This window comes from Pinus tabuliformis, chromosome 8 (genome assembly GCF_031772625.1).
Source record: "Pinus tabuliformis cultivar Carrire ecotype Pingquan chromosome 8, CPIR1, whole genome shotgun sequence".
Classification (NCBI taxonomy): domain Eukaryota; kingdom Viridiplantae; phylum Streptophyta; class Pinopsida; order Pinales; family Pinaceae; genus Pinus; species Pinus tabuliformis.
In genome coordinates, this window is record NC_142294.1 from 1,867,726,079 (window position 1) to 1,867,798,167 (window position 72,089).

The window sequence follows — 72,089 nt, forward strand, 5'->3', positions numbered from 1 at the left end:
AAGAAATGGCTCACGTTTCTACTTTTGAATTTCCTATCAAAGATCTAGGAGGAGTGACACAAATGCACATAATTCCCCCATATTTACCAAATTTTCATGGCTTGACAAATGAAGATCCAGATACATTCTTATTTGAGTTCGAAATACTTTGTAGAGGATATGATTATTGTACTAATGATCAAAGATTGAAAGTGTTTCCTCTTACTCTAAAAGGAGCAGCTCTCCGATGGTTCATGAGCCTAGGTGGGGATTGCATCCAATCATGGGAGGACATGAAGAACATATTCTTGAAGAAGTACCAAGACTATTGCAAATCCAATGAAGATATTTTCGGTATAATACAAGGGGAAGATGAAAGTTTGGAGGACTATGTAGATCGATTTCAGTACAACCTTAAAAAATCAAAATATAAGCATTTGGAGAAAGAGACCTTAAAAACACTCCTTCTTAAAGGGATCAAAGATGAATTTTTAGAACTCTTAAATCTGATAGGAAAAGGTGATGTTTTTCAGTTATCATATGATGATGTTTGTGAATTGTGCATAAGGTATTCAAGAGGAATCTCCAAGGCTGGTAAGAATTCTAGAGATGTTTTTTCTTTGTTTTCCAAATCTGCTACAAGAATAGGAGACATAAGAGCTGAAATCAATGTTTTATTTGAAAATTTTAAAGTTGATTTTATTAGCTCTCTAAATTAAAAATTGGATGTTTTGCAGGTTCATAAAAATGAAGAATTTGATGAAGTGTTTTGCCCTCATGACCGAAAGGAGCATCCCATAGATACTCACTCTTCCTTATCTACGATGGAAGTAGCATATCAAAGAGGTGAGGAAGCTGCAACAAAGTCAAAACCATGGAAATCATGGCCTACAAGTATGGTTCAAAACACTTCTTCTCCATTCTCTTACTTGCATAATCCATTATGGAATACTAATGTGTTAGGGCAGCCATGTCAATTTCAATATAACCACCAATCTTGTCTACAAGTTGGGCATGGTTCACCTTATGATTGCATGACTACTCTCCCTCATCTTGTAGCACAAGCACATTCTCCATATTCTCCACCGGCTCCTTTGCAACATTCTACTTGCATATCAAATTTATCCACTCAACCCAACCAACCACATCATCACAATGCTCCATTCTTTACACATTTTCCTGCTCAACTAATTCCACATCCTCACCACAATAAACCAGTACAACATGCTTACAGTGTTGAACTGCCAAATTTACCCACCCTTCCCACCCATTCTATCTCACATGTGCCATTAGAGAAAACTTACAATGAGATTCAAAATGTTTCAAATTCAAAAATTGTAGAAGCTATGGAAGAAAATGAGGTTTCTTTTAGTATGCATCAACAGGTCATTTTAAAAGCTCAAGAACTTCATGGTATGATGGCTATGGGAAATCAAGAAACTAAAGAATATATTGAAGATTGGTTTCACTCCATCATTTGTTTGCAACATCACTCCATACTTCAACAATTTTTGAAACCATCTTTTCAAGGGAAGTTGGCTTCTCATACCCTAATTTTCATTAATATGCATTTTTCAAATTTGGGTATGTGCATACATGAAGCCTTATTTCGAAAATGGTTCCATTGGAAGTACTCATATACGTAGTCATATTCATTTTTCAAATCAAAATAAGTTATTGTAGAAAATAAATAAATAAAGAAATAAAACAAACACATTTTTTTATGTTTGTAAAACTAGTTTTTTTTTTGTTGCAACATGTTATGCAAATCAACATCAGTGATAATTTTTTTATAAATCATTTGTGTATGTAGATGAATCATAATGGAAATAATAAGTTCTACAAACACTCATTTTTATTCTTATCACCAATTTGAAAAAATGCTTGAATATCATTTTTTTGGCTTGCGGGCTTGATGAAATTTCTGGAGAAATAGTCGGGACAGTCATGTTTTGAGAGACTAAAAGTGAATATTTTTAAAATCTATTTCTACCCTAGGTGACCCTTGATTTATAATTTCTAACCCAATTTGAATCACTCAATTTGGATTTGAAACGAAAACGTTAGAAACAAAACATTGATAGGTTGTCTAGCGGGCAGCTCAGGAACAGAGTTGGGACAACCCGTTTTTGGAGGCCTAAATGAATGAATTTTTAAAACATATTTCTATGGTAGATTCCCCTGTGAATATAGTTTACAATGCAATTGGAATCACTCATTTTCGATATCGTATGAGGAAGTTATGATCAAAATACTGACTATCTATCGTAAATCAGCACTCTTAAAACTCTGCCTTTCCGGCTGTTCCTTACAGTATTTGACCTATCAATTATTCTTTTCTTCAAAACATGTTTCTATTGGAGATAAATAAATGAATATACTTTCATTTCCAATTTGAATCCGACATCAAACGAAGAATCTATGCTTGAAATATCAATCGTTGGTCTAGATTGGGTAATCGAAAATGACTCTATTATGCAGGTTGTTCTAAACAAATTTGACATATCATATCATTTAATTTTTAAAACCTGTTTCTATTGGAGATACACCTTTGAATTAGCTTTCATCTGGCTTTGGAATCACTCAATTTGGATGAAAAACAAAGAAGTGTGATTAAAACACTGCAAGTTAGCATGATTGGCCAGGGCTCTCCCGCAGGTGACAAATAAATTTTACCTTGTTATTTTCTCCTTGGATTTGTTCTATAGAGTAACTACTTGTTAGTTTTTTTGCATAATTCTTGGATTAGGGGAGCCCGCGCACCTCTCTTTCTCCATGATTTAATGTTTTATTGCAGGTAGACACTCATTTTTTGCAGGTCCTAGGAAAATAAAGAATGTCAATTTATGGACGAGTGATTTTTCAAAGAAATTTTTATAAAACAAAGGAATTTTATCCAACTCATTACCCAACGGATTCATAATAGAACAAATGAAGAATTGATTTCAATTTGAAGATTCATGTCTTATCACTGCTGCCAAAACATTTTTCAAAGAGATCATTTTTTTGACATAACATCATAGCTGTTGTAACTTAATTTAGTTATTTACATATTGTTTTTAAATAAAACGTTGTTTCTTTTCTGATATTTCTTATATTTTGTGTTTCACGTGTTGCTTCATTCAAACTGTGACCCATCCTCAGCATCAATACAGTGAACAACTAATTCATTCTTTGCGTGCTTGCATTTTATGCTTGTGCATTTTGTTGTTCCTTTTCTGAAGGGACAGCGTTTGTGTGCACTTTTGTCGTTTCTGCTGTTCCCTTTTCAAAGGGACATCAGTTTCGTTTTACTGTTCCTTTTCCAAAGGAACAACACCTTTTTGGTTAGCAATTCATTTTGCTGTTCCTTTTTCACGGTCCATTTTGTCATTCCTTTTCCACGACTCATTTTGCTGTTCCTTTTTCACGTTTTGCTGTTCCTTTTCGAAATGGAACAACACTTCTGCACTTTCATGTTTTGCTGTTCCTTTTCGAAATGGAACAACACTTCTGCACTTTCACGTTTTGCTGTTCCTTTTCGAATAGAACAGCACTTCTGCACTTTCACATTTTGCTGTTCCTTTTCGAAATGGAACAGCACTTCTGCAATTTCACATTTTGCTGTTCCTTTTCGAAATGGAACAACACTTCTGCACTTTCACGTTTTCCTGTTCCTTTTCGAATGGAACAACACTTCTGCACTTTCACGTTTTGTTGTTCCTTTTCGAAAGGGACAGCACTTCGACACTTTTCATTTTTGCTGTTCCTTTTCCAAAGGAACGACACTTGTGTTTCTGCTGTTCCTTTTCCAAAGGAACGACACTTTTCATTTTTGCTGTTCCTTTTCCAAAGGAACGGCACTTGCGTTTTTTTGTTGTTCCTTTTCCAAAGGAACGACACTTTTCATTTTTTGCTGTTCCTTTTCCAAAGGAACGATACTTGCGTTTTTTGTTGTTCCTTTTCCAAAGGAACGACACTTGCGTTTCTGCTGTTCCTTTTCCAAAGGAACGACACTTTTCATTTTTGTTGTTCCTTTTCCAAAGGAACGACACTTGCGTTTTTTTTGCTGTTCTTTTTCCAAAGGAACGACACTTTTGATTTTTGTTGTTCCTTTTCCAAAGGAACAACACTTGTGTTGTTGCTATTCCTTTTCCAAAGGAATGACACTTTTTGATTTTTGTTGTTCCTTTTCCAAAGGAACGACACCTGCGTTTTTGCTGTTCCTTTTCTAAAGGAATGACACTTTTAGTTTTTGTTGTTCCTTTTTCCAAAGGAACAACATTTCCATTTTCACGCTTTTTGTGGTATTTTTGTTTTTTTTTTTGTTGTGCATTTTCTTTGTTGTTCCCTACACGGAACACCACTTTTTGAGTGTTTTTGCTATTCATTCAAAAGAGAAACACTTTGGGAATATTTTTGAGAGCAACTCTTTCCTTCCTCTTGTAGGATTACTCTTAGTTCATCTCAACCACATTTTACTGATTCCCTTTTATGGCATGAAGTACACTACTTTTATGAGGACAAGAATTATGGATTCTTTTGAAGCAAAGTTAATATCATTCACGTTATGATCTTTAACATGACAGCTCCTTGATGATAGATTCTTTTTAAAAGGGACACAATTATTTATATATCACTTTACTGCATTGTTTTCTGTTGAACATGATATTGATTGATCATCTTAATACCATGCTGGTTCCACCCTTCCTGGTTATAAGCTTCTCTGTCTGTAATAAATGAGATTATGGGTATATTTTTTTCTATTGACATGTTCAACTTCTTCCACCATCCCTGCTCTTAAGGAGTACTGAGCCTCCCTCTTTTTATCATAAAAATGTGTAATAATAACAAAATTTTGTTCGCAGATGGAGGATAGGGGGTCTCATTACGAGTTAGCCTACCATGTTCATAAGGTTGTAGCAAAGTGACATTCCCATTATGGCCACCCCACCAGGGTTATGATCCATTGGATAGCCAAATTATCCTTGGAACAGGAGGTCTCATCACGAGCCGACCTGATCACTTTTGCTACATCCCAGTGAATGGCAATGTGATTATCTGGTTACCACGCCAGCACACTGATCTCTTCTGTAGAACAGCACTGTAACTCTCCATTTATAAATTGAGGATCCTGGCTCATATGGATTAAAAAGCAACCCTGCCGAGGCTATGGACGCCTGCTGGCAGCAGCGGCTCTGCTTATGGTATTGAAGTTATATCTTATCGTAAATTATTATTATAATACCCTTTTCTTATTTTTTCTTTTTATCAGAGAAGTTATTTCCTTAACTTTTTCCCTGTTTTGAACCTTTATGCATGAGAAATTGTTTTATGATCAATCACATCATTTTCAACTAGAATACCATCAGAAAAGCATCTTTTTAGCATATTGTTGTCCTTTCTCGTTTTGCATAAACTATCATCAATCCAAAGCGTCCTATCTCTTATTCATAACTATCTTTACACACTTTGCTCTCAATATAACCATAACTTTCACCATCCTATCATTGATATGTGTACTCTGTTTCATTTACTGTTGTATTGTTCATTCCCTTGCCTTGTCATCAACACAACACCTTTCATATGCTTTATGGTCATGGGATCCCTTGTCCAATTGGAGGGGGGAATGCATGCATTACGGGATTGCATGCAATATGATTACTGCCCTTTGCCATTACTTCTTGATTTGACAACATCTTAGTTTGCATGTATACATAAGTTTTTCTAATTGAAATTTTGCATGCATCTTATCTGTTGCTATTCAACACTAACACTATGGATTCAAGCACATTGTATGCAAAATAGTGCTTTGTTTACAGGAGAACAACAAGTATGGGCAGAATTCTATTCGTAGCATGACCACACTATTGCACTTCACAGCAGAGGCTCGCGAACGTGAACAATTCTTCAGACATGATGTGCTTACCTGGATTCCACCTTTTGCATCACTTTCAGCACCAACTCTGCCTACATCAGCTTCAACAACTGCCAGTCCATATATGTCATTCCACATTTTTGGAGGTAAAACTTGAGGTAAAATCGCATAGTTTTCTGATTTATTACGAATTTAGGAGAATTTCATGAACATCCATTTTGAGCATTATTTATCATCCTTCATTCCACATCTTTACCACTTCCCCTTTTTCAGCAGCATATCATTTTCGAGTGTGGGGGAGTGTTCCTTTCATTCATTTCTTTCTTATGACCACGTCATTCATATTCTTTATCATCCATTACTATTCTTATTCCTTCTCAACACCTCCCTTCTTTCATGTTCTTTTACACCAAGCATAGAATTCAACAGCTGGTAGCAACAACCTCTATTTGTTTTCTAGCATCGCATGAGGGCATGCTAATTTTTCAAAGAGGGGGAGGAATTGCTACGCATGATGGATATTTTCTATTTTCTTTCTCATTTAAGGCATACGATTTCAGTGTAGAAATTGATTTCCATAATATGAACTCAATTCTTGTGATTTTTGAAAAACATAGACGTATCATTAATACAAACCCAGACAATTTCAAGAAATATTGGTTCATAAAATTTCGGAAATCATGCACTCTCACCTACAGCCATTTTGTTTATATATCATGATCCGGGCATCAAAACAATCTGATTTTTGGATCATAGAGACATTCATATATTGTAAATTTACTTGCAACATTTCAACAAAATCTGGTTTGTAGTTTTGAGAAAATGGTTACTGAAGTTTGTGTTATCTATATCATATTTTGCTACAACTTCATACATATAGTTGAATGTCAATGTAAAAATTGTTATGCCTTCATCAAGATTGCTAAAATTGAATATTCATTAATTAAGAAAGCATTCATTTGTTCTCAAATTTTTATTGCTTTGTTAACACATGGGTTTTGTCTTGGGGTTGCATGAAGACATGCCATATATTCAGGTTTTCGTTGCATGAGGACATGCAACATATTGAGTGTGGAGGTATGATGGGCCGTTAATATGCCATTATTATTATCACTTGTGAATGATTATTCCACCCATTTCTACCATTCTTCATCACGTCATTTATTATAATTTATTATTTAAATCCATGATTTATGCTCTTATGAATGAATATTATTTATTCTCCTTTATTTCTAATAAATTGATGATTATGCATGATTTTATCAATGAAAGTTCAATAAATTGGTTGTAACATTATTCACTATTTTTAGCCTTCAAGATAATTTCCAGATTGAAGACTTGATCATTAAAAGTGCCAACTCAGAAATTCGCTGGAATAAGAAGTGACATTTTTGCGGTTGAGATTCTGAGCAAATGAAGATGAATCTGGAAAATCCGGAAATAGGTTTTGTCCAGAACGAACCCAATTAACTTTAGTGAAGAACGGCTTGCCCAAATTAGGCTTTTACTGAGAGAAACGCAGGGTTCTTTGAGCACGATTTTCTCAGATTTGTTGTTGCAGCCATCCTCCAAATCTCAGCTGCAAAGCCAAATTCGTCTTGTTCTTGTTGAAAGCTGGATGGAAATATATCTTCGTGTTTATCAAGTGGTTAGAAGCAATCCAATTTTGTAATGTAAATCATGTTGTACTTATCTTTATTTGTAACTTCTCTCTGATCTCTCTATTTAAATGAAAACAGAGATGAGAGAGGGGGATAGAAAAAATGATGGATTCGAATGATGGAGAATTAATGATTTGAATTAGAGATTCAGAAGCAAGGATTCATGATAGGATAGGAAGAAGAAGAGATTGTTGCATGTGGTAATCCTCAAGCTTTTGCTATTGTAATGATTTCATAATTTGATGAGTAATACATGATTTGGGAGTTGTTGTTCATTCTGTTCATCTGAAGTAACCCAACAGCATCTGCTAGCGGCTAAGGGCCCAGCCTCTGGTGGAGTACGCTGCTGCTGCTACTGTATGTTATATTCTTTTGTTTTATGCGTGGTTTGCTTAGCAGTTTTATTTGGTAATCTGATATGTTCTGTTATTTTACATCACAGCTCCATTACATTTGATTTACTGAGTAATATCATTTCTGAAGACAAAACCATTATATTAACTTTGCAACGTATTGTTGTTTCTTTAAGTGCTGATATAAATGCTTTTTACAGGATACCATTGCTATTCAATTATGGAATGTCCGTGTTGTAACATTTGATCATTGGTATTATTGAATTCATCTTAGAAATTATATTTCCTTGCGATTGTTGAATCTACGAACGTTGCTGCTCCATTCTAAAAGACAGTCGTATTATTTATAACTAAGATTGACAAGTGGATTACCAAGATCAGATTGCTATTGAGGTGTGTCGTGTGTTAAGTTATTATGCATTTGACTTTCCATCGTTGTTTCATATTCACTATTAGTTAATGGTGTTCTATTTCTGTGTATTGTTTGATTCATTCTTAGAGACAAGGGATTGCCATTTGAATTCCGTAGGATATGATTGACTGCATTTGATTTTTTAGACTAAGGTGTTGTTGCTTATTAAATTCAGCTGCTGTTATAATTTCTTAGTTGTTGTTCCATTTTATTTGCTGGTCTATTTCAAGATTGTTGATTTGTTGTTTCATTTACTTGCCATTTCTTAAGGAGAGACTCAGGCTGTAGTGAGTGTCAGCTTCTGCTATTTGGCTCCCAGACCTCTGATCTGCTCCCATCAGTTATGAAAGGGATAGGTTATTGCCACCAACCCCTTGGCTGATGTGCTGTTCTATTTCATTGTTATTTCCTTTACTTGTCGTTTCATTTATATTCATCAAGGACGATCTCAAGCTGTAGTGAGCCCCAGCATCTGCTACCTAGCTCCCAGACCTCGGATTTTTTCTCATCAGTTATGAAAAGGATGGGTTATTGCTACCGAACCTTCGATTGATGCAATGCTTGGTGTGATTTAGCCCTTTGAAGTAGTTAAGTTGTAGACATGCAACCATTTACTTTTGTAGCTTTTAAGCACTATACTACAAAACATTACTCTGGAGTAAATAGCCACCTCAGACTGAGTACACTCTTGAAATAAAAAGTCATCCCTGGGTTGATAATTAATGTGAAGGTAATTAGAGGTGAAAAAGACCCTTTTTATCGCTCCACACTTTCCAAAGGCCACCAGGAGGTTTAGAAGAACTACTGTGTTTGGTAAAAGGAAAATGATGATCGAAGCGGAAGCGTAAATGATTATGATTAGGAAAAGTGATGTCATAAAAAACATTTAGAAATGGGGAGATACTAGTGGTTTACTGAGCAAGGAGGAACATTTTCATTTTAGCTACAATATGAGAAGGTAATGCATTTGTTTTGGGGTTAGAAGCAATCCCTCTTTCATAATAAAAAGTGGAAGTGTAAAATCATCTATATTAAATCCAAGTCCTTTTTCATGGCACACGTAGAGGACAAGAGTATCAAGGTTCAATCTAGAATTTATGCTCTCAGTTATCCCTGTTTTGATTCAAATTTTTGTATATTGTAATAAATTTTCTATTTTTAGAAACCCAAAAGAAAAGTAACCAAGATTAATCAAGTTCTTTTGAAAAAAATAAACTTCAAAGCATCTTCGTGTCAATAACCAATATTTAATATAATTTTGCAGGAAAGAAAGTAGTGAGCATACTACAAAACAATCAACTTTCGTTTCTTCAGATTAATAATGTCATTTGAATCAACCTCTTGTATCAATCAAATGGTCATGGGCAACTTGGTGACTGCTATTTACAATTTTTAATAAAGCAAGCATGACATAATATCTAGAAACCAACCTCCGTAAGTGAAAACAATGAAATCTAATCATGCAAGAATAAATCAAAATCACATTTTCCAATTTAATAGGAATTAATATTAAATTGTGTCTTCCAAGCTATATAGCTATTGAAATAACTCATGACTAGAACTATCCCCGACCATATACAAAGAAATAATTTTTAAATACCCAAATATTCATCATTCCAAGAATTCATTAAAGTCACTCAGACAACTTTATGACCCCTCAAGAACTAATGAGACCTTCACAAAGGCGTGAGTAGCAAGCCAAATGTGGAGCACAAGCAAATTAATGTTCATTTTTAGCACTCAATTGTATTGCACATGCAACATAAAAAAATTCAACTTCCATGGAATAATGTATACTATTGATTTAAACCATGCAACATGTTATGTTGCAAAAAGGTGATATAACATATTACAATCCTACAATTATGTTAAAATATATGACCTAGTGCTATGTTGAAATGTATGACCTAGTGCTATGCTGAGATGCATTCCCTAGTGCTACATTTCATAAATGATAAAGGTGATGATCTAGTCTTCTTTGGGAGAAATGTGATAGAAATGGAAACGGGGAAAAAATAACATCCCAAACAAATACCATTCCATCTCGAAACAACTCAAAACAGGTGGCTTCTTGTTTTTCTCAAGAAGCCACCATTTCTTGACCTTTTCAAGCCCCCCAAAACAAAAACTTAGTAAAAAAATAGTAAAGCAAAAACACCAAATCATCAATCATTAATCACTAACCCTAAAAGGAAGAATACCAAGCCCGCCAAAATTTAAAACTAGTTCAACCTCATAGTAACTCTTGCAAGTTTTCACTAAACCATAGCTCAATGGACACAAACATACATGGGAGTGGACTTTTATCCTCTAATGTATGCGCAAGGAATGTGACACAATCCTCACACATTCAACCACTACCTCCAGGCATCCACGTGGCACCTTAAGGGACAAATAAATTTTTTAACCATCCTCAAATATTATGGGGGAAAGTAAACCAATATTTATCGTTATTAAGGTTATAAAATAGCCCAATGTACCATCCACCCAAGTCATGTTGCTAACAAGGATGTCATAAGTCACAGGTTCAAATTCGATCAAGTCTCTCGAGGTTACCTACTGTTATTGTGGTTTAAAATTGAGCCACATTCCATCCAAATACTCTAAGAAAGAGGGGGGAACCTGCAATGTATTCCTTTGGAAAAAAAAATAATAATATGTTATTTTAAAGTATTAGGCAATAAGAGGGCTAAATGCATTCAACAAAGCAATCAAGCTCAATTTTTGCCTAATAAGGCAAGGTTATGGATGGAAAGAATGAATTGAGTTCCATGAAGGCTCAAGTAAATGTTAAAGCTCAAAAGGTAATGCATTCAAGTGGTTGATCATGCCAAGAGGGTAATTATCCTTTCAAATGGATCGTGGAAGGTGTTACAAAACTGCATGAAAGGGCCCTCATCGATTATTTCTATAGGAAAATACAAAAATTTTAAGATAAAGTCTCATGGGTAAGAAACCATACTCTCCATCAAATATATAGCCCCAAAAACTTTGATGATGGAAGGGGTACCCTAAATTCTATTGTTGATGAGTACAAATGGCAATCTCCTAGGGAAAATAAATATGGCATTTAAGTATGGGGGTTTTACGCAGTGCATTATATTATCATTTTGGGATTCAACTGCGTTAAGTAAGATCATTCACGTATGACCATTTCCATGAGAGGTAGTCGTAACTGACTAATTTCTCATGATTTTTGAATAGTTCACTTAGCACTCATTGCATCGGGTGATGCTCACAGGGGTGAAGAAGTGGGATTGAAACTAATGAAATGTGGAGAACGAATCACATAGCATCAATCATCACTTCCGGGGCTTGCACCCGGTAACTAGGACTTCCCAGGAGGTCACCCATCCCAGAACTCCTCTAGCTCAAGCGCGCTTAACTGTGGAGTTTTTCCCCACAATCAAGCCCACTTAGCTTGCTACCCCACTAAGTGGGCTTGATTGTGGGGAAAAACTCCACAGTTAAGTGCGCTTGAGCCAGAGGAGTTCTGGGATGGGTGACCTCCTGGGAACTCCTGGTTACCGGGTGCAAGCCCCGAAAGTGATGATTGATGCTATGTGATTCGTTCTCCACATTTCACTAGTTTCAATCCCACTTCTTCACCCCTGTGAGCATCACCCGATGCAATGAGTGCTAAGTGAACTATTCAAAAATCATGAGAAATTAGTCAGTTACGACTACCTCTCATGGAAATGGTCATACGTGAATGATCTTACTTAACGCGGTTGAATCCCAAAATGATAATATAAATATGGCATGTTGAGGAGACGAAGATTTTAAGAGTTGGACTAAGAAGGAGTGTACTTTCATTGCAAACTCTGACACAAGACTCGTTATTTGTTTAGGCACTACACAAAAAAATGATATGCCCTTAGGAGAAATATCAAAAGGAAACTTCATATCCTCCATGGAGGAGAACATAGATCAAAAAGTAATCAGAGATAAGTGTGCTAAATGAACTTGGAAGAGAGGCAATAACCCCTCAAATAATGAATTGGGAATGCTTCAATTCGATGATGACAATACAATGTTCTAGGGAAAGACAATGTTCCAAGAAAGGGTTTTAGAATAGAAAAATCTTATGATAGCCTCTCAAAATGTTTCAAACATCCTTTCCTTCCCACGATGAAAATAACCCGTCAATTAGAGATTAGTTTTTCAATCTCAAGTCATTATTATCCTTTTCTAAGGAAAATCTTGCGAGGAAACCCGAGGGATGCTTTCTTGCATTCATGGATGACATCCTTAGCAAAGTAGTTGGGGTAAATTAGTGTGCCTCGCCTAGAGGGATTCAAACTAGGAATCTATTGGCATGGAACTAGCCAAATTCCCATCAACATTAGCAACAACTAGTGGAACTAACCCCCTAGGTTATTCTCCTTTTCTATCACAAGTAGATCATTCACAATCTCCAAAGGTATGTTGTTCCAAGATGCAAAAAGGTAATAAATCACCAAGTTCTTGTTCAAGGAGTGGAGAGATTATTAAGAAACATATTGTCCATGCAAGAAGGATCACATAGGGCATATTCTATTCCTATTTGAGCTCAAACCTAATTGATGAAGCACTAACATGGGATGGTTATACCATGAATAACACATTTTGGATTTTATATGACAATGTCTAGATATATGTGCCAAACTCTCTTTAGGTTGGATAATGTGTTTTTTTATGTATAACCTTCTCAATGAGGAATTTATCTTGATATTGACAAAAAGAATGAGTCATTTCAATGAGTTTTGCCTTAGCTAGTAAGTGCCATGGGGATAGGATTTATCCATTGGCTATGTTAACCTACACACAAAGATTGTAATCTTTTTGGATTCAAGTTGAGAGCAATCCATTGGTCTATATTTCCAGTGGAATAAAGTTGCTCGTCAAAAAAATATGGTGCGCAATATAAATGCATATATTTATATTTAATATTTCCCTTTAGTGTTCTAAGTTATTCAAACCCTTTCTTTCTTGTTGGCTACTTCTTAATAATATTGTTCTCCTTTTTTTGATTTTGTTTACCTTTATGGATGTGGGGTGAAGTGAAAAAAAAATTGGCAAGCTCTATGGGATGAAACTAATGCAAGTTGGGAGAATTATGTGAGCTAACATGGAAGCTTCAGAGACAAACTTGCATTAGTGCAAGATTCCTTCTTTTGAAAGAGGGAGCATAGAGAAATATAGCTTCAATAAGAGCTTTCATGTTCAATGTGAAAGTATAAGTAGTTCGAGATATTTCAAAGAGTAATTATATTTTCCAAAAGTAATTCTTTTTTCTTAAATCACTTTAGCAAATAGGTGAAAAGTTTTATATCTAATTGTTGTTAAGTATAAAAGGTGTATTCCATGAATGCATAACTTAGATTCAAAATAATATGAAAAATAGATTAGGTTTGTCTCAATTAAAAGTATAAATATGGGTCTAGCTAGAGGGTTTAGATAAAGTTGAACAATCATAGCAACCAAGAGAGAGAGAGAAAGGATTCAAGCAGAGGTTTGTCTTCTCTCTAAATTTTACTCTTTCATATACAAACACATTCTCTATCTTAAAAACAACTAGATCATTCAATATTTCATACAATATTAGACAAATCGGAGATTATCTTGTAATAATCTAGTTGTGTTTCACATTATGTCTGCAATATCTCAAACTATACAAAATTATCATTATGCAGACTGCAAGCTTATTAAAAAGTATTCAGACAAGACAGGATCTTATCCATAGAGAATTCATAGCTAACCGTCCTTTATTTTAATCAACTCCCTGACTTGGTCCTCTACACTTTCAATGTGCAAAACTCAAGACGTACAAAGATTGACTAACACTTAAGAGAAAGTATCATATACTAACAAAAATCATGGAATTAATAAGACCGATATATTTGTCCATACATATTCATATAAAACGATAATAATAATACATGATGGAGTCAATTATAAAAATAATAGAGTGAATTCTAAAAATAATGTTGTGTAATTATTTAAAAAAATAAAATATTCTGACTATGGTTTCAAGAGTATCTTTCATTATCTATGCCACCCTTTTATAGATAGACATTATAAATATAAATAGTAAATCATTGATTTGTGAGGGCACCTCCAAGATTTTTTATTAGCGTATGAATAATAGTAAATTAATATTTTCAACAAATTGATATTTCAGTCATCAAAAGTTTATGACTGGTACCTTACAAAGACGGTATAAAAATGTAGTTTAGAAATAAATTAGAGAATCTAAATATTCCAAAACCTTATGGTATACTGATGCAGGAGCATCCAGCTAGGGCACTATTACCAGGTGTTAGTCTCCACCAAGGTGGAAAGTTGTACTATCAAATTGGTTTCTTTATGTTCAGTTTGTCAAAGTAGGATGTAGGACTTTGTTTTCTTTTTAATCTCAATATTAGTTAAGGACAGTTTGGTCGGTTAGGGTCATTAACTTGTTTGTCTTTAATCAACAGTAGATTAATAACTGCTCTGTCATTTTAAAGGAAAAATAAAAATATGTCTATTGTTAAATCTCGTAGTACAAGCAGAACTGAATACATGCATAGTTATGTAACTAATTAGAATTACAACTGAAAAAAAGTAACTAAACAGTTTAGGTAACTGTGAACTCTTCTGTGTACTCTTTTCCATTATCAGTGCGAATAGACCAAATATGAGATTTTGCATCATTTTCAATCCATTTATGAAAATTCTTGAATTTTTGAAAAGCATCAGATTTGTTCTTCAATAAATAAACCCAACACATTCTGGTGTAGTCATCAATAAATGTCATGATATATTTATTTCCATTTGTAGAAGGAACATGCATTGGACCACATAAATCTAAATGAATTAGTTCAAGCTTCCTATGTGCTCTTGAATGTGAATCATGAAAATACTGTTTGCTATGCTTTCCTAGAATGCAAGCATTACATTGCTTAAGTTTCCTAGGAATTGTAGGCAAACTAGCAACACCATTTTTCTTCAATAAGCATAGACTGTCATAGTTTAAATGTCCAAATCTAGCATGCCATAATAAACTTGATGGAAGTGTACCTTCTTCATGATGAGAAATATATGAGAAATGTTGTGCATGAGCAGAGGTTCCTTGCAGTTTGAGAAGCCTTTCTTCTTCTATTCTCCTCATGACAAGTGAGTGGTCAGATGCTTTTCTTACCTCAAGCTTGCCAACAAACATATGAATGGAGTGCCCTTGCTGGTGGATGTGGACCAAGGAAAACAAGTTTGTCTTGAGCTGTGGGAGATATATAACATTATCCAGAAGAAAGTCTGGAAGACCAGGCAGTTTAAGCCTAATTGTGCCAAGCCTGATCGCTTGATTTTTTATTGATCTACAAAGTATACTGCTCCATCAACATTGTCAGTAAAATCTTCAAAAAAATCTTTTCTATGAGTCATGTGATAGGTTGCTCCTGAATCAAGCAACCAATCATTTTTCCAGGAAGCAAGTGAAGCATTAAACAAATATTCATTTACTCTAATGTTACATTGCGCCTCAACATACTGAGCGGATTCAGGTGCTTTACCTTTGTCTGTATCATCAGTTTTACCTTTCTATTGATTTCTTTTCTCCTCAATTTTGTCCCATGGTAGCTTGCATGTAGAGGCATCATGTGATCCATTTCTTTTGCAGCGAATGCAGTGCAAATCTTCCTATTCTCCTTGAGAATGTCTGCCCCACCTGCCTCTGAAACATCTTCCTCTTGCTCTTTGTCCACCTCTTCCTCTTGTAGAATCTTGAGCAGGGTTCTTTTCTTTATGAGCAAGGCACACAGTCTCTTCAGAAGATTCAGGGGTCGTCTTCTTTCCAAAAGCTTTCTCTCTTTCAGCAAACTTTTTCACAAGAGAGTTAAAGGTTATATCTTTGAGATTTCCATTTGCTTGCAAAGACTCAAGATAATTGGAGTAAGTAGGATAAAGTGCCTTGAGAAAAGCAATAAGAGGGATATCCAGCTCAACCTTAGTGGAATTGATATCATGCATTATAGACTTTACTTCGGATGCAAGAGCAAGAGGATCATTATTTTGTAGTTCAAGAGTGAAGAGTTTAATCGTGAGTTTAACAACTTCAAGTGCACAATGTGAGTCATAGAGTTCTTTCAGCTTTTGTAAGGCTTCAGAGGCAGTTGAATATGACAAAATATGGCGACTCACCTCTTCATTTACAGATGCTGTGATTAATGCATAGGCTTTGCTATTCTTGTTTTCCCAAATGACGAGCTCTTTGCCTAAGGTAGGCTGTACTGGGTCATTGTCTCCTTCTCTGACACACACTCCTTTCCACAACTCATTGAAGATGAGGGTGTGTTTTATCATCCAGGACCATTCAGGATAGTTCTCCTTGCTAGTGAGAACTATTCCTACCATGGATATGATTGAATGCATTCTGTAAAAAACTTTTGCTGATAGGAAAAAATACTTCTGCCAATATACAGTAAAAATGTACTCAAAAGGGCATTCTCAAAGGGTATTATTGTCCACTAAAATTTCTAACATAAGATTTTCATGTACCCATTGAATCATTGTCATCAAAACTTCAATACACAGACATAAAATGACTTTCAAAAATGTACACAGCTACCAATAAAAGCATTCAATGCATGCACAATATACAACCTCTTTTTAGAAAGACTCAACGCATCATGGACGTTCTGCCTTCACCAAATATTCTGCTACAAATGTTGTCACCGTTCAAATGTATGACTAGCGTTCAAATATTAGAATAGTTAGTGTTCAAATATTACAATAGGCAGCAATACAATACCCCAACGCAATAGAAATACGACCCCTTCAACACAAAAAAATAAACGCTCTAGAACTCAACGCTGGCTGTCATAGCATGGAGTTAAATTTTGCAGTGCGCTAGGCCAGCAGCTTGAACTATGAAGCCATCGAATCCAAGGAGAATCCGCTACAAGCACCAAACCCAACGCACACACTAATTACCGAGCGAGCAGCCCATGAGTATATACATAATTAGGGACGATGAGTATATGAAGCCATCGAATTCAAGGAGAATCCGCTACAGTAAAACAACCGAGAATAAGAAGCTGAATCATTTAGTATGAAAAACCTGAGCCGCGATTTAGATAATTTTAATTGAGCAGAACAACATAAACGTATTCAGTGAGTAGCCATTGTGCCATTTGGTTAGTGAGGAAGAAGGGCCGCTGCCAAATTCACAATTAACATTTGTTAATTATCACCATTAATCTCAGGAGCTCATCAACATGAGAACCAGGCATTCGCGTCGAATTCTTCTTGGTATGTGGAGGCTCAATGGGCATGTCGCGTGGAGTTTCAGGTGACAATGGTGTGTTTCGCTGCTCCTTGGGGTATGGAGTGTCGCGTCTCGCGACTACTGGAGTTCGGGCGGAATCCGCACGGGACTCTACCGCCAACCATGTTAGACCACCACGGCAGAGGCAACGCTGGTGCGCCAGAGAGCGTTATGGACAGAGGCAACGCTGGTGCGCTAGAGAACGTTATGGACAGAGGCAGCGCTGGTGTGCCAGAGAGCGTTATGGACAGAGGGGATATGGTAGACAGGGGAGTTACAGGAGCATAAGTGCTAAAACAAGGAGCTGGCTCTGATACCATGTCAGGCCAGGCAGTAACTCCATTAGGCAGAAAAACTAATTCATATTATTCCATTAGTTGGGTCTTTGTTATATATAATAGGGAGTGACTGTTCAGTTCATCTCCCGATGACTGTTCACATTCCTAATTTAATTATCTACATAAATTCACCCAATCATGAAGATTAGGTGTCAACACCATGCATCCTTATAGATGAGTCCCTTTAAGGTATTATACAGGCGCAAGTGCAGGACACCCTTGAGTTGGAGTGTTCCAGAGGATAAGTTGATGTTAGGGCCATAAATGTTAGAAGAAATGGAAGATATGGTGAGAAAGGTTCAAGTCAATTTAAAATCTGCTTAGGACTGGCAAAAAGAACTTTTTTGATCAAAATAGCAGCTTCTGGGAATTCCGAGTAGGAGATCATGTTTACATTAGAGTACGTGATAAGAAAATCACCTTGCAATGGTCTAAATGTGCTAAATTAGAACCCCAATTCTGCGGGCACTACAACAAAACCAGCGATTAGCGTCCCTTTTTACTTCTTTTTTTGCATCTAGAGCCCATTTTTGGTGCTATTTGCATCCATTTATTAAATATGGTGCAAAACTTGACACAAAATTTGCATCAAGTTTTGCACCAAATCTTACACCAAGTTTAGCACCAGGTATTGCAATAGGTTTTGCACCACTTTTTGCACCAAATTTTATGCCAAGTTTTGTGTCATCCTTTACACCAGGTTTTGTTCCAGGTTTCGCATCAAGTTTGGCACCTAATTTTGTTTGACATACTTTTGCATCCACTTTTTGCACCTACACTTGCATCAACTTTTGCATCGACTTTTGCATCATTTTTAAAATCATTTTTTGCATCCATTTTTTCATCCATTTGTGCATCCCTTTTGCGCCAAGTTTTACATCGAGTTTTGTGTCTAGTTTTGCATATAATTTTGCATCTACTTTTGTTGCATCCACTTTTCCATCTTGTTTGGCATCCATATTTACATCCTCTTTTGCATCTATTATTGTACCCACTATTGCATCTAATATTTTTGTGCCACAATTAGCGCCTAGTTTGGCACCTCCTTTTGCACCCACTTTTGATTATAATTTTGCATCCATGTTTGCATCCTCATTTGCGTCTAGGTTTTCATCAACTACTACATCTATTTTTGCATCCCTTTTTGTATCCGATTTTGGACCAGGATTTGCATCGGGTTTTGTGTCTCGTTTTGCATCTACTTTTGCATCGACTTCTATTGCATCCACTTTTGCACACAATTTTGCATCCACTGTTGCACCCATTTTAAATTTCACTTTTTGCATCCCTTTTTACATCTTCATTTGCATCATACTTTGATTCTTTTTTTGCATCTATCATTACATCCACTTTTGTTATGCCACAATTTGCACCATGTTTTGCACTCACTGTTGTATCCACGTTTGCTTCCAATTTTGCATCCATGTTCACATCCTCTTTTGCATCAAATATTGCATCTATTTTTGCATCCACTTTTGTGTCATGTTTATGCATTGGGTTTTGCATCTCGTTTTGCATCTACTTTTGCATCCACTTTTGTGTCATGTTTATGCATTGGGTTTTGCATCTCGTTTTGCATCTACTTTTGCATCTACTTACATTGTATCCATTTTTTGCATCCAATTTTGTTTGGCCTGTTGCATCAATGTTTGCTTCCACTTTTACATCCATTTTTGCATCTTATTTTGCATATTTTTTGTCTATTGTTACATCCACTTTTGTTGCACCATATCTTGCGCCTACCATTGCAACCACATTTGCTTCCACGTTTGCATCCACTTTTGTTTCATCCATTTTTGCATCTGCTTTTGTGTCCGTTGTTGCATCCACATTTGTTTCACCACAATTTGTGCCAAGTTTTACACCTACCATTGGACCCATGTTTGCTTCCACTTTTGCCTTCATGTTTGCATCCAAGTTTGCATTGACAACTGCATCTACTTTTGCATCCACTTTTGTGTCAGGTTTTTCATGTTGTTGTGCATCTACTTATGTTGTATCCACTTTTCATCCAATTTTACTTCTATTGTTGCCCCCATTTCTATGTTCGCTTTTGCATCCCTTTTCCAACACTCATCATATTTTCTGCATTGATGATATTCCTTATGGCATTGACAATTATGAACAATTGATGACAATGTCAATAATATTAACAATGATGAAAATGAAGATGATGACGATGACATGAATTGTGATTATGATGATAAAGACGATAGTGGTTACAATGACAATGATGATGATGGAAATGATTATGATGATGACGATGCTAATGACGTTGGCGAATCTTCCCAATTTTAGATGTTGTCATTGCCATAATCATAAGCATTATCTTTGGTTTCATCATCATCATTTTCATCTAGGTCATCATCAAAAACTATAATGGCATGAATGATGATGATGATTACAACAATGTCGATAGAAATTACATTAATGATGATGATGGGGATGATAAAAATGACAATGATGATGATAATGGTGGTGATGATGATCATCATCGATCATCTCTCAAAAATAGAGTTGTTATTTCTCTTACGTATATCAATGTGTCCTAAACAACCCTTTTCTAGCACTGATCACATTTTTTGGGTTGATGATATTTCTTACAACATCTACAATTATGAACAATTGCAAACAATGTCCATAATGATGATGATGATGGCATGAATGGTGATTATGATGATAATGTAATGATGGCAATAACAATGACAAGGATGTGATGATGATGACAATGATTATGATAATGAGAATGACCTTACAATCTTATGGATTCGTGAACAATTACTAGTTTCAATACCATCTTCTGGATACGTATTACTATCATACTTTTTATATTTTCTGTCTCTCTTGAGGTATCTTACTATAATGGTGTTGTCAACACTAGAAAGATATCGTGTTGTAATGGTGGTTCTAATGTTAGAACTAGAAAATTTTTTGTTAAATTTTGGTTAAAAAAAACCGATTTATGCAATTATTTTGACAATCTATGCAAAAAAGTAAATAACATCCAATTATTTTGACTGTAGTCCCATTGATTATCATGAATTTTACGAGTCTTGTTGTAATGGCAGTATTAGCACTATAAAAATATCTTGTTGTAATGGTGATGTTAGTATTAGCACCAAAAAAATCACTAAATTTTGGTAAAAAAAAGTTTATCATTTATTTATTTTTAATTTGGGAAATTTTTGTTTTTATATTTTTTGTTTTTAATTCTATTTTTATGCAGTTTTTTTTGGTTGAATTTTGGTAATAACTAGTTTTTGGTCTAATCATATGTATTAACCATGTTCTTTATGCTACAAGTCTAATTGTTGGGACAAAATTTCTCTTTCAAATAAGTTGCAAAAAGCATATAAATGGAAGAATAGCGATGACAACTATTTTCATTGTCCAACTATTCAGTATATCATGTATGAAAATATTCAACATTTTTATAAACAATGGATTAGAGGTGAGTCTGTAATTGTACATAATGTTCGGATGATACATAAAAACAAAGTTTGTTTCATTGATGTGGTTAGGATCTACTTTGGATACGAAACCCTAGGTTTGGAAGTATGCAAATAATGAATTTGGTTTAACTTTGATAACAAATGAAATTTTATTTATTTTTCCTCGTAAAACCAAGGAAGATATGGCAATAATTCTCGTTAGAAAACTACTTCTTGTTGAAGGTTTATAATTGGTTGCAAAAGTTCAACAACTGGGTATAGAAGTTTTTAGTTGCTATTAGGGAAACAATGTGATTATAGGTTTTAGCAGACATAGATCATTCTTGGTATTTGATTCACTTTGAGAATATAAGTACACCAAAGTGGATTAGGTTATGAGTGGATTGGCAAAGCAACCCTTATTTGTTCCTTTTAGTTTTTGAGATATCTCAAGTTCAACTAGTGCTAGTAAATGGTTTCAAAGATGTTTGCTAGGGTTTTTCAACAAGGTCACTAGGTCCCAATGTAACATAGATACTTCATATTTGTTGAAAAGTAAAACCCCACATAGCACTGAATAGATCATTAATGACTACCTAGAGAACTTAGACTAAATTAATCGTGGAAGTAAAAATTACAACCAAATTAATCATGAAAGTAAGAACTACAATTGAAAAAAACACACTTGGTAATATACTAGAATTCATCCTCGCCAAATCCAAAGTTGATGAATAATATGTTAAATCTTTAATGAAACTCATGAAAAATAATAAGCATGTTATCAATATAAGAGTGCATGAACTTGCTTAATGTATATTTGTTAATTGGAGATGATGAATATCTAAATAAAGTTGATGAATAATATGTTAAATATTTGATGAAACGCATGAAAGATAATAAGCATGTTTATCCATATAGGAGTGCACAAACTTTCTTAATGTGTAGTTTACGAGAAATTTTTCCAGCGTAAATCACAAGATATATCATTTGTATAGGCGTTTCGAACCAACCAGTGTGGTTCATCGTCAGGACAAGTTGAAGAATAAGATCCAACTTTGCATGTTAAATAGTTTTAGGAGAGGGGATATTTGCACCTTAGCCTTAACAACCCTTGCCCAAGATGAATCTATTTAATGGACTAGCTTGGATATGTTAGGTCTTGGATTTCCAGAGTACCCAATCAATGCTTAACTCCCTAGTCCTAGCCAAAATTCACTCCTATTGAAGAGACAACTTGAACAATCTTGCTAATAAGATTAACAAGTTCGTTCCTTTTGATTGATTTACAACAAACCTTAATGCCTCTCTTTTCTTATCCTCCTCTTCCATTCTCCAACAAAAACTTATTAATCTTATATCATAAACACTTTATATAGGTAAGCATTGTAATCATTTTCCTCAACTCACACGGTACCTTTACACCTCAACCCATATAAGTGGACCTAAGTCCATGGCACAACCCATCACACTCTAAGATGGTTCTAATTGTCTCCTCAAAACTAGGACATAACACACCTTAAATGCCAAATGGTTAAGTCATCCCAAATTTGTGGGATTTTTTCCTTCATGGAACACATTATAGCTAGTGTTGATCAAACACAATGCACTAACACCACTAACACACACTAAAAGTCCTAGATACCCTTACGCTGTGGCACACACCCAAGCACTTCGACTGCACCTCCATAAAATGAACCTTCAACTTTGGATGTCCCAAAATAGTAATATCCTAACCCAATATGGCCTACTTGTTAGATTTGTGTAGTTCCCTCCTTATCAGATCCTTGCACCTCCTTGCACTCCATGGTAAATCTACTCTAATGGTCACCTTCCAAGTTCCAACACTTCCTTTCACATCATGACATAACCACCGATATACATTACAACAACCTTCAACTTCTTTAGTGGGTTTCACATCTATTTCACATTTCTTCTCCATCTTACAAAGTGGTAGTGCCAAGGAGAGAGTATCAAGTTGAATCAAGGATTTCTCACTTAGTACCACTACTAAGTTGCCTTCGTGCAACTTGTCAAATCCCTTAATTTTGTTTCACAACTTCTCATAGGGCTTAACTTGCTTGTGTACACTTCTAAGTGAGACTACAATCCCCCAACCTCTCCTCTGCAACCCTTGTTAGAGTCTTCTTAGACGTGCAATCATGCCTCACGCTGAATATAACACTAGCATCTCAAATGTGCATGCTCATTCCATCTTTTAATGCTTCGCTGAAACCACATTATGACACTGCTTAAAATGAAATGTTTACATCTTAAGACAATGTACCTACTTTGCTTATGACAATCTAAACTATGCAAGTGGCTAAGAGAGGACTATATTTTCCCAGGATGAAAATATAGGGTCTTACAACCCCATTCACACAATAATTTTAATATATTTCACCCGAAAAAAGATACATACCCTACTCCTTTCAAATTTATCATATAATTTTAAGAAATTAACACTTGCTATTAACTATTAAATAGACTTACTATATATTCTCCTTTGTTTGCACCCACCTTATATGTAAAAACATATAAATATTTTCAATACAACCAAATTAAAATCATATTTTTCCATTTAAAAATTATTAAATTGAAATTAAAAAAAATTACACCTAATAAACTTAAACAACAACCATAAAATTATATTATTATTATTATAAATATTTATAACCTAACCAATAACCAAAAACATTATATAGTTACTTCTTTAGTGATGTGAAAATAAAAAAAATGTATTTATTGTTTTAATAACACCTAATAAACTTAAACAACAACCATAAAATTATATTATTATAAATATTTTCCAACCTAACCAAGAACCAAAAACATTATATAGCTACTTAACTAGTGATGTGAAAATAAAAAAATGTATTTACTGTTTTTCACTATGAAATTAGCATTTTTGAAAAAGGTGAAGCTTTACATTTCTTTACAAAACCCCTCCCAACCCAAACTTCGTTTACGTTCTAGAACAAGAAGGAGGATCTATTCGCTTTTCGCAGGGCGGGAGCGAAAAGGAGATTGCAGAGATTTGCGAATTAGGGTTCACCAGTAGCAGACACTCGAACCCCACGATCGGTTCTTCAGTCCATTGACGGCGCCAAGGTATGTTCCATTTTTAACTTCAATGGATTTCCACCCGCACATTCAGTCTTCCACACAAAGAGGAGTACACGCATTTCAGGTTTCTGGTTCAAAATCCAGTGTGTTTTTAGCAGCCACTCTTGTATGTTTAGGTTTTAATCTCTATGCTGCAATCTGTTACTGTTTGCAGGGATGGCGCTGGCATTTGATGAGTACGGGAGGCCATTTATCATAATAAAGGAGCAGGAACAGAAGACCCGAATCAGAGGCTTAGATGCTCAGAAGGCCAACATTGCGGCCGCGAGGTCCGTTGCGAGAATCCTCCGCACCTCACTCGGCCCCAAGGGAATGGACAAGATGCTCCAGAGCCCCGAGGCGATGTCACCATTAGTAAGCTTCTCTTCCATTTATTGAATCTCTATTTCTGGGTCGGTAAAACCCCTTAAAAATCTAAAAATCTGAAACTAAGTAGAATTTATTTTAAAAAACTTATGATTCGTAAGTAGCAGTTACTTTAAAAAATTTATAGGTTTTCCGAAAGGAGTGAAATAAGCAAATACTCTGTGATCTGCTTACTCTTCCTCACAAACTGTGAGGCCCGCAGAGCTAGATGCTCTATATACGACGCTAACTGCCTACGAAAGCTCCCGAATGGGTGAATGCGTTGAGATGTCACTAACATTGAGAGATAGACACTTTCCAGGGATCTACTTGGCGTAGAGGTACTTTTGGCGGGCTTTTCACTAACCAAGAAACTTCGTTTACAAATTATTTTGCTCAAAATAACACCAATTGCTCGACAGCAGAAGGTTCATAAAGAAATGGAAATAATAATTTTAAGAAGAATTTCGGAATAAAGAAATAAATTATATAAATGTCCACAAATGATGAAAGGACATTAGGTTAATGGGACTAAAACTATATATTGATGCTGGAGTTCTTAAAGGTATTCGTTGAAAAGGAGAGACTACAAATAAGATTTCAGATTTAACAGAATGACGAATGATAAAATAAAAAAGGGGTGATTATCTCAATTGTTTGTAGCCAATGTTGTTGAGCATCTAGCTGGTTCTGGTTACGTGTTAGTAGGTAACCAGTTTAAATCCCCTAGATTTAGGTGCACTAGTCTATGTCAACAGTTTTACGAAGAATGCCATTCACAAATATGGAGAAGCATCTCTTGGATTTCCTTATAAGATTTTCAAGGGTTATAATAACAGATAAACCTGATACAATGAAGACGAGCATCTGGCTGGTTCTGGTTACGTGTTAGTAGGTAACCAGTTTAAATCCCCTGGATTTAGGTGCACTAGTCTATGTCAACAGTTTTACGAAGAATGTCATTCACAAATATGGAGAAGCATCTCTTGGATTTCCTTATCAGATTTTCAAGGGTTATAATAACAGATAAACCTGATACAATGAAGACGAGACTAATAGCAGAAGCCTAGAAAATAAATAAGTCCTAATTTATCTAAGCGTCAAAGGAGAGGTATGAAGGGCCATAAACTAGGCTGGATTCTATCCTAGCAAACTTTATTGAAGCTCATCAGACTGCAAATTTTGACGGGTTACGTGTGGAAGGGAGAACACTGGTGATGGGTGTCTGTCTAGTGTCTACAAGATATAAGCTGAGAATTATAGCTTTTGTAAGATAGCATACCTAGATGGCCTTGTGGATTATTTGGATGATCTCAACTGTGCTTGGTAAGGGTGCTTCTGAATCACTGATCGTCTGTTATTTTTGCTCATGACTGGTGCATCTACCGGGTCATCAATGCTTCATCCAGCTGAAAAAATGATGCAATCAATCTAGTGGATCTGGGTCTGGAGGACTCATGCATGTCCTGCTCTTAGAGTATTTGGTTCGCTTTACTTTGTTCTTGAATAATGAACTCTGCTTTCACTGTTGTGGGGAGATTCCGGTCTTAATGGATTTTTTGTTGTCATTTGTAGTGGAGATAGTGGATAAAAGCCATGCACTGCAACAATGCTCCCAGCCAGATAATTTCATTAAATTTTGGAATCTAATAAGAAAAATCGAAATCGAGTAATAGTTTGTGTGGGAAGCAAAGAAAGTGAGAAAAAAAATCTCTTAACTTTGAGCTTCATTTGTGTGTACTTTGTATAACAGCTACTTGGTTAACTTAGTAGGTCAGTCTTTATTATCTAAAATATGCATATTGAAGATTGGATATCACGGCAGTTTCTCCCTCTCATCGCCATTGTCAACATGGTCGTCAGTGAGCATCTCTACATGAACAGAGGATCTATTTGTCTTTTTAATGTTAACAAATTTATAGTTAATTATATACTAAATATTTTGATGTACATGTACATGAGGACTGATTGGCGCCGTGAGAAAATCCAGGCAAGGGTAGGGGGTTCAAGAATTTTAAGGAAGGTTGCCTCTTGTTCATAATTGTTGTGACAATTTTTCTGATTACTGGAGGTTCAAGAATTTCAAGGAAGGTTGCCTATTGTTCATAATTGTTGTGACAATTTATCTGATTACCTTGACCTCCCTGATTTCAGCATACGTGTAACTAGGAATGGCTATAAACCATAGTAGCAAAATTTGAATATGAATATGTATTCAAATACAACTCAGTATGGACAATACCTAATAAAGAAATGCAGCATGGTTCCAATATGGAAATCTATATTTCTTAGTATGAAAATAAGCGTTTTGTTCCATATTTTAGAAGAATTTCATCCTCAAAACACACAAAAACCAGAAAAAGCAATTTATTCTTTGAAAATTTTGCAATGTAGTTTATTTTTAAGTGTTTTCTTACTGTTATTTTTATTTTTTTGAGGTTTTTGCTCTGTTTTTTTGGGGCTTATATGTTGATGGGTATCAAAGACATTATAAGGTAAGTGAACTGTTCTGTATCTGCATTGCAGTGAAAACATACTAAATTTTGTATTGTTGCCCTATTTCCATATAATAAAGAGCAATATGACCAAATCTTGCTACTATGCTATAAACTAGATTTCCAGCATTGAAATCCCCTTGTATATTCAGCCATGGGTCCTGTGGGCCATCTCGACTCCCTCCATGATAGTCCTTAGAACATATTCAGGTTTGTATTTGTTCAATAGAAATGTAGGGAAACAAATATTCCTTTCAAAGGTGTAAGACTATGTCACCAAGCAATATCTAATGTGCCTAAACATGGTTCTATCAACCCTATGGTTGTCTTGTGGTATTTTTTCTTGCTTCTCTGTTCTACACTACTTGGACACTCCATAACATTTTTCTACATTTTAATCATGCTAATTATAGAATGATTGTTAATTTTAGATAACAATGGTATGTTCTTATGCTTTAGAGCAATTTACGTCAATTTTCCTTATTAGCCCAATATAAATTTCCAGATTAGCAATCACATAAATATTGAGAGTATTTGCAGATAGAACATAAACAATAAGAATAAGACAAGTCAAGACAAGAGGGCACAATATTTGGCGGATGCTAGAGAAAAACCCCAATGTGGGGAAAACCCTTTGATCAAATCTTCTTATTATTCTTCAAAAGTTCAGCACACAGAGAGAGAGAGAGAGTACATCATACAAAATTACTTGCCCAATCACTGTCAAAACAGTCCAGCCAAACAACAGTTAACAAGATGTTGTAACTAGAAAGTTAATGCTAGTCAAACCAACAAAAATCTCCTCCAAATGAGCTCAGCCAAATCCAGTCAATTCGGCCTCATAATAAGATCTTCATCTTCCAAATTTAGTTGAGATTTAATTTCTACACATCTCAGCTTCGTAGCTTCATTGAACAACAATAGCAAAGCTGCTTGGTATGTTGTTACTGCCAAATCTATTACCGATGGCTCTTGGCTCTACACAGTTCATATGGCTCACGATGTATAAGACTTTGTTCCTCTGCATTATGTATAACATTAACACACAGGTCGACTGACACGTTCCTCTACAAAAAAGTCAGTTTGACTGAATGGCATCAATCTGCATTGCTTCTCTGCGACATATTTTGGCATTGATGCATAGTTAATATGGAATCGATACTCCATATATATGTAATCTAACCAATAGCGTCAAAATGGCATCATCTTATATGACCATGGAAATAACTCCTAATGAAGATTGTAATCTTACAGAGACCAGCATAAATAAACATGTTGAGTTTAAGATACATAAGGCACCGTTGAGTATTTTTTAAGTGACAAGACACCATTGTTGAGAATTCGATGTTTATATGTAATCTAACCAATATCATCAAATGGCATCATCTTATATGACCATGGAAAGAACCCTTAATGAAGACTGTAATCTTACAGAGACCAGCATAAATAAACTTGTTGAATTTAAGATCCACAAGGCACTGTTGAGTTATTTTTTTTAAGTTACAAGACACCATTGTTGACAATTCGTTGTTTAGATTCAAGTCTAGGGCATATAGTTGGCATAGTAAGAAAAGATATGTTGCTCCCTCAGAACTCACTGATACTTCTCACTGGCACTAGCTAGTAAGGTGACTATCAAGAAGTGAAAGGAACAAATCTCTATGATACCAAAGATCATCTGACTTCACTTCTAAGGAATGTCAGACTTTTGTTGTGTCTTCAATCTCCATAATAAGTCCAGGAGTATCCACCAATCTTCATTCTCTGAAGCATTGATCTATCTCATTGGTATAATTTCCTTTGCCTATCTTCAATATCATAATCAAGGAAGAGCATATGCATGGGCAGATTGTTCTGGCAGTCAGTGATATTGTTGACATCCACTGTCAATACTATTAGCATTTCAAAATCAAAACTATCTTCTACACTTGGGGTTTCAGACGAAGCAGGGTTTCAAATCATAACCAGTCTGAAAAACCATTGGAGTTGGGGGCTCTTTGACTAGGTTCTGAAAGTGCATGCTATTTGTAAGATTGGTGTAATGAAAGGAAGGGTAAAGAGGGTATAGCCAAAGTAATTGATAGGTTTCTGGTGGACACCAAAATTAGGCTATACCTACCTTCAGTGACAATGGAATTCACAACCACCAAACCCAAATTTTATATTTTTTAGGCACTAGCTGGAGTAGTGGATAAAACCACCACTCCTTTAGATCCAAATAATTTTAACTTCTATATCGATCCATCGCCACTTTATGTTATTTCCTTGTAGACGAAGGGATGGAACTCCCTGTCTGAAACATAAAACAAAATTTAAGGAACAGTAGCATGAGTCGAGCAATTTTCTCTCCTCTGATGAGTTGTGGCACAAAAACCATGCATTATCTAAGTCCCTCGTCTTTAAGGTAGAATTGGGTGACTGATTAGCTGACCTGGAAAATTCTTCATCCTCTATTGCAAAACAGAGTATTTCTATGTTAGTCAGTCGAACTCACATGGAAAATCCAATCTGTGATATGTTTTATTTCTCTAAAATAAAACAAAATTAACCATATGTTGCATTACAGATTTGTTTTCGACTTGCATCTCAATCAGCGATATTAGGCTATATATCTCAATAAATTACTGTTTTCATTGTCACGTTCCAGGTACTCCTTTGAGATCAAGTCCTGAATTCTGGATTTTATTGCTTTAAGTTCGGGCTTGAATGTGCTTTGGAACTGTTCAACACACTCACTCAATAGTTGTTGTTGAGGTAAGATTTTTCTAGCCTTCATGATGAGAACTATTGTTGAATCTATTCAGAAATGTTTGTCTTCTTTTACATTTTCAATCACTCTATTCCTCTCATTTGCATTCATATCTGTAAGTGGAATCTTAATATTTTTCAACTTGTGCAAAAAGGGAGGATTGAATTCAAAATTATCACTTGTAGATATTGTTGCAGTGCTAGGTTCCTTTAGAAGAATCTCGATCTTGCCACATGAAACTAAATACAGAAGTTGAATAAGATCTTCATCTTCCAAATTTAGTTGAGATTTAATTTCTACACAACTCATCTTCGTAGCTTCATTGAACAGCAGTAGCAGAGCTGCTTGGTATGTTGTTACTGCCAATTCTATTACCGATGGCTCTTGGCTCTACATAGTTCATATGGCTCACGATGTATAAGACTTTGTTCCTCTGCATTATGTATAACATTAACACATAGGTCGACTGGCACATTCTTATACAACAAATTCAGTTTGAATGAATGGCATCAATCTACATTGCTTCTCTGCGACATATTTTGGCACTGATGCATAGTTAATATGGAACCGATACTCCATATATATGTAATCTAACCAATAGCATCAAATGGCGTCATCCTATATGACCATGGAAATAACTCCTAATGAAGACTGTAATCTTACAGAGACTAGCATAAATAAACATGTTGAGTTTAAGATCCATAAGGCACCGTTGAGTATTTTTTAAGTGATAAGACACCATTGTTGAGAATTCGATGTTTATATGTAATCTAACCAATAGCATCAAATGGCATCATCTTATATGACCATGGAAAGAACTCCTAATGAAGACTGTAATCTTACAGAGATCAACATAAATAAACTTATTGAATTTAAGATACACAAGGCACTGTTGAGTTTTTTTTTTAAGTGACAAGACACCATTGTTGACAATTCGTTGTTTAGATTCAAGTCTAGGGCATATAGTTGGAATAGTAAGAAAATATATGTTGCTCCCTTAGAACTCACTGATACTTCTCACTGGCACTAGCTAGTAAGGTGCCTATGAAGAAGTGAAAGGAACAAATATCGATGATACCAAAGATCATCTAACTTCACTTCTAAGGAATGTCAGACTTTTACTGTGTCTTCAATCTCCATAACAAGTCCAGGAGTATCCACCGATCTTCATTCTCTGAAGCATTGATCTATCTCATTGGTATTACCTCCTTTGCCTATCTTCAATATCATAATCAAGGAAGAGTGTATGCATGGGCAGATTGTTCTGGCAGTCAGTGATATTGTTGACATCCACTGTCTGTACTATTAGCATTTCAAAATTAAAACTATCTTCTACAGTTGGGGTTTCAAATCATAACCCTGCAAAAAGTTTTGAATAACAGTAAGAAGATCTTCATCAAGTTTGAGCTTTATCTAGTAACGGGGCTGCTCCATTTCAGTAGTATGAATGACTTGTTTCAAGTATGGTAGTAAGGATGACCAGGAAGAACAATCTGTACAGAATGGAGCTGAAGAGACACAAGAATTCAAAGTTGGAGAAAAGATACAACTTGTGAAAGTAGACACAGTGGCTAGCAACCAGGAACCTTCTAACATGGGTGCTCCATTGAAGATGCCTATGCTTACAGAAGGCCTTGATATGTCTTCTTGCTTGAATTCTTTGTTTGGTACTGGAATTTAGTGATCCATTAGATAAGCCAAATCTTATGGAGAGTAATGATGCATTATTTTGTTCAGGTATTGATGATTCTCTTCCAGAAAATATCTCAGAGATTTAATTTAATTTCTACACAGCTCATCTTCAATCTCCAATTCTATTACCGATGGCTCTTGGCTCTACACAGTTCATATGGCTCACGATGTATAAGACTTTGTTTCTCTGCAATATGTATAACATCAACACACAGGTTGACTGACACGTTCCTCTACAACAAAGTCGGTTTGAATGAATGGCATCAACCTACATTGTTTCTCTGCGACATATTTTGGCACTGATGCGAGGAGAGATACATTATAGAGCTACTTAGAGGGCTAGAGGTGGATTATTGTATAACACATATGCTAGGGAGTCACACCACAATCCAAGCTTTCTCTTTTAGTAGGCTTTAGTGTGTTACTGCTGTGGCATGCATTATGGCGATACCATCCCTACAGGAGCTATGGTCATTATTAGAAAGATTTCTGGTGAGCTTAGTATGCATTGATACAGTGGTTTTAGGAGATGGTTTATAAGGAGTGCAATGCAGATGTTGAGTGTAGAAACATACAGATCACATATGGAAATTTCATTATGGCTTTCTAGTGGGAGTGATTAGCTTGTTGGAGACCAGAACTTCAGATGCTACTGAATACAGAAAACACTCTGATTTTCTTTTTTGCCTGCCTTTCTCGAAACCTCGTTCTGGATAATCCACTCATCGGAGGTATGAAAGTGAAGGACTTGAAATACCAACCTTCATCTCCCAGATGCTGGGAACTTGGGAGAGAATGCTGGATGGTTTCAAGATCTCACTTCTGTGGAATATGGTTTCAATATTTTCATGCTGATCCTGAGACCCCGTGTGAGCAATCTGTCATTAGCAGATCCCAGTCTTTAAGCAGTTAGTCCTGTTTGGACACTAGGAGATCCCTCTTTAGCTCCTTTTACTGCTTTCATGAACCCCACCCATCTTAGTGACTGGTTCCTTAGCTCCTTTCGGTCGCAAGAGAGAGGATACGTTACATAACGAGTCTTTATGTGCAAGATTGGTCAAGCGAGATTCTTATTCCCGGTCAAAAGATCTGAATTCTGGGATGAATGGGGAACCGGTATTAACGTCCTCCTTTTATATCTAATTTGTCCAGTAGGTGGAGCACCGGTGTGCTGGCTGATTGCTCCTGGAGCAGTAGGGCCCCTCACTTTCTTTTATTCGGCTTTCCCAGGTGATTGGAAGATCTGGCCATAGCTATAGGAATAAGATGGGGGCGCTCTTGCTAGCCATTGTGGATTCGGTAATTGCTTGCCATTGTGAAAAGGTTGGAAGAGCTCAAATAAGAATAGGGGTCGCCTAATAATAGTAAGTAGGGTGACGCACTAATCTGAACCTATGGATGGAATTAGCCCAATCTATCTATCCTCTTGGCCCCGATTGGAATCATGTAGGAAAAAACTGGCTTAGTAAATCAATGCTTGAGCAGAAACATCCCTCATCTCGCCACCCATCCGATATAGCTGGGCATCCGATCTAGGTCAGACCTCATCAAGGTGTCGAGCATCCATAAGGTAATCCGATCAATAAGCGAGAACGAGCGCATGAATGAACCCTTTATAAGTCAGGGGCCTGCCTGTCACTTCAAATATAAAATTGAGATTGATGTGCCTGGATGGATGATTTGGACTAGCTAGATGCCGGACCACCTCCCCGTTGGCACTACTCCCTGATATAGGGATTCGATCCAGCCAAAGCAGGTGCAGGGAAGAATCCAACCGGGCGATTAGTCTTTGTGTTATGAGCTTTCTTGGTGGAAACATGTACACTGGTCTATGTGCCTCACTGATTAGTAATGTTATACCATCCTGTAATAAAGAGATTATAGATATGAAACCTACTCACTATCCATGGTACTTGTTGGCTCTCTCCCTCTTTCACACTGATCTAGCCTCTAAGATCTTTATAGAAATTTCTAAGATCTTTATAGATCTTTATATGAAACCAATTCTCAGACAGAGAAGAATGGATATCATGAAGAAAACCTAAATTGTATGGCTATAGAGGATGCAATTCCCAGAGGCCAGGCCAACAAGCCCTTCTGGGCTCATGGGGTTGACTTATTGGGATATTCTTTGGGGTCCAGGAGGCATGCCAATTTTCCATTTGAAGATCCTAATTCTCCTCGCCATTCTCAAATCGTTCGTCTGTGCTTATGCTCAGAGAGGACATCTCAGCTTGAGAATGTAACTTGATAATCTTTACTGATAGATTTATAGATAGTTTTGTAGCATTGCTGCAAGTCAATATCCAATACTGTGTACTGTTTGATTTAGTAGTGTCAGAGAAGTCATATGGGGAGGATAGGAATTATGTTATGCGGATATGAAGTCCATAAGGTTTATTTCCTAGTATCTAGGTCAATGAAGAGGATAGGAATTGTTCTGTAACTGTGGATAGGAAGTCCATAAGGTCTATAGCCTAGTGATAGCTAGGCCATAAAGTCTATTATCTTCCATGTTAATAGAGTTTATTGTCCACAAAGAGTTTATAGTCCATGAGGCCTTACATTTGTGCATTGTTAATGCCAGTAAATGCACACTAGGTTTTGTTCTCTACGTTATATCAGTATAAATTAATGAACTATAAGTTCTATGATTTCATGAGTATCAATTTTGATATTGATGGATTGCCATCACAGGTTTGCAAGACAGAAAGAACAACAATGTGTGGAGCTTTAACAGCAGCTGGGCTTAAAGCCACTTCCGTTCTCAAGGAGCTTGGCAATCGCTGGGAGCATTACTCTGTCATAACTCTGGTTGACTGCAGAAGCCTCGTTAGCAGCAGCCTATCTGATCATAGTGTTGGTAAGGTTTTGCCAATTCCATATTTGCACATTGCTTTATTTTATTTTGAATTACCACTGCTGCTTCAAAGTTTTGTCTAGTTTTCACAGTATGTTTTTGTATTTATTTACAGTTATCGGTTTCTGTAGGTTTAATTTATTTATGGCATGATTTCTTGCACTCTATGAACTGGGTTTTTCTAGTGTGAGCAATCATGTTGTTCATGGTATACATGTTGTACAGATACACTTGTATTCAGTAAGAAAGCAATTGTGTGTGGTTCTATCAGCTACAAACAGTATTAGTATATCTCAATTTGTATACCCTTTATTTTTTTATTAATTTTCTTCTGATCAGTTGTGTGAATATTTGTATTGCTTCCCTTGACCCTTATTTTGGTTTCTTGTGGGCACGAAGGTTTCTACCATTCTGCTATTATGAATACCCATCATATCAATGAAACAGGGGACTTTTGGGAGCTGGCCAGACAATGCTCAAATGCACTTGATACATCTATGAGGAATCGAAAACATTTCACAGACATGAGTGATGTCAACTTCCTTATGTGCCAATCAATTCAACATCCTTATTTAACTCCATCATCTTCATTTCGCACTTCACTTATTGTTGTATTTGAAGGTCCCATGGTGGACGAAATGGATGAATTGAAAAGGGCAATAGGTTTAGAGGATTATATGGGATGCTCTTCTGTTCATGGAGTAGGACCTTCTCTTGCAGTTTTTGATACAGTCAGAAATGGAGCTTTGGATTGTGCATGTGTATATCCCGCATCTTTGCATTCCAGAAAACAAATGCAAACTTTAATTAACTGTATGAAGAGTATCCTCATTGGTGCTGCTAAGCTCTGAGAGAAAGTGTCAGGTGCAAACCTTGACAGAAACCTGACTGTGCAAATGGGATAAGGATATCATCTAGGAAAATCTTATGTAGCCATTGTTTTCGTTCATGCAAAGCAGTGTTTTTTTGTAGCACAGACTTTTATCATTAAATACTACCATATGATAAACAACGATCTTATCTATCAATTTGCAAGTATTGTTTATATTTTTCCCTCATATCTTTTCAGAGTGAGAATCCCAATTTCAATTTATTGAAAATAAAAATACACAAGTGTGGCCAAGCTCGGAATCATATTGAGACAATAAGATGCAAGAGAATACACTGAGTCCTTATGTCCTTGGAGCACCTACTACATGAGAAAATTAAAAAAAAAAATCACCTTTTTAATTCAAGGAAAATGATATAGCCTAAATCCAAAGAAATGCAGAGGTTCCATCTTTCCATAGGCGCATAATAATATTGTATGCATAAGAGATAACATATAGATAACACAAATTTTCTCTGCTTTCTTTTATCTGTTGTCACCCAGATGGCCCTGGTTAGTTTTGTAGTCAAAAGTGGTCAAATCTTGTAGTCAATGGCTACAGAATTATTTGATGTTGTTATCTGACATAAGGTTGTTTGCATGTGCTGTAGTTGATCTATAAACTGAAGTATAACTAGAGGTGTTCTAGTTTTCAGCGGATATTTTATAGTATCTGAGAATTCATATGTATAGCACAAAGAAGTTCAATGCAATTCTTCACTATTAAGAAATATGTTAATAGATAGTAACCTTGTTTTCCTATTAGTGAACAAACATTTACATTCAGTCGGTATACATATTACAGGATTTCAAAACAAAAGGCTCAGAGTCTTTATAGAAATTTCACATATGGAAATTTCATTATGGCTTTCTAGTGGGAGTGATTAGCTTGTTGGAGACCAGAACTTCAGATGCTACCGAATACAAAAAACACTCTGATTTTCTTTTTTGCCTGCCTTTCTCGAAACCTCGTTCTGGATAATCCACTCATCGGAGGTATGAAAATGAAGGACTTGAAATACCAACCTTCATCTCCCAGATGCTGGGAACTTGGGAGAGAATGCTGGATGGTTTCAAGATCTCACTTATGTGGAATATGGTTTCAATATTTTCATGTTGATCCTGAGACCCCGGGTGAGCAATCTGTCATTAGCAGATCCCAGTCTTTAAGCAGTTAGTCCTGTTTGGACACTAGGAGATCCCTCTTTAGCTCCTTTTACTGCTTTCTTGAACCCCACCCATCTACTCCTGAACCTGGACCACCTGTAACTCCTGCTACTGATCTTTAGTCAAATCCATGAAGGGAGCATGCCAGGAAAGCATTTTTATTGTTGATGGCATAACTGCTGCAGGTCCAGTTAGAGAAAAATTGTTTGATATGGACAGCAACAGAAAACATGAGGGATTCATTGACCCTGCCAAAATTGAGGGAAACAATGGCCAGGAAGCTGGAGAGAACCAAAATTTCGAAGTTGGAGAAAATATACAGATTGTGGTGAGCAAGTAGGAACCTTCCCAACTGGATACTCCGTTGAGGATCCATGAGGTTACGCCGGGATATAATATATCAACCTGTTTAAGCACCTTATATGGCCTGGACTCTAGTATTCGATCCAAAAATTCAGAACTTAGAAAAAGTTACAATATATCCCCTTGTTTAAGTATGAATGAATCTCTTCTAGAAGACACAAAGAAAAGTCGGCAATGAGAGCATTCAGGTATTGAATTTTTCATTAAACATTATTTAGAATGTATTAATACTTATAAGTATCTTAAACATGTATTTGTGTGAAAATAAATTGAATTGGTTTATGTTTAAGGACAAGGCATCCAAGGCGAGGTTAACCAAGACAAAAGTCACTCATCGTAGTGGCCAGAAAGGTTTAAAAGCACTGATAACAACCTTTGTAAGTGTATTAAACATGTGATATTTTTTTAACAAATTTTGTACTAGAAGAAAGTCATTGTTATCTAATTTCTCCCTATTTACTGATTGATAGGAACTAAAATATGGAAGACCTCCAAATCATTTGGAAAAGGAGGTGCTGCAGGAAAAGAGATGGGTTGAATTTGTTGTTTGGATGGACTCCATGGTATGTAATCTTAGTTGGATTTCCAATATACTTTTAAACCATATTTTCATTTTATTTTTTAGTACTATTAGATATTATATCTTACTTCATTTTATGGTTAACATTGTATAACAAAAACATGCGTTGTGTTATGTAATTAATACTAACATGTAATATTGATTTTTTTTCTCAGAATGCTATAGGTAATGATTGCCAAGACCATGATCCAAATTATGTTCAACATATATCAGGAGATGATGAGGATGAGGATGATGGTGGTGAAGGAGGAGATGATGATGATAGTTGCGGTGTTGGTGATGATGTGGATCAGAGTAATGAGGATGGTCAAGATGATCATGAGGATGATCTTGGTGGTGGTAGCTGGGCATGCACATGCATTGTTTTTTATGAAGAAATTATTGTGTAGAATGACATTGTTATGTTTAGATGGGTGTTGTGAATTTACCCTATATCAATGAGTCATTTTGATTTTGTAATCATACGATGAGTTTGATTTATGTATGTTGTTAATTTATCGTAGAATAACGATATTCATGAAATATTTTGATTTGTTAATCATATTTGAATTTTACTTGTTTTGATTAAAAATAATACTGATTTTATTAGTATTATGTTGCTATTTTATACATGTTTTGAAATTTGTTAATGACACATTGTAATTTTTTTGGATGGATGTTGTCAATTTCTCTTAAATTTCTTTACAAATGATTTTTAATTGTGATATCTGCTTTAATGATATTTAGAAACTATCATATATTTCACTATGAATCTATAAAGGGGGTCATATATGTAAAGAAAAATATACTCTATATAAGAAGTCAAATGCGGATGTAACCATGGATGCAAAATTGAAAGCAAAATTGGATGTCAAACTAGGAATTAATACAAAATGCAGACAATTGAAATACAAAGTGTTTTAAATTAGAAGTGAAAAATTGTGCAATAGTTGACACAAAGAAGGGAACAAAACATGGCATACAAAAGGATATCAAATTGGGCAAAAACAAGGACACATAAATGGGCACCAAATTAGATGCAAAAAAAGACAACAACTAGATGTAAAATAAGATGCAAAGTTGAGAGTTAAAAAGAAGCAAAAAACGTTACAAATTAATATGCCAAATGATGATGCAAATAATGATGTAAATTTGGGATGCAAACTTGGGTGCAAAAAAGGAAAAAAAAAGGATGTAAGAAAAGACATAAAACAAGATGCAAAATGGGGCTGAAAAAAGGTGAAACCAAGGATGCCATATTGGATGTAAAAAATGATTCCTAATCACATGCAAATTTAGGCTCGAACTCAAACACAAAATTAATGCAAATGTGGACACAAAATGAGGCAAAAAAAGATGCAAATTTGGATGGTGAAAACGATGCAAAACTAGACACCAAAAAAATGCAAAATTGGATGAAAAAGTCGGTGTAAATAATGGTGCAACATTGGACACAAGTAGACACAAAAAAATGGTGCAAAAAGGGGCATAAAATAGCTTAAAATTGGATGCAAAACTTGCTGCAAAAACAAATACAAAAGTAGACGTAAAAAATGGCTCTAAATTGAATGTACCATTAGACACAAAATAAGATGCAAAGGTGGACACAACACATGACTCAACATAAGATGCAAATATAAATGCAAATTTGGATGCTCAAAATGATGTAACATTAGATGCAAGAGATGGTGTTAAAAATGATGCAAAATTGGATGAAACAAATGACGCACAATATGGTGCAAAATGAGATGGGAAAAATGGAGACAAATCAAACATAAATGTGGATGTAAAAAATGGTCCAAAAAAAGATGCAAAAATGGGCACAAAAATGGATGAAAAATTTGGTGCTAAATCAAATTCAACACATGGTGCAAAGATAGGCACCAAAGCTGGTGCAAAAATAGAAGCAAAAACTAGTGTAAGACTAGATACAAAACCTGGCATAAGACTAGATGCAAAAACTGACACAAAATGGAGGCATAAAAAGACGTTAAATTGGATTCAAAATACAGTGTAAACTTGATGCAAATGATGGTGCAAAAATGGAAGCAAAGAATGACACAAAATAGGAAGCAAAAGAGAATGAAAAATAGATGCAAAAAATGACACAAAACTAGAAGCAAAACCTGTCATAAAATAAGATGCAAATCTTGGTTCAAAATTTGACGCAAAAAATGATGCATAGTTTGGTGTAAAAAATGATGCAAAATCTAGCGTGAAAAAGGATGCAAAATCAGGTGCAAAAAAGGACGCTTTAAAAAATGTACAATAGAGCCAGATTTAGCGCCAGGTTGCTCATCACAATTACAAAACAAATGCAATAAAATCTGGCGCTAAATCTGGCGCAAATCGCTGGTTTTGTTGTAGTGGGGTCTTTCCAAATTCTAGCTCGAATCGGACCGGTGGCTTACCAACATTCCCTACCCAGTCACATTCATATACACAATGTCTTTCATGTTTCTCTACTTAAGAAATATGTTTATGATGTTAATCACGTAATAAAATGGTAAGAAATTCAGGTAAAATATATACATATATATAGTTTCTCTTTTACAGATTCATTAAAACAAATTGGTTAATGACTTAACTCATTTTGGTGCTATGTTGAGGTCAAACTGGAAGGCGAGTTCTTGGTCAAACCTTTAGCTATACTATATTGGAGAGAAGTAACATTGCAGAAACGAGTTATCACCCAGGTTAAAGTGCAGTGGCAACACTATGGACCGGAAGAGGCCACCTAGGAAGATGAGCAGGTTATGAAAGAAACCTTTCCGGGTTTTTTTCAGAAGGAGAAAATCAGGACGATGTTCCATTTTAGGGGGGGTGTTTCAGGGAAAACTAGTGTTGATTCGAATTGCTAGTCCCACTAAGATGGGTATCTATCTTAGAAACAAACAATGAAATCTTTTCAAGAGTTCCTTTAAGTGTGATAGATGAGAGGGAAGAAAAAAAAGGACCAACCTGGATCTTCTGCTTTGATCCTAGCTTGATTTCTCCTTTCCTTGATAGAATTTGCCACTCTTCTCCTACTTGTCCCGCTTCAAAGAGTACCTGTAGAGTCAAAGTAACAACAAACCATCAAAGCATCTCCATCTAAAACATCATAAACAATGAGGAATAAAAAACACATTGACCATATAATTGCATTCATAAACAATAAGATTCACAAATACACAATTATATGGAGGAAAACTCAAAGAAGTTTATTAATAGCAGTGAAAGAGAGGATTACAACCTAGTTGTTTGATCCAGCATCATCCTCCCAGTATAGAAGCCCTCTTCACCTCATGAACAAGCAAATCACCCAACAATGCAATGTCTCTTCTCACCAACAAACCAACAACACTTCCTTACAAAATACAAAATTCCAGCGTCCAGATCTCTCAGATGAGGGATCCATCTATAGATTTCTTGCAAGGATGTGAGTTAGCTCTGGGTTTTTGATTAGCTTCATTTCACGGATAGTTCTTGGTTCCACTTGGAGATTTCATTGATCTCTTACTCATCCCTGGGCGAATTCAGAGAGGCAAGTGTCACAGGAGAGGTTTCTGGAAGATTCCATGATCATCCACTTAGAAAACCGTCTCTGCCATTTGTCTATTCTTTCTCATCACACCCCGCAGAAGGTCATTTCAGTATGCATCGCACCTGGCCAGTTTGGCAGTCAGTATGCATCGCACCTGGCCAGTTTGGCAGTTAGTATGCATCGTACCTTGACCATGGAGCAGTCTGTATGGTCCAGTTTTGGCCAGTTATGAGTAGTTTTTCAGGTGGAACTTCTGGGAAATGATGTAACCAGTTGACCATGATCCTTTAGGGTATGAAACAACACTTTTAGGGACTTAAGGAGACCTTAGTTTATGTACATATGAGTTTGGAGTTGCAGTGCCCAAATATGTCTATAACAGCTGCCCCCTAAAGCATGAGGTCGTAAAACTTCTGATGTTGGGTGAAATGCTTTATCATGAGGATTCGAGGTATTCGTACTGGAAGGTGACCTATATAAGATACAATACAATACATCATCATGATATTATTTTCATGATCTAGCTGAGGCGGGCATTCCCATGCTCAGTTTTATAAATTCATTTTCATGTACATAGGACAGACAATCGTCTGTTGTTGCAGACTGGTGATTCTTCGCATGAAGAGTCATATTCCTTGGCTTAGATGACTATTTGTACAGCTTATGTGTACAATTGATGTCTTTATTTTCCTGAATATATCATAGCCTGGATGGATGAAACTAGATCTGGGGTCTTCGAAACTCATCCAATCTTCGCCCGGTGTATAAGTCGATCCATGTGAAAAGATGTTTTGAAGTCGAACATGGAAAGACATCGCCTGATTACCAGCCAATAATGTAAGTTGTTAACAGACGCGAGAGGAGTCACAGATAATGATGATGACCCTCAAGGTACTACAGTAAAATTCACGTGGTGTGAATATATGAGCCAATTTCAAACACCACGCAAAGTCTTTCGGTCGAAGGTCATTGATGTAAACCTATTGCCAGAAGCGAGACACTTGCCATTGTGGCATGCAAGCTTCAAAGTATTGAAAGGGTTGTTTCTAAGTCAACTTTTTGGATAATGGGCTGATGTCGACAAGAAGTGACATGTCATAGGAGGGCATTGATGTATCCCACATCTACGATGTGAAACAGAGCAAATGATTTTTGTGGAGGTGAAAACGATCTGATGATATAAGGTTCAGGAATGGAGATCATGAAAAATGAAGGGTGGAAGTATTGTAGTGGATGAGGTGTTTGCTGGATGGTGAATTCTCTGAATGAATTCTCTTGAACATATTGGCGACACTGATATGGACTTCGTAGCGTTAACCCCATGGATGGTACAGAAGACCAATGGTGATGGTGAACAGAAAAACCCAACCCAACTCAATCACGGTGATGGAGTGAAAGTGTCATGTTCAAGAGCGACCTGCTACCAAAAAAGTTCTTTAAGTTTTCTTCCCACTTTTCCCCAGTCATTGCTGACCAGTACCTCTTTACTTTTGTCAAGCTTGAGGAGGATAACATATTCTTGGTCTATAGTTTTCCCTTCAGGCAAACCTATCACTTTGTGTTTAGCGAGCCTAGCATCAGTGAGACTTGTTCTTGTTTGGGTGGACAAGTTTGTCGCTATTGTTTTAACGAGTTTAATGACAAAGATAACTCGGTCCTTTTCATGTTTAGAGAGATTGAAAAGGGACGAAAAGGAGACTCCAATAGTATTTTTTCGTGGCATAATCCCCTAATTCTGAAAAAGTATAAAATAATATGAAAGGGATGACTTTTCGATAGCTTTCACGAGCCAACAAAGATAAGCACTCGATCTTTTTGTTTAATAATCCCTCAGGTCCAAAAATATTAAAATATATGGGAGGGATGGCATTCCCCTTACTTTAACGAGCTGGAAAGGCCAATAGCTCGACAATATTTTTATATTTAACGAGTCTAAAAAGAGTTTAAAAGGGACTCATTTTTTAGGAACGAGTTGTATTTTCAGGTAGCAATCGGTTCCAGGTAAGTTTGGAACTTCTCAAAACATGGCAGTGTGAAGAGGGTGGCAATCAGAATCACTTGTCGCAGATGTTCTTCAAAAGGGTAAATAATCAAGTGGAAGCATATGGTCGACCAAATGAATGGAGGTGACGGTAGGAACACAACCAAGGTATCAAAAGGGCTGATAGCTTGGCGATCACAAAGGTTATTTACCAAAGGTGGTTTCATTTTTTAATGAGCTTGAATCAGGAGAAAAATATTCTCAGTGCAATTTGATTTTTTAACGAGCTTGAACCTTGCGGGAACATTTCTCTTACCAATCTTTTGATAATGTCTCTTGGTAGATTTATTTTTTAATGAGCTTGAACACTACTATAGCATGTGCTCATGGCCTTTTTATGCAAGCTAGAAACGACCGAGCTACGAGGTTAAAGGGCCGAGAACCTACAAACTAAGAAAATCAAAGGTCGTTTTTCACTTGCATGCAAAGGTTTGCATGCCCCCAGGTGTTTTAGTAAAAGGAGAGTTTCCAGGTTACCAAATGGAAGTCCTTGTGGTTAGGCAGGATTGTTTCTGTCGGCAGACAAAAACTCTTCCTTTGCTTTGTCTATCGAAATAGACAAAGGTAAATGGTGTGAGCTTCCAATCACATAACATACGAATGTGAATGGTGTGAGCTTCCAATCACAATAGTACAAAGGAAATAAGTGTGTCAGACTGATCACATAACCTATACAAGAATGCTTTTTCGGTCCGAGTATTATGACCTTTCAAGAAAATCTCTCTTTTCCTTTGGGTTCGCCTACTGAAGTAGACTAGGGTGCATGCCCCCTAACCTTCATCACACTCACCAAACTACTCGCGATAACTAGGTGGATGGAATGAAGGTTGAGGAGACATTGTTGACGCGAAGAGACCATTTAGGAATGATGGTTTATTCATAGCTGTGTTTGAACCAGGAAATGAAAGCTGGTCGACAAGTTGCACTAGTCTGTCTTCATGTGGAAAACACATCACTCGAAAGAATGTGGAAACAATAGCTTCCATGTTATATATAGTCACATCCAAGGAGTAGATTGTAATCTAGTGGACCTTGGGCTACCATCATGTTAAAATGAATGGTTTTCTTTCTCTAAGTTATTGGTAACTTTGGAAGGATCCCTAACGGTTCACATGTTCCTTTGTTGAAACCTGACAAATTTTGTTTTTCAGCAAAAAGCGATGGCGAACCAAGCGCTTTCCAAGCAGTTGAGGAAAGGATACTCACTGAAGCCCCTTCATCTATGATAGTGCCAGACACGATCATTTTTCAAACTTGTACTATGATTTAGAATGGTACATTAGATGGAAGGCGGGGTTTTGCTAGCTGATTCTAATTAAAGAAAACGATTAAACTGCTTGGAGGAAGTACCCGATAAATGTCTGGATAAGATTCATGAACTGGGGGGGTCTCTTTCTGCTGTAAAGGAATGGGTGGATTTCCCCCAAGTTCATTAGAATCTGTATCAACAAAAAGAATTTGAACGGTGTCGATCTCATTCTCTTTGGGATCTGTATCATCCGAAGGTGGGCCTTCTGAAGGCAAGACTGTGTCGATTGCCATCTCGACCAGTTGACTTTGGTCCAGTATGGACTTAGAAGGTTCAATTTCAATGATAGGTGATTCAATCGACAATTGAGTTATGTCAATCGGGTTTTCAACTAGCGAAGGACTTGGCAAGAGTTTCTTGTATCCAGGTGGAACTTGCTGCAGTGAAGCAGGACAGTTATCCAAAATTCTTTTGGCTTCGTCCAGAAAAGGACAACGATGAAGAGTATGATCACCTTCACATAACCTACATGGAACTCTAAATTTTCCTTTTTTTCTATTAACTTCATTTTCACTAGTTGATGGTGTGCTGTCAACCTGACTTTCATTGGTTGATGACACCGAATGGTGCAACCGGGGAGACCATTCCCTCAAGATCCGCGGGATGCAAGGCAATCTCAATGGTAATGTTTCTCCTTGCAAATTGCGCATGGAGTTTGTTAGTGTTGGTATCTTCATCCCTCCATTAGTGATCAAATTCTCTTGTTGCCTTGCATTTTAGGTGTCTCATCCGATCAACTTTATTCCATTAGGTCATGGATCATCTGATGGCAATGGCATATTATCAATTTTCCCTCATGGTCTCTACTTGCTAGCCCATTTTCATAAATTCAGGTCATCTACAGTCATTTTCTGTCTTTATAATTGCAAAAGACATTTTTAGGGTTTTAGGTCTCATTAGGTCTAGGGTTTTGTCATTAAAGTCTTGTAAAAGCTCAATAATTGTCATCAGGCACATGAGGAGGTCAAATAAAGTATCAACATCAAAAATTTCAATAATCACATGTTCAGTAATTGATTTTTCCTCAAAAACCTATTTTGAGGAAAAACAGAGTTTTATTGTTTTATGTATAAAAATTTCATGTAATTTCATTTTTCCTATATGTACTAAGTTCGAGATGCAGCCCTAGTCACCTTGCTAAGCTCCAGCACTCCAGCTCTTGCAAAAGAGTTAAAAATTCAAAGCATTAGTCCATCAAAAGGCAAAAAGCAAGTCAAACTCCCAAAACAAAGTTTTTAAAGAAAGTGAAAAGGAAAACATTAGAAAGTGGGTTATTTTTAAGTGAAAAATTAAATTCATGGGTATATAAAGTCTTTTTCATGTTGAAGAGTTCATTTGTGTGCCAAAGAGAGAGAAACAAGAGCCAAGTCGTGTTTTTGAGGCGAATAAGGTGATTTGCAGCAAAACCTAGCAGTTACATTGGGCGCGACGCACCTGGGTTGAGGTGCGGCGCACCTGGTTGGCACGACGCACAGAGTGCAGGTTTTAAACTGGAAATTGCATGGGCGTGACGCACCAGTGGGGCACGGCGCACCTGTGTCTGGGCATGGCGCACCTACCCTCCAAGCCCAAATTTCCTCCAAACGATCTCATCAACCTCCAAAATCTTGCAAGCTTCATTCAACAAGTAAGTTAAGCATCCTAAAGTGCCTTTGCAAGAAATTTTCATCCTCTTTGATGGTGTTTCGATAGGTGAAATACAAACCCTAGTTTGTTGCACAATGTATTGAAAAATTGCCTAGGGTTTTCAAAGTTTTAATTTTTGTTGTTGCTCCCTTGCAATCATTTTCATTTCCCTCCATTACACTTCCCTAATTTCATTTCCCATTCCCCCTCTCATTTCCACTCATCCTACTCCCCTCTTCCCAAAACCCTAAAACCCTAACTAATTCCCACTATCCCCAAACCCTAATCTATATACCCAAACCCTATCACTTCCCAAAAACCCTACAACCAACATCACAATCCCTCATTCACTGTCCCCATCATCAATCCCATTCATTGAACAACAAACACCTATTGTTGATATAAAATCTCTTCATACTCATCATAGAACATCAAACAGTGGCAAACATGGAGACAGATTCACCTTATGAAAGGGATGAAGAAATAGTAAGTGATTCCTCCCAAGAAATTCATGCACCAAGAAAACCTCACAAGGGAGGAAAACACATCCGGGAGGAGCCCACTACACTTACTGAGCTATTGGCTTGCCCTCTTGCAGTAGCATGTTTCAAACATCAATCTTGCTACCAATTTTGTGAGATGGTGGAAAGAGTCAAATACCACCATGAGCTTGCTAGATTATTTGTGCTCCATCTTCACAATGGCCAGGTCAATTTGGCAGGTGTTACATTCACTTTGACACTTGAAACTATAGCTAAAGCAACAGGTATTCTGAATGTGGGTGAATAGTGGAACAAGGGACAACTGGTGGATAAAGAACATTATGAGCCTTATATCAAGGCTGGCTATCAGAATAAAATCAGTAGGGTCTTCCCTTTCAGATACCTACAGGACACATATGCTCCCCTTATGAAACTCATAATCAAATATTTCAGCTATGAAGGCACATTTTCTCGCCCATACACCTATCATGTCAGATTATTGATGCATTTCACTAGAGTGAGGATGACGAACATCCCCTATTTCATGTGCAGGAATATTGAGAAAATGACCACATTGGTGCAAATGAAACCTCCTCATCAACAATACAACAGTATCTATCACTTTGCATTGATCAAGATTGTGGTTTTGCATCAGCTGAGTTTATTGAATGTTTCATGGGATGATTTCGTTTCACATGAGGTCTTCACAAGACCTCAAGTGACCCCATCAATTTTTCATGAGGCAGGAGGGCCTTCACATCAGCAAGAGGTGCATGAGACTCAAACCACCAATGTGCCAGTGTTTATCACTTATCAAAATGGCACAAGGAGATTATTTGCAGTAGCAAAACGAGTACTATCTCCACCCGAGGTGGAAGGGGTCTCATTTCCTTCAACAGAAAAGAAGGTACAGGACAAAGGTAAACAACCAATGCATGATGAAGGGCCTTCTAAAGGTCAAGAGAGAGATTTCATTCTCATTCAGGATGATGACGTTGATTTGGACTCCCAAAGCTCAAAGCTCAAGGAGATCATCTAGGAACAAGAAGCTAACATTCATGACTTATCTCTTAACCTAGTAAGAGCTAAGTGGATTATAAACTCCCTTGAGCAAAGGAACAAGTAGTTGGAAGACCAGTAGACAATCATGGAGATGCAAAACATAAGAGAAAATCGGCAAGCAGCCAAGAGGAGGAATAAAGAGAAAGACAAGCTCAGGATTTTGGCTGAGGCTTCCTTGGCCCAACATAGTACTTGATGCAGGTCACTCAGCCCAAATTTCAATAAATTTGGCACACTTTTTGTCAATTTTGAAATTTTGAAGTAGAAAACATATTTTTCTGCCTGGTGCGTAGCGCCACCCGACGCTCGCTTTTGATAGGGACCTCCTCTGGAGGAAAACTCTATATTTTTGGATTCCTCATGCAAAATTATGAATAATTAGAAATTACTAGAACGTTTTGTCAAGTTTTGAGCTTCAAAAAGGGTCAAAAACACCTCAAAAATGCCCTTTCTGCCCCTTTTTGGCCACACAGGAAGAAATGTTGGGAGAACTCACTTTTGGAGGAGAAAATGGACACCAAATTCAGAAATTCCACCTGTTCTGGAAAGTAGACAGACAGACCTTTCCAACAAGCCCACTTGGAGAAACTTTGGTGCACGGGAAGGCCTTCAAAATCAGCTACAAAAAGGTGCTATGCACAAGGACAGTGGCACAACGCACAGGATGGAAAATTGTCATTTTTTGCAAAAAAATCTGTTTTTCGCCTAGTTTTTTCTCAGTTTAACTTTTCTCTCTCTCATGGTCAAACTCATGATGTAAATTGATGGAATTTGATGTAAAATTGTTAAAAATCCACTCATGGAGTTAGATACATCATGAAAAGGTAGTTTAGAACTGCATGAATCAGTTTCCTAGGTTTTAGAGGCAAGTTGTTCCACTGCTTACTTTTCAGTTCTTAGTTTATATCTTGTTGAAAGAGCTCCTAAAGTCATGAATTCGAACCCTAAAGCCTATCATGAGTTTTTTTTTGCCTATATCTAGTAGTTTTTCAGTCATTTGTAAAGGTTGGACTCTTGTGAATGCTTTGAGCATTATTGTACATTCATCTCTGCAGTCTGGCAAAGGAATAGGCCAGGGTTTGTAGCATTTTGTGGGATCCTTGTGGCAACTTGATTCGGTATTGCTTTTCTTTCTATAATTCAAGTTTTTCATGTGTTTATGTATGCCATCATCTCTCTCTTTTCAGCTGAACTAAATGAATCAAGGATAAAGGTAGAAATCATTGATGTTGCAGTGCTCTACCTAGGGTTTGTTTAGTTTTTTATGTTTTCAATTGTTTGAAGAGGATTCCTGAGACTCTCATGCCCTCTCCAACTCCTCACCAGTCTTAAGACTCTCCATCTCACTTATTTCAAAGTACTAAACCATTTTCCTACCTCGCCCCACAAAAACCTCTGCAAGACTGTGTCCATTCCCCGGACCCAAATCTGCCTTTCACATTTGAGCCAGCAAAACAACATTAAATTCAATCAAAATCCTCTGAGCATATACCTAGCCTAAAATTAGTCTTTACATCAGTCATCTCAAGCCTCATTTGCTATATTTTCCTGAGATTGACAAGGACAGAGCCCTCTCCCGACCTGGTAGGGCTAGCTACCAGGTTAAGCGTGGTTTGATGTTAACCTAGATCCTGCCTTTCTCAGCCTAAGGTAGATTTAGGCCCTAATATAGTTTTTGGTTTGGAAATTTTAGTGTGTGGATTTTCACCAGAGGATGCATGGTCGTTCCCTTTTTTAGCTGGCTTCTTCTTCTTCTCCTTCCCTTTCTTTTTCTTCTCAACTACTTGGTTTTTAGTGTTACTAGTTTCACCAAGCGAAGAGGAATAAGGGGAAGGAGAAACAAATGAAGTAGAAGGTGAAGGGATAACTTCAGTATCATCTGGTTGCTGATTAGATTGTTGAGGAATTACAATGTTTTGAATGAAAGAGGTCAAGAAAAGCCAAACCGGCAAGCCGATTGTGATTCCTGGAAGGGACAATGTAGCCATATATGGAGAACCAATATCCCCCAAGAGGAGAAAGGACTAGGATTCCCTCCAAGATGGATTCCTTGATTGGTAGACTCCATTATCTCAACCTCAGACCAACGAAGGAACAAGGATGTTATTCTGATTAAAATAAATTTTAAAGACACTTTGACACAGCTTGCTTTTTCAATTTTTAAGAGTCGAGAAAAAGCTAAAGGTGACTCTAGTCACCTTTGATTTTTAATGAGCCTGAAGCGACAAGTGCTCAAATGGACCGTTTCTTTTAAGGAGTTGAAAAGGAATGAAAGTGACTGCTCTGGAAATCTACACAGAGGGATTACCAAACTGATCGCAAAACTTCAAAATACACCTTGGTGATAAATGATATAGAAATTACCAAGGACTTATGTACAACAGTCAATATTCCCGAATGTTGTGTTCAGTGCATTGCGATCGATAGGGCAGTAGACATGACTTCCTAAGGATAAAGGACATCAGCCTATTGTGGTCTCCCAATATATACTCGACGGTACGGGGAGCACAAGTCTAACTGGCACTTGTCGTATCAAAGAGGAGGAATCACCCAACCTTCGATGAAAACGATAGTTACCAAGTTTTACGACACCGGAACATGTCTCTAGCCTATACTTCTAGATGTGTTGCGTTAGGTTCCAAAGCATTTTTATGTTCATTGAGATTTATTTTAGAGTTGATATTTCTTAGAATTTTGTCTTTCAAGGTTCACCACATGATGTAGATGTGAAATTCCTAAATATGCAATCTAAAATGATAAACAATCGTTTATGTTCTTTTAGAATGAAAATCCTAGCTACTAAATTGCTTTCTCTTTATTAAATCAATTGTTTGATTACTTTAACAAGATTTATGGTGCCCAAAGAAAGAGTGAGCAAGAGCCAAATCATGTTTTTGAGGTGAAGAAGGTGATTTGCAACAAAACAGTGAAAGCTTACTGGGCATAGCTTGTTGCTCAAGGGATGAGAATGGACGCGATATAATTGTGGAGAAAAAACCAGAGCTAGGGTTTATGCGGTCCAGCATTTAGGATAGTGCTGGAACAACACAGAGTCAGATTGGCAGCACTGTTTCGAAAGGGGCAAGTGCTGTCGGACTGGATGGGAGCAGAGGGGTCCAGTGGGACCCCAACTTTTAAGCAGATTGTCATGCAGAAGCAACAACAGAAAATGAAAGAGGGAGTCAGAATAGATGGAATGAACAGCAAGATGCAGAACAACAGAAAAAACAAGGAGAAGATACCAATGATGCATGACAAGACAGACATTACCTCAGAAGTCAGGAATAAAGAGAAGCAGAACCGAGCAAACACAAAAGACAAAATGGCCGCAAAGTTTCAACCCTCAAGAAACGAGGAGAAACGACCAGAAGAAGACAAAGAGCCAAAAAACAACAACGAGGGTCAACCGGAGAAGGAGGGGGAGACCAACGCGAACCCCAACAAGACCTACATGAATAATAATTCCTGTAAGCCCAAGAAAAAAGACAACCTAAGGGTAATAATCAATGACCCTGAAATCCAGGCTTACAGGGAGCACATGGCAGAACGTGCCATCATATGTAAATTCATGGGAGTTTGGCCGTCGGAAAGAACTCTGTGCCAATGGATAAGACAGCAGTGGAAGCCGAAAGGGGATGTGCAGTTGCATCTGGGGGCTAAAGGATTTTTCACGGTAGTCTTTACAAATCTAGAAGATAAAGACAGAGTATTCGAAGGTGGCCCTTATTTTCTAGCAGCAGCAGGCTTGTATATGAGACCTTGGAAGCCAAACTTTGTCCCGGAAAAGGAATCTTTTACTCAAGTCCCGGTTTGGATCAGACTGTTCTCTCTCCCAATAGACTATTGGGGATTGAACGCCTTAAAACAAATTGGTGATAAGCTGGGCACCTTTGTTAAAGCCTCGGAGGCTACCATGCAGAAAAGATACACTTCATACGCTAGAATTTGTGTGGAACTGGATGTTTCCGGCGCACTGCATGAAGGTTTATGGCTCGAATACAGGGATGAGGAATACTTTCAAGCCTTAGACTATGAGCAAATACCTTTCAGGTGTCGTAAATGCCACGAGCATGGGCATCTGATAAGGGACTGTCCACTGAATAGAAAGGAGGTAGAAGACGAGAAATTACAAAACAACAAAGACAAGAACAATTTCACTAAACCAAAGAACAGGCAGAGAGCCAACAGAAGAAGAGCTAACAAAGGCAGTACAGAAAGAAACTACTTCAGTAACCCCTTTGAGATCCTAGATCTTGAGACTGATTCGGAGGACAAGCAAAATATACCTAATGTGGAGGCAGGGCAAGAAGAACAGGAAGAACCAGCAAGAAAAGGGACTGAGGAAGGAGAATTTAATAATGAAATCCACATGCAGGAAAGAACAGCAGATACGGAAGAAGAAACAGAAATGTTAGCCAGTGAAGGGGGGAGTGAGGATCTGGAGCTGGAAGAAACCCTAGCTATGGAAGGAATAGACCTACCAGCGATTGTAGAGAGCTGGAGAGCCACAGGGATTGAAGCAGTACCGGAGGAAGAAATCAAGAAGGTCAATGAGCTATTCATAGCACGGCAGAATGCAGAACTAGAAAAACAAAAGAGAAAGTTAGGCATAGTCAAAGGAAGCAGCCCACATTATAAAGAACTCCTGGGAAAAACCTCCGGTTCGAGGCATAAACGACGTAGAGGCCGCAAAACAAGCGGAGAACATCTGCAGGAGCTTGGTGAGATGTTGTTTAACGCAGGTAAGATAAAGCAGCTAAGTGATTTTCCGTCCTTCCAACTAACTGTTTAATTATGAAGATTGTCTCATGGAACGCAAGGGGGATCAACAGCCAGGCTAAACAGAGAATTCTGAAGCGGCAGATGCAGAAATACAACCCAGATATGTTGTTTCTACAAGAGACCAAATGTAATAGAGTCATTATAGATCGCCTACGAAACAAGCTGGGGAGAAATTTTGAAGTCCTAGAGATCGAGAGCCAAGGGCGAGAAGGAGGCTTAGCTACATTTTGGGACACAAGGGAGTACCAGATTCTAACAGCTGAGGCAAGCAAAAACTACATAGCACTGGAAGTTCAACCTACAGGTAACTCTAAATCTTTCCTATGCATCAATTTATACAGCCCTCAGAAGTTAGAAGATAAGATAAGTTTCCTAGCTTCGTTATCCAAACTTATAGAAAGGCACCCTGATGCTAATTATATATTGGGGGGAGATTTCAACATGATCACCTCCCTCCTGGAGAAAAAAGGAGGCCTCAGAAAACTAAACAGGGATGCGGAGGCTTTCATAAGTTTCATTGAAAATGCCAGAATGGTAGATGTATTCCCTAAAAGTGGTAAATTTACCTGGAACAACAGAAGGGGGGGTGAAAGATTAATAGCATCCAGACTGGATCGTTTCTTAGTCTCGGAAAGCATAATTTTAGATGGAACAGTAGTTGAATCGAACATCCTCCCAAGTGGAGGGTCGGACCACTGGCCGATCTCACTCACTGTCGAGCTTCAGGGCACCCCCAGGAATAAACCCTTTAGGTTCGAAAAGTTCTGGATAGAACACCCCAACTTTCTCTCGATGGTGGAAAAATGGTGGTCAGAACCTTTAGATGAAATAGGGTCCAAAATGTTAAATCTTCAAAAGAAATTAAAAAACATCAAAATAAGGTTAAAAGATTGGAATAAAACAGTATTTGGAAATATCTTTCAGGAGAAAATTACCATCGAAAATAAGCTGGAACAAATTCAAAAGGATGGTGCGGCAGGCTGTAGAAATGAGGAGACCTTTGAGCAAGAAAAAGAGCTTACTCAGCAATGGCATAAAAGATGCAAGCAGGAAGAATCCTTATGGAGGCAGAAATCAAGAATTCTATGGTTGAAGGAAGGGGAGAAAAATACTAAGTTCTTCCATAGATCAGCCATGGATTATAGAAGTGCTAAAAAAATCTTAGAATTAAAAAACAGTGAGGGAGAACTCCTTAGAAATCATAACGAGATATCTACTTCCCTATCGGATCACTTCAGCTTCATAGCGCAAGAACCAGGGATCAACAGAGAGGAAGCCATCAAAGAAATCACTAATTTCATGCCTAAATCCATCACAAAGGATCAGAATTGGGCCCTAAGAAGAGTAATCACTTTGGAATAAGTGGAGGAGGCAGTAAGAAGTATGCCCAATGACAAAGCTCTAGGACCGGATGGATTTAGCATCAACTTCTATAAAGCCTGCTGGCACATTGTAAAGCAAGATATATGGGAAATCGTGGAAGACTCAAGACGCTCCAAAACTATCCTAAAATCTCTAAATTCAACCTTCATTGCTCTTATACCCAAAGTGGAAGAAGCTAACAAACCAGAGAAATTCAGGCCCATAGCCCTTTGTAATGTCATCTACAAAATCATTTCTAAGGTCATAGCCAATAGGCTGAAGTCGGTCCTCCCAGGCATAATATCGCAGGAGCAATCTGGCTACGTTGAAGGAAGGCAAATTCTAGACAATATTCTGTTGGCACAGGAGATGATTCACTCACTTCATTCGCGGAAAGAAGCCAGAATGCTTATGCAATTAGATCTATCTAAAGCTTATGATAAAGTAAGCTGGATTTACCTGGAAGCAGTTTTAGAAGCTTTTGGATTCAACAGGAAATGGATCAAATGGGTTTTAGCCCTCATAAAATCTCCTAGATATTCTATCCTTCTGAATGGCGCCCCATCAGCCCCCTTCAGCCCCTCAAGAGGCATCAGACAGGGTGATCCCCTGTCCCCATTCCTGTTTGTCATCCTAATGGAAGGCCTAAGTAGATTAATAGCCAAGAAAAAAGCAGAGGGTCAAATTAGAGGTCTGCAACCTATCAGATCCATTCCAGCCACAACTCATCAACAGTTTGTGGATGATACCATGTTACATGGTATTCCAACAGTAAAAGAAGCATTAGCTTACAGGGATATTCTCAATTTGTTCAGCAGAGCATCGGGCATGGAGATCAATTTCTCCAAGTCTACAATTTTCTTCTTCAATACTCATCAGGCTATCCAATCTCATCTGTCTCGGCTTCTGGGGTTTAAAATTGGATCCTTACCTTCGAGATATCTTGGTGCCCCTCTCACTCTCAAACCATGGCAAAAGGTTCATTGGGAGAAAGTTTTGGCCAGTATGGAAAGGAAGTGCAAACATTGGACAAACAGGGCTCTAAATTTCGCAGGTAGACTTATACTAACCAAAGCTGTCTTGCAGGCCATCCCTCATTATCTGTTATCAATTCTTCCTGCTCCAAAAGGAATCTTAAATCAAATGAGAATCATCCAACGATCCTTTTTATGGAGTGGAAACAGTGAAAAGAAAAAATGGTCTCTGGTTGCTTGGCAGAAATTGTGTAAACCTAAGGATAGGGGGGACTAAATTTGGTTGATCCCTCAGTGGTAAATAGAATCTGTGGGGCCAAAATCTGGTGGAAATGGATCACCGACACAAGCCTACCTTGGGCCAATCATTGGAAGGAAAATTATATGCCGAATGGTAACATTCTAGACCTTATCAGAATGCAGGACGCTCCCAACGGATCACCAATATGGAACCATGCCAAAAACAACAGAAGCATAGTTCAAGAACATAGTTTCTGGGAGATACGAAATGGAACTCAAGCACTTTTCTCGGAGGATACTTGGCAGCAATCCCCTAAACTGAACACCCCACAGCTATTACCCCTGAAGCAAAATAATCAAAATGAGGGAAAATTCAGAGTGAATCAATACTGGAACCCAATCAGTGAAGTCCCGGATTGGAGGGAGTGGATAGTTTTCAACTCAAGCAATAACGAAAACATTCAGGAAATCATTCAAGCTTTAAATCAGCAAATCCTCAAAAGGAAAATTCGAATTGCCGAAGAGAATGATAAGCTTAGATGGGGTCCGAAAGGCAACGGAGATTTCTCCCTGAAAGAAGCCAGGAGTATTATAGAGAGGGAAGAGCAACCTGAAATAGTGCCCTGGTCCGACAAAGTATGGGACAGCCTTCAATCGCCGAAGATCAGAACCTTCTTATGGCTCCTTATGCAAAAGAAAACTCTGACATGGGAAAACCTACTAAAAAAAGGGTTCAGGGGACCTTCAAGGTGCCCTATGTGTATGGAAGCAGCGGAAACAATGAATCACCTTTTTAATTCTTGTGAGTGGGCTAACCAGCTTTGGCACTGGATGGAAGGATTGCTAGGCGCTTCTGATCGGGACAGAGACTCCATTCAGGGAACTATCATTAACTGGAGGAAAAACTTTTCTCGCATTCGAAGAGTTGAAAGCATATGGAAATGTGTCCCAGGTTTCATCTTATGGACGATATGGAAAGAGCGCAATCGAAGGATATTTCAGGAGGAAATCAGAAACATAGAGTTTGCCAAAGACTCAATCATAATTAACATCCAACAGCTCATTCAAACAAAATGCAAAGAAGTACCGAATGAAAAACCGTCGGCTCAGGACTTACGCATCCTGAAGAGCTTTCACTTGGAGGCTTCCAGCAATCCACCGACTGGGGGAAACAGGTCACAACCTTCATCGCAAACCCTAGGGAGGCCTAAAATTGAATTTTGACGGGGCATCGAGGGGCAGCCCAGGCACAGCAGGTATCGGAGGCGTAATTCGCAATCAGGCCGGTGAAATTGTACATATCTACTGTAGGGCGCTTGGTGAAAGCACAAACAATGAAGTGGAGTTTGCTGCGCTCGAACAAGGTTTGAAAATTCTAAGGACAATTCGACAAGGAAATGTAATCGTTGAAGGGGATTCCTCCTTGGCTATCACGGCGGCCAAACGTATACAAGCAGGGACCAGAGCCAGTAAAGCCACCAAACATTGGAGGCTGGCTAAGGTTACTGAGAATATAGCAGAGCTGATTGCAGAAATGAGAGGCTTGGTGTTCCAAACAGTCAGAAGGAAAGCGAACGGGTTGGCAGACTATTTGGCAAACCATGGTGTAGACAACCAGGACAAAATTTTGGACAGCTGTTGGCAGGAGGTGGACTGCCCAATCCTCAAAGTGACATGCGCACAGCTGGCAGAGAAGGATTTAATCCAAGCCGATCAAACCTAGCCGGTGACGGTTTTGGGTCACGTTACCGGAGGTTTGAAGATACCGGTTATGGCAGCAATAATAACCACGGGAATGGGATGATAGGACATTTTTGGCGGTGGAAATCCTGGCGGCGGCAGGCCAGCCAGACGAATGATCATAATAGATCGCGCCACAGAGCACACAACATCAGCAGCATCAAAATTGAGACACCTGGGATGGTTCCGTATGGGAAAGCATCAACAACATTTATGGTGATCTCGAGAGGAGCGGGTTGGCCCGAGTCATTGCACAAGGAGGCCAGACATGCAGGCAATCGGGATAATTCAAACACCACTATTCACCATATCAACAGATCAGACGTATAGGACACTTGTCATAACTCCACTTGGATCAAGAGCAGCCACATTCAAGATTATTCAACCTGGAGCGGCGTGGTCTGTGCGAACCTCAACCAAATTTATTACAACAGTACTCCCACTACCAGCTGGATTAAGACAGGCCTCATGAGGAATTACAAGGGAATGCACTATAAATCAGAGAGTAGACACCCTGTTTTCTCCATAGTGTTTCAATCTATTGCTGAGCACGCATCCTTCATCGGCAATTGCATCAGCTGGGACGAGTATAGAAAGTTAGCTATGGACGCGGGGAGTTGTCGTTGCGCTGCTGCGAATCAGGACCTTCAAGATGCGAAGAGAGGGTATGAGACCAGAACGGCAAGCAAGAACAAACGCAAAGTTGCCGAGCTGGAAGCCAAGGCTAAACAGGAGGAAGTTGGGCGCATAGAGGAGGAGATTGCGGAAGAGGTTGACTGGATGAAGGATCTGGGTACTCCCTCGAAGAGAGCTACGCAGTTTGTCAGAACAAAAGCAGAGAGTTTGCGCACCAAGACTCTCATTGCTAAAGCTCTGGAATCGATCGAGAAAGAAAAGCAGCAAATCGTGAATGAGGTGAACCTGACGGAGGCACAAATGGCCAAAATCATCGACTACAACAGTTCGTTGGACCGCCGAATCACTACTGTGCATGAGGCCGTTCAAACAGTCAACAGAAAGCTTACTCTGCTCATCAGGATCCTGAGGGACACAGTGAACCCAACACCCATGACTCCGCAGCAGGCCACAACTGAAGTGCAGGAGAACGAGCCAATCGAAGCCCTGCAAGCCAAAGTGGACAAACATGTTCGGGAGGTTGGTCTGGACACTATCAGTCGCATGGGCAAGTTCATCTAGGGTCGTCCCTTTCACTTTTTCCTTCTTCTCTTTCCATGCTTCGGCCTCTGTTTCTTAATGTTAATGTCATGTACTGTAAAGTTTCGATAGTGTCGGGTAATTAGGCATCAGTTTTGCTCGAGCCACCCTGCGCGGTGTGCACTTTGCAGTTTCTTTTTGAACTCTCTGAGCAGGTGATGCGTTATGGTCTCTAGTCTGTCACTGCTTCTCGATCTGCTTTCGCAGATTTTTTGTACTATATTTTGTGCTATAATATAAACATCTGACTTACACAAAAAAAAAGAAAATCCTAGCTACTAAGGAAAGAAGAGTATGATTCTTTCTGCATAGAGCATAGAGTACACACTAAAATGCACTTTCCTAAATCAAATTTCGCATGCAGCCAAAATGCAGAAGCACGTGCATGTATTTGTTTTATGCTCCCTTAATGTGTGAATGTCAAAAGGAAAGCTAAGTACATATCTGAATTATTTTCTTTCAAAGCGACATTTCTAACAATTTCTTTTCAAAACGAAAGGAAGACTAAGACAACACTTTTCGATTTCGAATTAAAACTATTTTCGACACTTCAAATACTAATAATTTCAAAATATAGTAAAATCAACTATCTAGAAGAGGAAGACTTTACGACACTCTTCTTTTGATTCAAAATGACAATTACGACACTTGCATCAAAAACGATAGTTCGATTAGGCTACTTTCAACAAAGGAGGACTGTAAATGATTGACAAATACACAAAAACATTTACAATTCCTAACTGATGGAGGCTGAAATATGTGAAGGAAGAAGGTTTCAGCAAGAAGATATTGATCATGTATAGCAAAACTACTGAATAAAGTTGAAAACAAAGAGGAAAAACAAACTTTCAGAGAAGAAAACAGTATCACTCAATCATCGCACCTGCAACACAGGGAAACAGGGATGCATCTCACCTGCAACACACAAGAGGTGCAATGCATCAAGGTTGCACAGTTACAAACAGTGCGATGGACCAGGGAGCGAAACTGAGCTTGGTTTTTGCTGAAAATGTGCAGCTAAGTTCAATGATTTAGGCTGAGTAATGATGGACAGTAAAAGCAAAGCATAAGGGTAAGATCTGATGAGGTTCTGAGCTACCATAAGGGAACTTAGAATGCTTTGTAAGTCAGATGTTCAGTTCATAAACCAACTCGAAGATTGACTTAAGCGGCATTCATCTACTTCGCAATTGCATAGCAAAGGCGTTTCGAAGGCTAGCTGGCTAACTTCAGGCTCCGTCTGTAGTTTATAAAGCAAACAATAAACAAACAAACAAAATCTATTCATTCCCCAGTGGAGTCGCCATTTTGTTTTAGGGAAAACTAGTGGCGATTCGAACTGATAGTCCCACTAAGATGGGTAGCTATCTTAGAAACAAACAATGAAAGCTTTTCAAGAGTTCCTTTAAGTGTGATAGATGAGAGGGAAGAAAACAAAGGACCAACCTGGATCTTCCGCTTTGATCCTAGCTTGATTTCTCCTTTCCTTGATAGAGTTTGCCACTCCTCTCCTACTTGTCCCGCTTCAAAGAGTACCTGTAGAGTCAAAGTAACAGAAAACCATCAAAGCATCTCCATCTAAAACATCATAAACAATGTGGAATCAGAAACACATTGACTAGACAATTGCATTCATAAACAATAAGATTCACAAATACACGATTATATGGAGGAAAACTCAAAGAACTTTATTAATAGTAGTGAAACAGAGGATTACAACCCAGCTGTCTGATCCAGCATCATCCTCCTAATGTAGAAGCCCTCTTCACCTCATGAACAAGCAAATCACCCAACAATGCAATGTCTCTTCTCACCAACAAACCAGCAGCACTTCCTTACAAAATACAAAATTCTAGCCTCTAGATCTCTCAGATGAGGGATCCATTTATAGATGTGTTGCAAGGGTGTGAGTCATCTCTGTGTTTTTTATTAGTGTCATTCCACTGATAGTTCTTGGTTCCACTTGGAGATTTCATTGATCTCTTACTCATCCCTAGGAAAATTCAGAGAGGCAAGTGTCATAGGAGAAGTTTCTGGAAGATTCCATGATCATCCACTTAGCAAACTGTCTCTGCCATTTGTCTATTCTCGCTCATCGCACCCCAAAAAAGGCCATTTCAGTATGCATTGCAACTAGCCAGTTTGGCAATCAGTATACATCGTACCTTGACCATGGAGCAGTCTATATGGTCCAATTTCGGCCAGTTCTAAGTAGTTTTTCAAGTGGAACTTCTGGGAAATGATGTAATCATTTGACCATGATCCTTTAGGGTATGAAACACCACTTTTAGGGACTTAAGGAACCCTTAGTTTATGTACATATGAGTTTGGGGTTGCAGTGCCCAAATATGTCTATAACAGGGGGAAGATGTAATATCCCTAGTTAATGTAAATATTCATTTTACTGCAAACAAAACAAATTGTTACTATTTTAAACTAAAACTATTTTAAATTTAGTTTTGGAAAAGTAAAATTTTCAATTATGAGTAAATATTATTTTTACTTGTTAATTAGTTATGAGAGACAGTTATCTATCCCTAAACTAAATTCTTGAGTATCTTTCCCAAGAGGATCAAGAAGATTTGGTTCCCGAGATCAGAAAAGGAAAAAAAAAAGAGTTGTGCTGAAACGTCAAGTAACCTTTGATAGATACGTATGGTTGAGACCAAATATCTGTGACAAACAGGGTTCTCGAGGGAGAGAAGAAGTTTCCTAGGGCTAGGAATAGATTTGGGGGAGACTACTAATTTGTAGTCTCAAGGTTGGGAGGAAAATATTCGATCATACTGGTTGCTAATCAATTTTGGTATATTGTACATACCAGATAAGTAGGAAATCTCGTTAAAGTGATACCTATTATAATCTTTCATAAGCTATATTTGGCATTTTAGAATAGATCAGGTTAAATTCAGGAAAATATATACAACAGTTTATTCGTATTTTTTTCTATTTTGGTAGTCGCTAGTTCAATCTCTTATTAAGTAAAGATATAGGAAAGGAAAACAAAAGATAGGAGAAAATTTATATGATGAGCCTCATCATTGGGTAGTTATATGGGCCTTAATTGGCCTTAATTCACCTCCTAGCTTAGTCAAACCAACTATTCTCACAACTTATTGCATACTTTTTTATTATATTTTGTTTATGAGATGAGTTAGAGTTGGATATTTTGCTTTGTGGTCTAATGTGCATTTAATGCAGGAATAAAGGATAAAAGCAAGGAACTGTGGCAAAGACCTTGGTAAAAACTCGAATGGGACAAGGGAGAGGAATTATAGGAGGTAAATCCTCCTCATTTACTACCACTCCATTCAAATATTCCTCCATCAGCTCGGAGTGCAAACAACCAAATCATGAGGACTAGAAGACAGCCGAGCAAGTGAAAGTGACAGAAACCAGTTTATCTTGAGTGGGGAGCTGAGCCTCCCTAATTGGAAGGAATTCGTTGGAGACTTCAGATGTATAAGTAGAGAGGCTTAGGACCTTAGTAGGATTCATATTCTTATTGTAAAACTCTACTTTATTTATGAGTTGCAAGACTTGTGACAGTTTGTTATGTAATCCATGGTTTTTATAATAAATATGAGTTTTGTTTTGAGCCAACACTGAGTTAACTTAGAGGGCTAAAGCTCTTGGGATAGGGCCCAACCTGAGCAGCCAAAGCTCCTCTTTATCTTACATGTATTCTGGCATAGATTTCTTGTTCTGTTCATTTTCTTAAGTAGCTGCATTTCCATTACAACAGTATAGCATAGCTTCCTGGTTTTCTGTTCATTTGCTTAAGTAGCTACATTCCCACTACAGTAGTGTAGAGTAGATTGGTTGTGCTTTAGTTTACTTCCATTTGTGTTTTTTTCCAATGAGCAGGTTAGCTAGGAGAAAAAGATCACCATAAGGTTGTCCGCAGGTGTCTCGGCCTCACCTCCTTCCTCTGGGACCGTGACTTGAGGAAGAGACCTTTTAGAAACCCCAAAGACATAAGTTTCTAGTTCTTGCATGAGATTTGGAGTTTGTTGTTTGATACAGCTGCTTGTTTCATTTCATTATCACCGTTTTCCCTCACTCTGGGTCCACCCTCACCCTCATTGATTTTTCTGTCGTTTTCATTTGAAACCTCCTTCAACACATTCTTCATGCATCATTTCCTCACTGTCCGATCCACAACAAACCTGACCAATCACCGTCTGATTCATTAGTTTACCCAATGGCCATTGCACACAAAGTGTTCCACCTACTTTATGTTCTCTTTTCTCCACTGTCGATATGTTTCTTGATCCAATGGCTATCGCGTCACCTCAATACTTTATGTGCCCTAATCTCCATCGTCAATCTGTCTATCCTGATCCAACGGCTCTCGCGCAATCTTGCGTAGATTCTTTCACAACCGTTATCCACCCGAGAGCATGTGAGAAAAGTGGTTTTCACGTGCTACGTGTCACTGAGTTAGGCTAATCGTGTGAAGTTTCAAAATACAACTTACATCTTTGAGGGCGTACGAGAGACTACTCACTACCTCCGAAAACCCACTCCATCATTTTCACATGTTTCTTTCGCGATAAGATCTCCACCTTTCATCTACTGATTAATCTTGTTTTTCCATTCATTCACTTAATTCCTTGTGATAAGATCTTCGTCGTTCATTTGTTTCGTTACCCTGTTCATCCATCCATTCACTTAATTCCTCACGATAAGATCTCCACCGTTCATCTACTTCATTACCGTGTTCATTCACCTATTCACTAAATCGCCCACGATAAGATCTTCGTCGTTCATCCTGTTTGTTAACCCTATTCATCCATCTATTCATTTAATTCCCCGCGATAAGATCTCTGCCATCCATCTTCTATTCGTTGATCGATCCAATGGTCCCTATGCACTACTACGTCTTTACATCCTCCTTTCACCAATTTCAGTCTCTCACTACTCTTCCACTTGAAAACAGATTTAGTTTAGTTCCTTTTCTTACACCTTAGTATATTTTGATGCTCTTTACCTCTGCAACTTAGATAGTAGCATTAGGTTAGTGTTGATTTAGAAATTTTGTTTAGCATATCTGATTAGATGGTTAGTTAGGTTATGGTGTGGTTGAACATTATATGTCGTTTTCTTCATTACTGCAGTAGTGTAGCTCTCTCTTAGAATAGATTTTCTCTTCTTCCATCAAAGAATTAAGCTTCTTCTGACCATATAGAAGTCTAGCTTGGAACCCCTGGGGTCTCTTGCCAGATGAGTAATTACAACAGGCAGGACCTTCACTTTTACTTGTACATATAGCACTGTCACCTCCAAGTTTGTACAAAACCCTAGTTGATAAGTAAAGTTGGTATCCTTGGGAGTTGCAGCATTCTTATTGCAATACCTAGGCTCGTCAATTTTTGGTGCCGTTGTCGGGGAGGTGTCAAATTAGAATGTGATTACTGCTTTTTTCTATTTCTAGTCTCCAAATTTCTTTCCTTCTACTTCTTATCCTCAATTTTCTTACATTTGTTTATTTATGCAATAGTAATCTAGTAGCTTCCTTTCTTCCATTTGTCATTATCTGCTTTCCTTTCCATTCTGCAAGTAGAATTTCAATTCAGCAAGTAGTCTTTTTTCTGTCAGTAGTTTTCATTCAATCAACAATTTCATTTATGCAAAGTACTTTCTAGCTTTAAAGAAAATATTACAAAAACCAACCCAAAAACATTTCCTTTCATGCCTCATAGGAATAGGGACAATTTAGGGAAATTCTTGCCAAATACCCCCACTGCATCCAATAGTCAACCTTCTCTCTTCTTCGGTGACTGTGAACTGGAAGAACCTTTAGGTGAGCAACCTTACATATTTGAAGAACCTACAGGGGAAGAAGAAGAGGAAGAACCCATTCCTACTGAACCAATGGATGAAAACCGAAATGACAGAGGGAATAGAGAGAGAATTGAGGGTGCCTTCCCCATCAGGGAGACCAATGGGGACGCTAAGATGAAGAATATAAGCCCCTCTACTCTACCTCATTTCCATGGTCTGACCACAGAGGACCCTGACACTTTCCTATTTGAGTTTTTTGTTATATTCCAAGCCTATGACTATACAGATGATGAGCAAAAGTTAAAATTCTTTCCATCTACCCTCAAGGATGCAACATTGCGCTGGTTCATGGGTTTACCTGGAGATAGTATCACAACTTGGGCTCAGATGCAGTAGGATTTTAACAAAAAATATAGGGACTATTGTAGGTCAAAGGATACTATAGAAGAAATTTGAAGGATGACCATCGGCTAGGATGAATCCCTAGAAGACTATAAAGAAAGATTCTAGCTCTGTTACAAAAGGGCCAGGTGCACACTTGACCCTCAGTCACTAAAGTTGGTCCTGCTTAGAGGATTAAGGGAAGATCTTTTAGATACTATCCACATGTTAGTAGGAGGAGATATCTACCAACTACCCTATGAGGATATCAAGACTATCTTTAGAAACCATTCTAGGGTAGCTAGGAAAAAGGGTAGGGGTAGTCAACCTATAGCCAGTACATCATCCTCCAACTCATCCATCAAGGGTGAAATTGGAAATATGTTGGAAGATTTCAAAATTGATATGTTGCAAACCCTTGCCTTGTAATTAGACACCATGAACATCAAAAGGAATCAAGAGGAAGCAGAGAAATCCTTGACCATCTTTTGTCCTAGATGCACCAAGAGGCATCCTAGGAACGAATGTCCATTGAACTATATTAAGATTTGCTCAGTTTGTGAAGAAAACCACTCCACAAACAAGTTCCCTTCTTTACCTGGACTAAAACTTGTATATCAAGGAGTTGAAGGGGTCACTGAGCAGCTTTTCTACATCAACCAAACGAGACCTCCTAGCCCTAGACCATACCAGTAGGGTATGCAAGGGTCATCCCATGCATATTACAACCCCAATCAAACCACAACTATACCTTCTTGGGGACCCCCTGCTCATCCTTCCTGGTCTAAACCCCCTCCTTGGTCCTATACATCTCAGTATCATTCCCATCCAACCAACTAGTCATTTCAACCTTATGTTCAGCAACAACCTCAATGGAATACCCCACTCCAGGGGTGGAGGCCCCAATTCAACAATGTTCCAGCCCTATTTCCTCCACCACCTACCCAACCACAACTCCCACACTCTGCTCCACCTAAGCCACCCCATATGCCTGCCCAACCAAATCTGAACCCAAATAATAGGCAGGCTCAACAAGTATACAGTGGAGAGACATCATACCCAACTTATGTTGTAGAAATCCAGGAGATTAACCTAAGATCTGGGATAATTCTCCGTGGTAACCAACCTCCCTCTACACGTAGGGAGGTTGAGGAAGAATGAGAGGAAAACAACCTTAAAGTAAATCCACTCTTTCCTGAGAGATTAGCCCAACCGCTCCAGCCTACCCCAGAAGAAACTGAACTTCTGGGAGAATTGAAAAATCTATGTTTAAAGATCCCCCTTCTCCAGGCAATCAAATATGTTCCCATTTACAATAAGTTGATTAAGGAGAAGTGCTTCAAGCATCCAGGAAGAAGAAAAAGGGATGCACCTACAATTATTGTCATTAGGAAGTTGTCTGACTTAATGTTGGGGCAGGTAATATGTCCAAAATATTTGGACCCTGGAAGCCATGTAGTAGATGTGCACATTGATGGCACCATTGTCCCACACACTCTGATTGATCTTGGGGTTGCCATTAATGTGATGACCAAGGACACTATGCTGAAGCTCAACCTCCAAGGGTCATTGAGGAAGACCACAATAGTTCTATAACTTGCAGACCGTTCCACAATCACCCCTGGGGGAATTGTGGAGGATGTGATGGTCTCCATTGACTCCTGGGAGTACCCTATACATTTCCTAGTTCTCCACCCTAAGGCTAAGCTTACTGGTTAGCGTCTCATCCTTGGGAGGTCATGGTTGGCCACAACTGATGCTTACATTAGTTGCAAAGCTGGGAATATGACCATCAAAAATAGGCATATGTCCAAACAGTTAGTCCTATACCCTCCTCCTCAACCTACCCTAGAGCATGATTTACCTTTATGGTTGGAGGAGGAGAAAGAAGATGAGGTTTATTCTGCCCAACTTTATGCTTTGGAAGCAACCATAGGAGGAGGATAGCAAGATGAGGATGCTTTAATTGAACACCTGCTCCAAAGTCCAGCTCCTAGTTCATTACCATTAGAAGAAGAGGTAAGGTAAACCCAGAAAAATCATCCAATTGACTTATGCTTGGTCGATTCCAACCCACTTCATGTCAAAACCATAGAATCTGGCCCAGAGAAAACTTTGAAAACTAATCCATCTCTTTCTTCTTTAGAAGAGGACAATCTATGTAGCATGTTGAGAGAAAATCTAGAAGCCTTCGCTTGGAGTTACAAGGAAATGAAGGGAGCACACCCCTCGGTGTGTACTCACCACATATACATCAAAGAGGTTGCAAGCCAGTCAAGTAACCACCAAGGAGGATGAATCCAGCTCTTAAAGACATAGTCAAAGAAGTGAAAAAAATGCCAGATGCAGGATTCATTTACCCTATCTCAGATAGTGAGTGGGTCTCTCCTTTAGTGTTAGTTCCCAAGAAAAATGGTAAGTGGAGGATTTGTGTCGATTATAAGGAGTTCAACAAAGCCACAAATAAGGATCATTTCCCCTACCCTTCATTGACCAAGTGCTAGATGGCCTGACAGGGAAGAAGTTATTTTCTTTCGTGGATGGATTTAGTGGGTACAACCAAATCCAAATCTACGCAGAAGACCGGGATAATACTACATTCACCTACCCTTGGGGTACTTTTGCCTATAGGTTCCTTCCTTTTGGCCTATGCAATGCTCCTGATACCTTCTAGAGAGCATTCTTGAATATTTTTGCTAAATTAGTACATGATTCGGTGGAAATCTATATGGATGACTTTACACCTTATGGCTGTGATTTTCAAGAAGCCCTGACTAACCTAGGAAAGTATTGCACAAATTCATTGAAATGAACCTATCTCTCAGTCCAGAAAAATGTGAATTCTTAATGACTGAAGGGACCGTGCTAGGTCATTCAATATCTCAGCAAGGACTGCAGGTGGACCCAAACAAAATAGCAATCATCCAAAGGGTCCCACCTCCACAAAAGCAAAGATATGTGAGGAGTTTCTTAGGGTTAGCTGGATACTATCGAAGGTTCACAAAGGACTTCAGCCACAGGGGCTTTACTTGGGGAGAAATACCATACCACGTGGAGCCATATTGGTGGATATTTATTGAGGAGAAACTGACATAATATATTGGGGAATATATAGGGGGTAGAGGGTTTTTATATTGGTAGGTATAAAAAATGGAACCCAAAGTTAATGGAAAAATATAAAGGGGTATACAAAATGTTAATGATAAATGGATACCTACAATATCTAGTGAAAGTAGGGGTTTTTTAATTGGGAAGGTGTATTGGGTTTGTATTGGTAGGGGGTTAAATAATGTCATTTTTAGAGGTATTTTCCAATATGTATTCAAATTAAGGGTATTTTTTAATATGCCACAAATACACGTGATATGTAAGAGGTTCATTGAGTGAAGCCCCCGTGACTTCAGGGAGTTAGCCTCTCCTTTGTTTGGGTTGTTGGCCAAAGATTCTGAGTTTATATGGTCAAAGAGATGTCAATAGACCTTAGACATTCTAAAGGGTAATTTAACCACTGCATCAATCCTTAGAGGCCCAAACTAGGCCCTCCCTTTTCATATTCATGTTGATGCCTCACACAAAGCCATAGGAGCGACCTTAGGTCAAGAAGAGGAGAAATTGCACTATGCCATCTAATTTATCAGTAAGAACCTATCAAAGGCTAAGCTAAACTATATTGTGACCGAAAAGGAACCCCTGGCTATTGTGCATCTATTAAACCAATTTAGGAGCTACATTATGGGCTATCAAACATTTTTGCATATTGATCTTGTTACAACCAAATATTTAATGAACAAACCAGATGTGAATGCTAGAATTATAAGATGGTTTCTTTTATTACAACAGTTTGATCTAACTATTGTTGATAAGCTTGGTAAGGAAAATATTGTTACAGACTTTCTATCTAGGATGAATCTTCCTGTAGGTGAAGAAGGAATCATGGATGACTAGTTACCAGATGAGCATTTGTTTGCTATTTCAGTTCTCTTTGTTAGTTCCAATCTTCGCAGCCTGTCACCAGGGATCAAAATGGGCTCTTACTATGTCTATCTTTTAGAGATGTTTTGCACATGAGTTTCAATGCAAATCGTATCATAAGTATGCTTATCAGAAACAACTTGGAAATAGCTTTCCAACGGTATATTTCATGCTCGGAACTGGTTCCTGGATTGGAAGATATGATCGAAATGAATGATTGATTCTTGGTTATGCATGATGCATGTTTTCTTATAATTTTACATTGTGAAAACTTCCTTCACCTTTTTCATGGTTTATAGCTGAAAATCCAGTGAACTATGGTCGATTATGTGAGCTATAATGTGTCGAAGTATTAGTTTCAATATTATTGATTTATGAAGGAGGTGATTGGCATGATTTTTTGGGGTTTTGAGGTCATTTGCTACACACAGGGACACATTTACTGGAAAATCAGTTTCTAAAGTAATGGACATGAATTTTACAAACGTGAAAGATTTTTTGTCAATAACATTTCAAATAACAAAAACCTCCTTCATTTTATGCATAGGTGTTACTATGTGGGAGATATGTAGTGAGATTTGAAGCCTACATTAAAACAAAACAAATTTTGCATTTGTTTTACTGTTTTAGTCATTGTATTTTGGCACCATTTTATAACTAATGGAAAGTAATTTTGTGAAACCCAAGGATGTTTTTGTCAACCACGAGCAATATAAAAAAAACCTCTTTCTATTTATTCATAGGTGTCATGAATTGGAATATTTGGCTAGATCTTTACAGCCTATTTTTACAGATTTAAATGTTTAATGATTTCTTGTTTTAGAGATTATTTTGTGGCACATATTCTGAGCAAGTGGAACTGGTTTTCCAAACTTTGAGAGAGGTTTCTCTCAAAAATAACCTTATCTACAAAAACCTCTTTTATTTTTTGTAACAGGTGTTATGGTTCAAGAGATACGAGTTCATCGTTGACCCCTATTTTCATATGTTAGGATATTTCGACACATAGGAAATAGTTAAGTACAACTTGGTCTAGTGTAGAGTTAGGTATAGAGTTAGGTAAAGTGTGTTTCTTTACCGTTGTACATTTTGTAACTTACAATCCGACGGTCACGATATGTAGTGATCCGACGGTTCATTCTCTCCTCGGTATTACCGACACTTGATCCGTGGCTTGACACCCGATTGGTCCATGAATTCTATTTAAAGCGCATGGAGGGTCATTTGTAGGGTAATCCGTGCATGAAAGAAACATATGTAAATTTTCATTCTTTTATTAATAAATTGCCTGAAGTGGCCGCGTTGGCTCAGGCCGTGGACTATTTCCCTCTTTGAGGGTTTTAACCACGTGGTGTATTGATCTGCGATCTGGTTGTGAGCGGTGTCCTTTTGGTGTTCTGTCTGAGGAACTTACCCTGTAAATTCCTACATGGTATCAGAGCTTAGGAAGTTGTCACTAAGGGGGGATAGACTCTAGTGCCTCCTTCCTTCTCCTATTGTGTCATATTTGTAAATCCTTCAATCCTATCCCAAGTTGTTCTTAAGGGGGGATGTTAGGATATTCCGACACATAGGAAATAGTTAAGTACAACTTGGTCTAGTGTAGAGTTAGGTAAAGTGTGTTTCTTTACCGTTGTAAATTTTGTAACTTACAATCCGACGATCACGATATGTAGTGATCCGACGGTTCATTCTCTCCTCGGTATTACCGACACTTGATCCGTGGCTTGACACCCGATTGGTCCATGAATTCTATTTAAAGCGCATGGAGGGTCATTTGTAGGGTAATCTGTGCATGAGAGAAACATATGTAAATTTTCATTCTTTTATTAATAAATTGCCTGAAGTGGCCACGTTGGCTCATCCGTGGAGGGTCATTTGTAGGGTAATCCGTGCATGAGAGAAACATATGTAAATTTTCATTCTTTTATTAATAAATTGCCTGAAGTGGCCGCGTTGGCTCAGGCCGTGGACTGTTTCCCTCTTTGAGGGTTTTAACCATGTCAAAATACTGGTGTATTGATCTGCGATCTGGTTGTGAGCGGTGTCCTTTTGGTGTTTTGTCTGAGGAACTTACCCTGTAAATTCCTACATCAGAAACTCGGTCCCTATTCTTAGTAGGGAATGCCAAATTTAATGTAACTATTTCTATCTTTAGGGAGATGGTTGAGCTCGACTCCCTTAGTCCAGGGATGAGCTAATTTTATATATTTTATGAATTCCATATTGTAAAGGGTTCTAATTTTTCAGCAGTGGAAAGCTGCTACTGGACTGTGTAAAGCCTAAAATTTTCTAAATATTATTCTATTGGAGCAGTCGTTGCCCTTTAAACTTAGGATACATCATGGTGTTTAATGCGTGTCATTTTTTTGTTGTAAATTCATTTCCATGCTTTGTTTTTTTTGCTAATTTCATTACATCATTATCTAAGGGAATGTTGGCATTATGATACAAGTGTTGTCCTTGATGGCAACTCACTCAGAGACAGGTACAAGTGATGGCAACTTGATCAGAGGACAGATCTCAGTACAGCAGGACAAGAAAAAGATATACGCAGGTTCATTAAGGAAAACCAGCGTGTACACGCAAGTTGGCTTCAGGAAAAGCACGTACATGTGAAAAGTACCGTTGGTCCATGGCAGTTAGTCCTTGGAAGTTGTGCCGATGGTTTTGGACCATGGTGTCTCGACGGGCGTGTCGATCCCTAGTTTTGAAGTTGATGGTATTGTGTTACTATGGTTTTGGTCCATGGTATTGTGACGTGCCTAAGGCTATATAAGGAGAAGATCATTAGGCAAAGTGAAGTAAGCAATGTGTGTCTGATGAAGTGAGAAGATCTGGTATTGCTGGTTATCTGTTCGGGACACTTGGCAAGGGTTGGATCTGATAGCTAAGGTATAAGTAATTATTTCTAGATCTGCACGCGGGTTGCCTTTGGAGAAAGCGCGTATACATGCGGTTTTGGTATATCGAAGTAGCGTATGCATAATAAGATTTGATATTTCAGGTTGCTGTTGATTCTGGTGGTTGTTGCAGAGTTCTGGGCTCTGGTTTGTGTTTTGTGTTCTTGATGACGGGGTTTCAGTGATTCAGTATTGGATGATCTAGAGAATTATGATGCAAGTATAAGTTGATGATTGTATTGTAGCTGTGTTTGTTTTATACTCATGGATCCAGTCTGAAAATTGATGAAACGTGGTCCCTATAGGAAATAAGGTTGTAGCCTTCTGTAGGGTCAGCACCTACGTACTAGTAAATGGATCAGCTAGTACAAGAACTGAGGGGATTGTAGCTCCCTTCCAGAAGTAGTTGGAAAAAGAGAGAGGGTTGTAGCCCTCTGCAGGTTGTAGCCTACGTACTGGTATAAGGCTGCACCAGTACAAAATATTGTAAACTGAAGTTTCTTATTAAAGAAAGAAAGAGACGACTTGCAGCAGGTGGTTTTCACCCACATTGGGTTTCCACCTTATATCATGGTGTTCATGTGTGTGGCTTTTATGTGATGATCTGTTCTGTTATACTGCACCTGTTTACTGTCAATGTGGTTAATAATGTTCTGATGCATTTACTGAAGATAAGCTAACTGAATCATAAGATTTCTGGATATACGCTATTTGCTTTAGACACAGTAGCGTGTACATGCTGGTTCACTTAACTGAAGTAGCGTATATGTTTCTGAGCATGAAATTTGAAAAGGTTTTACTGATCTGATAATACTGATTCACCCCGCCCTCTCAGTATTATTTCCAACAATTGGTATCAGAGCAGGTTCTTCAGAGGAAGCTTGATCGCTTGAAGGAAAAGATCCATCAGATTGGCTAATCCAGAAAGAGAGGCATACATCAGGCCACCAGTCTTTGACGGGAACAATTTTACCCACTGGAAGATAAGAACCACTACATATCTACAATCACTTGGAGCAGAAGTTTGGGGAATCGTAGAAGGAGGATACAAATTCCCATTAGCAACTCCTACAGATCCAGCAGAGAAAAAGCAATATGAGCTTAATGCCAAAGCTGTTACTGTTCTATTGAGTAGTTTGACACAAT

General features: G+C 37.8%; 2 protein-coding genes and 1 pseudogene across 6 annotated transcripts; all 3 read left to right on the forward strand.

The window, feature by feature from the left end:
- Positions 1–24,305: 24,305 nt before the first annotated feature.
- LOC149243786 (T-complex protein 1 subunit epsilon pseudogene) lies at positions 24,306–24,821 on the forward strand (annotated as a pseudogene). Its single transcript, XR_016246040.1, has 2 exons — positions 24,306–24,428; positions 24,598–24,821. The product of XR_016246040.1 is annotated as a T-complex protein 1 subunit epsilon pseudogene (transcript).
- Positions 24,822–34,409: 9,588 nt separating this feature from the next.
- Positions 34,410–38,025, forward strand: LOC149243787 (uncharacterized). 4 transcript variants are annotated; one of them, XR_016246703.1, is made up of 4 exons: positions 36,821–37,170; positions 37,273–37,359; positions 37,453–37,545; positions 37,718–38,025. XR_016246703.1 is itself a non-coding variant. In XM_089374618.1 (3 exons), the coding sequence occupies exons 1-3, from the start codon at positions 37,231–37,233 to the stop codon at positions 37,949–37,951; spliced, it is 456 nt and encodes a 151-aa protein (XP_089230744.1). In that variant the 5' UTR covers positions 36,821–37,230; the 3' UTR covers positions 37,952–38,023. The 4 variants fall into 4 exon arrangements, 3 of the variants coding, with proteins under 3 accessions (XP_089230745.1, XP_089230743.1, XP_089230744.1); XM_089374618.1 differs by having other exon boundaries at positions 36,821–37,359; positions 37,718–38,023; XM_089374619.1 differs by lacking the exons at positions 36,821–37,170; positions 37,453–37,545; positions 37,718–38,025 and adding an exon at positions 34,410–34,587 and having other exon boundaries at positions 37,273–37,360.
- A 17,064-nt stretch (positions 38,026–55,089) lies between these two features.
- On the forward strand, positions 55,090–56,668 carry LOC149243788 (uncharacterized). The gene is made up of 2 exons (XM_089371311.1): positions 55,090–56,120; positions 56,257–56,668. The coding sequence occupies exons 1-2, from the start codon at positions 55,090–55,092 to the stop codon at positions 56,666–56,668; spliced, it is 1,443 nt and encodes a 480-aa protein (XP_089227437.1).
- The last annotated feature ends 15,421 nt before the right edge of the window (positions 56,669–72,089 follow it).

Excerpts from the sequence above, each read along its gene's own strand:
- LOC149243787 (XM_089374617.1), top strand. The coding sequence starts at position 34,446 with ATGTGTGGAGCTTTAACAGCAGCTGGGCTTAAAGCCACTTCCGTTCTC. Across the intron at positions 34,588-34,983 it reads CCTATCTGATCATAGTGTTG|GTTTCTACCATTCTGCTATT; the intron begins GTAAGGTTTTGC and ends GTGGGCACGAAG.
- LOC149243788 (XM_089371311.1), top strand. The coding sequence starts at position 55,090 with ATGCCGAATGGTAACATTCTAGACCTTATCAGAATGCAGGACGCTCCC. Across the intron at positions 56,121-56,256 it reads CCACCGACTGGGGGAAACAG|GGCGCTTGGTGAAAGCACAA; the intron begins GTCACAACCTTC and ends TATCTACTGTAG.